Source organism: Zootoca vivipara, chromosome 3 (genome assembly GCF_963506605.1).
Source record: "Zootoca vivipara chromosome 3, rZooViv1.1, whole genome shotgun sequence".
Taxonomy (NCBI): domain Eukaryota; kingdom Metazoa; phylum Chordata; class Lepidosauria; order Squamata; family Lacertidae; genus Zootoca; species Zootoca vivipara.
Window position 1 is genome coordinate 84,381,176 of NC_083278.1, and position 72,089 is coordinate 84,453,264.

At 41.8% G+C, this 72,089-nt stretch overlaps 1 protein-coding gene across 1 annotated transcript; it reads right to left on the reverse strand.

Moving 5' to 3' along the window:
- Positions 1 to 2,783: 2,783 nt before the first annotated feature.
- On the reverse strand, positions 2,784 to 41,213 carry KCNK5 (potassium two pore domain channel subfamily K member 5). Its single transcript, XM_035108135.2, has 6 exons — positions 40,824 to 41,213; positions 40,249 to 40,496; positions 10,690 to 10,801; positions 8,679 to 8,845; positions 7,111 to 7,279; positions 2,784 to 4,598 (listed from the first exon to the last, which is right to left on the reverse strand). Exons 2-6 carry the CDS (start codon positions 40,432 to 40,434, stop codon positions 3,781 to 3,783), a joined length of 1,452 nt encoding a protein of 483 aa, XP_034964026.1. The 5' UTR covers positions 40,435 to 40,496; positions 40,824 to 41,213; the 3' UTR covers positions 2,784 to 3,780.
- Between the last annotated feature and the right edge of the window lie 30,876 nt (positions 41,214 to 72,089).

A 72,089-nucleotide genomic window follows, 5' to 3' on the forward strand; every position in this document is an offset into this window, starting at 1 on the left:
GCCTCTCACCTTTTTTTGAACACCCTCCCTTGTGGGGTGTTCCCTCGACCACCTCTCTTTCCCCCTCTCCTTGGGAGTCATCCAGGCAGCTTACTGCTGCCGTCCCTGGTGTCTGAGCTGCCTGCCCCAAAGAGAGGTGCCTCCCAGAGGCACCATTTGCTTGCAGAGCTTACAGCCAGAGCTGCTGCAATAAACAGCTGTGTAAGTCTTTGGGATGCAGAGATGCAAGAGGGCATCAGAGGAAGAGGGAAAGAAAGAGGGACAGAGGCCAGTGCTGCCTGCAGCACCCCTGACCATCATTCAAGGCACAATGGTTGAAAACCACTGCTATACACTGTTAAGGAAAAAGGAGGAGAGTTGATGGTCTTTTTAGTCCAATTTAGGGAACCTCCCAATAACACTATGAAGCTTAGCAGCTATTGCCAGCATCCTGGGTTGTTCTGAGCCCAGTGACAATGGTAGAGGTGGGGCAAAAGGTAAAGCAGCAGTACCAAGGTTTCATGATCCACAGCTTGGTAAACAAAGGTGGGAAAGAGACTCCTCCCTTTCCCTACTGAAACACATGAATAAGATTGATGCTCTGGTGCTTTTGAAGGTTAGCAGCTATCTTTTTTTTAAAAAAAAAATCCCTTCCATAAACACCTATATAATTTATCATGAACGTAAAGCGGAGATTCCCTGCTGTCAGGAAGAGGAGAAGAAGAAGTTTCCAAACCTAACACTTTCACTTGTTTTTCACATTATGCAAATCCTTCTCAATACGTAGCTGAGAATTCAAGCTAGTCAAAGGCACTTCAAAGGGACTTAGACTGAAAAGACTGAAGCTCCACTAAACATGGAAGACAGTACTTCAGACCGGGAGAATGCTAAGGCAAACCAGTCCTCTGGTAAGTCTAAGGTGACTCCATTGTTTAATGAAAGCTAGGTGAAGAAAGAAACCAACAACTAACGGGTAGAATCATAGAAGAGTGAAGGGTAAATGAATAGCTTTCAGCAGCTAAAAGCCATGATCCAGTAGGTTATGCATATAGCCTTTTGGGCTGGCCACTTTATGACCAAAAAAACCCACTGCAAGGCACATGGTGGATTTGTTCAGAGGTAAGATTCTACCAGATGACCCAGCTGCTTCACACATGTCCACTTTGATTTTAACCAGGCACTAGGCAGAACATTGAAGTCCTTGTATCTATCAAATTTGTCTTCACTTAAACCAAGGATAAGGTTTCCTTGGAAGTGGGTAAAGTTCCTAAAATGCAGAAAATTTCCTAGGAAGGTGTTAATCACATCTAAAGAGCAGTACCTAACCTAGGGTATGTTTTCATCAGGACACACAAGCTCACCTGTAGATGTACAGGTGAGCCTTAAGATGGAGACCTCAGCTTCAAGATCCTATCATTTTGTTTCTGCCTGCCTATGCACTAAACAACACAACAGTCACACCAAGAAGATGTAATGTTTCAAGGGAATTACCATATACAGTATATTGTTTCTTGGCTGTTCCTATACTGATCTTGACACTAAAAGAAATTTCATAGTGTGCACCATTTTGTACCTTTTTTAGTACAGAGAGAACCTTTAAGTCATTCAATTCATGGAAGACATACCAGAATGCAATCTCAAGATTATGAAGTTATTTTCATAAAAATGATTTGCACTTCTGTAACAAAAATGGGACACAGTTCAATACTTAGTGTATTAACTGCTATTAATATGAGGAACACTGTCACTGATAAAAACAGCAGGACAACATTTTTTGAGTTGTGAAACTGATGCCAAATGTTGTTTTACAGTGGTAAAACTAAGTCATGCCTGCAAAGGGTCAGTCTAAATATTAAAAATTAGCCATGAAGCCTCTAAGAGAAACATCACTAGCCTTCTGGCCTTATTTCAGCTATACATTACATAATGCATAAGATAGCACTGGCAAATCCAATGGAACAATTTCCTGTCTAGAAAAGTGTGAGAAAATAGAAGTTTTGGGTTCCTTCTTATTTCTTTTCTCCTCTTGCAACCTTCCTTGCATATACAGTATACATTTCCAAACAGAAATGAACAGACCATCTTTTCCAGCTAATGCCTTTGAGCTGTCCTTCCACAGACATTTTCTAATAAAGGGAATACTACACCTCTTCCCTACTCTTCAGAAGCCAAATAGTAGTCAAAAAGAGAAGTTTGAATATATCTAATCATTCAAGGTCAGCACTGCAAAAATTCCACTTGGCCCTTCTTACCATGTCAGATTCAAAAATCCTCCCCCCAAGATTTTCATCACCCACTAATTCTTCCATTTCAGATCAAAACAGGAGGAAGTACAATTAAAATCTACACTGGAGTGACTTACAACCTGATCCTCAAACATCTCTAGGACTGTGATCTAGAACACTTAGGCTACAACACTTGCTTAGATTGTTCATCATTGTAACTCTCCTCCAAAGACTTACAATGTAATTTAAAAAGGAAAACCAACCACTGAGTTTATTTCTCTGCCATGCAAAGCCAATTATCAGATAAAGCCCTTTGCCATGACATCCAGCTTCTGCTGCTTTTTATAAGTCTTCTCATACTCTCCCCAAATGCTAGTTAACATTTTACTTAGAAAGCAGTTGAAATACAGCAGAAATATATGAAAAACCAACAACATTGTGTGCCCATAACAAATACACATCTAATCTAAAGTATCAAATGGAGTGGAAAAAATGGAATGTTTTAGAATCAGAGAATATAACAAAGCAGCTATTAGGCTGTTCAGATGTACATCAAGGTATTCAGGCTGTGTTTTGCGCATATATATATATATATATATATATATATATATATATATATATATATCAGTCATTCAAAAGGGCAGTGTCACCAAACTTCACTTAGGAGACACGAGCACATGAAATTCAAGTATTTTCTGTAGACTATGGACAATGGAAGGGCACTTCTGAGACAAAACACAAGTTTGCCACTGTGCTTTTCTTCATTTTAAATCTGTCATCTGCAATCTCGCACCAATCTGTTACTAAATTTTAAATATTAGTCATATGTACTTTTCATTATCACCAGGTTTAACTGCAGATATTTTCTTGTATAATAGAAGATATAATGTCTCCATAAAATTGGTTCTGTGTCTAAGTTAGTGCTTTTGTTCATGGACCTTCAGCTCACGACTCAACAGAACTGGCATAACTTGAGCAGTTATTGTTCAAGTTCCCTAGTCAGGACTGCCAATGTATCTCAACTCTGACCTTTAGATACTCAGCCCTTCTGGTTCAAAGCATCCCTTTGAAGGAGAATGGAAAGAGAGCTTCATTGTGCGATTCTGAGCTTGCATGAAACAATCAACATTTTCCACTCTGCGCCTAGACATGATCTGAATTCAGTTTTTCAGAAATCAAGAGTTAGTGCAGTAACCAGCCATGTTATACATACAATCAATCCAAACCAGTCTGATTTCAAAATCAGAACGTCATTCTTAATCAAATACTGAATAGGCCCAATAACTCTAGGCTTTTCTTCCTAACTTCAAGCATGACCAACTCCCCAAAGGGAAAAGGAACCCTCGAGTTATTAGAATTGTCACTTCACAGTGAGTAATCAAACTGAGTAACAAACAACTAGAGATAACATCCAGCTGTTGAACACTTTCAGCATGCTAATGCAAGGAGGTGGTGGCAGTGGAAAATGCCAAACATGGTACACCTTCCTCTTTTCCCTCCTCAAGCATGTCCATCTGTTCAAATCTGTGTTAAAGGATCTTCAGGAAGCCAGTAACAAAAAAGAAAAAGCTGTTATTCACGTTGCAGCTTTTGCAGTATTCACTATGTTGTATTCATTCATTAGCTGCTCATAAGGCACAGATATCTCTAAATCATTATTGGTAAATGTAGATTCATCAGAGGATGAAAATGTCACCAGTTTTTTGGGAGACTCGGGTTCCTCTGCAAGATTGTCATCCATAGACGACTTTGAAGTTTCTTCATCATCTGAAATATCCTCTTCATCCTCATCTTCATTTACAAATGTTATATTGGCATTTTCAAAGATCAGGGGTCGATAGTCCCTGGAGTCCCATGCTTCCCCTTCTTCCTCACTGATCCGATCCAGTTGATTTACAAACCCACTGCCCTCAATTGCGCTATCCCCAATTCGCCTATCAGTTAGATGCCTCATAACATGAAAGTTTTGGAGTCCCAGAGAAACTTCATCATAGTCAAATAACTTGCTCCTTGTGTACATCACTTTGACATCTTGGCTAGAATGTTGCAAGGCTGGCTTCATTGGCTCTCCATTTAGGATTTTGTCATTGCTTGTTTTCAGACCCTTCTTTCCAATCTGCTTGATGAGATCATTGTAAGTCTCTTGCTTCTTGGAAAGGAAGCTGAAAATGTTCACATCTTTTGGGTTAGACATCTGAAGAGCTTTTTTTGTAGGAGGGTGGGTCTCAAAGGACTCCTTCCTTTTTTTCCTTCGTTTCTTGATTGCTTTGTGGACCTCAACAAACATGCTGACCTTCCAGTTAACAAAGAGAGAAAGCCATGCTAAGCCTAGGTAGATCCACAGCTCCACAAAGTATCTGTAGAGTGAATGGTAGGTCATATTTGGATTCACACCTGAAAGGAAAAAAACAGAGAACAAAATTATAGCACCATACATACATACATGCCTTAGCATTAGCTTGACATTTTCATGTTTCACAAGAAACACAGGCAAGTTGTGCTTGCAATCCATTAAAAATGAGATTTTTAAAAAATGTGAACAACTAATTGTATGGTCTAATTGTAGTACCTCTCATAACTTAAAATAGTCATATGGTACTTTGGGATCAGGGTCAGCCTTTGTGCCTGAGATCAATTACCAAACCTCAACAGTCTGTTCTGCAAACTTTGAGTGTCCGTAATTAAAAAGACTTGTCACATAATATTTAAATTCCAATAACTGCACAAATACGCTGACAGATGTTTCCATAGTTTGACTACTACAAATACACAGATAATATACTGGTAGTAGATGAATCGTTCATCTAGAGCTTCACAGCAAGTTTAGAAGTAAGAAGTGCAAAGACCTAGTTAAGAGTGGTAGACTTGTAATCTGGTGAACCGGGTTTGCGTCCCTGCTCCTCCACATGTAGCTGCTGGGTGACCTTGGGCTAGTCACAATTTGAAGTCTCTCAGCCCCACTCACCCCACAGAGTGTTTGTTGTGGGAGAGAAAGGGAAAGGAGAATGTTAGCCACTTTGAGACTCCTTCGGGTAGTGATAAAGTGGGATATCAAATCCAAACTCTTCTAAAAAGTTGGGGGTGTCTGCCCAATCACATTATTGTAAGATGGAGCAAGTGAACAGCAAATCTTATTAGCCATTCATGGTTTCTCCAAGGCAACATTTCATCCATTTTTACCCTTCTTTCCTTGTAGCAATGCTTGCATTGAACAAAGATAAATTGTCATGAAGACCTGTCCTGCCTAAACATGCCTGTTTAAAACAAAAGGTCCCTTTAGCTTTCGTTTCTTCTTCGTTTCTAATTTCCTGCCTCCTTTGAATCTACAACTGGAGCCTTCTTTGTACAGGATCTTGTTTATCAATGAATACCTAGGCAATCTCCTCATCATGTAACACATTGGCTGCCCAGTTTCTAGCCCTAATAGGTGTTAATGGTGCTTTTCTTTCAGACCTACTGGTTGGCTATCTTGTCACTCAGAAAGCTTCTGGGCACAGTCTCTAAATTTTTCTTCTTAACAAAAGTATCTATAAAATGGTTTTGGGGATTTGGCATGCATTTGTGACCACTCATTTGTACCTGCCCCTTATGTCTAACTACTTGCCCTCAAGCTACTGAGTGGGCACATTGGGAAGAAAGAGGGGATGGGTGGACTTTTACGCCCAGCGTGACTGAAGTGGGTCTTTATTTTCCAAATTATACACCTAAAGAAAGTGGGGAGTCCTTGCATCTCACTAGCGTAGTGGAAGGGTGGTGGTAGCGTTTCCAAAGGGTTAGTGCTGTGGTTAGTGTTTTACTCTCCCCAATCAGGGTGAAGTTCTTCCTCACACCAGTATTATTTATTTTATTTGTTCAGTTCACAAAGCAGCTGGTTTGCAAAATGTCAGTCAAATCCCAAAATACAGCCAACAAAATACTTACAAGAGCAATCCATTAAAGCAAACATTACAACAGAACCTACTATGGCACCATAACCATACAGAGCAGCAATCCTTCAAGTAATACTGAGCCTCACACAGTAACATAATGCCAAACACGAGGCTGAACCTATGCTTCTTTACATGGGGTGGGATCCCAGTAATGTAAGAGCTGCCAGTGCCTCAAGGGGGAAAAGATCCCGCATTCAGACAAAGGCGGCCCTCAGTGTGTCACCACACAATGAGATACGCTTGCTTGTGGGATTAAAAAAGACAGACTGCAACTGCTGTTCTCAGTTTAATAATTTGCCCTTCCAATGCTTACATGTAATCTGATGGTTTATGTCAGTTGTGCATGCACCAAGAACCACCCACATGACAGCCCATGTGATTTTTCTTATTTGCAGAACTGGCAATGCCAATGCCAATAAAATGTGGAGATGAGTCACTTATACAGTGGTACCTCGGTTTATGAACACAATTGGTTCCGGAAGTCTGTTCATAAACTGAAGCGTTCATAAACTGAAGTGAACTTTCCCATTGAAAGTAATGGAAAGTGGATTAATCTGTTCCAGACAGTCCGCGGAGTACTTAAACTGAAGCGTTCATAAACTGAAGCGAACTTTCCCATTGAAAGTAATGGAAAGTGGATTAATCCGTTCCAGACGGGTCCGCGGAGTACTTAAACTGAAGTGTTCATAAACTGAAGCATGGGTGTAATTGGTTCCGGAAGTCTGTTCATAAACTGAAGCGTTCATAAACTGAAGTGAACTTTCCCATTGAAAGCAATGGAAAATGAATTAATCCGTTCCAGGTGGGTCCGCGGCGTTCATAAACCGAAAATTCATAAACCGAGGTTCCACTGTATAGGTAAACACTCTTGTAACTCCACCCACTGACTTTGCAGTTGGCGGTTGTGTTAATAAGTGCTGCAAACTTGCAAAGTATTAATGCTATTAGCTGCCAAGGTGACATGAACTGTTACTGACCAGCAACGTAGTCTCCAAATCCTATGGTGGTAATAGTGATGAATGAGAAGTAGAGACCTTCAATATAATCCCAGCCTTCAGTCACCATAAAGACAAAGGGAGGAAGAACCAGGTGGATCAGGACTCCCCAGAGGATGAAGATAGCAGTGCATGTAATTTGTGCTTTTCTCTGCAATAAATGAAGGGGGGGGGGATAAAGATGAATCATTTTGTTCTCTTCTTGTGCATTTTGCATTAATGAAACAAAACCACAACAACCGTCTATCCTGTGGCAAGAATGTAGCAACTGCAGCTAAACTGAAGGAAGTAGATATAGGAAGTAAACAAGTAAAATGCAGGTTCATTTGATTTTCTGGTTATTTCTGGACATGTTTTTTCTTTCTGTTTTCCTGCTGGTAAATAAAACAAGAAGTATCTTGGCATAAAATCATCACACCATGGATTTTCCCATAGCATTTTTGCTTTGTGAAGCATTTGTGTGGATCCTGCCCCACAGTTTAACAGTTAAATCACAGAAACCTCTTAGTAACTACCATTCTCTCTCAAGTTTCTAACTTGTAGATTTTTTGAAATGGAGGTTCTTTTACATAAATACCTCAGCAGAGCAAAATAATAATAATAATACATGGCAAATACATAGTGCAAAACCTGTGTTGCAATAAAGCTATATGACACAATGTGATGAAGTTTAAACCAATAGCAAGTTCTTTCTAGCCAATGAAGATTCACCCAGCACCCAAGAAAGAGGGAAACAAACAAACCAAAAGAAACCCCATCTAGCAGAAAGAGCGGATTGCTCAATCCTACGAGAACATAATGTATTTCTTCAGCTTGATAAGCCTCAGCCCCTCAAAACAGGGAATTTAGAGGGAAACAGAAGAGTACAGAAATACTGTGACAAAGGGGAAGGAAATATCATTTTAACAGATCTGGACAGGGTTCCAACCTTTTACATTCTGAAGCATATGCCACTCATTCAGATTCTTTGCTAAGCAACAGCAGGAAGCCAGTGACAGTTCTGGTTCTGCACTCTTTTTTATTTAGAATTTACGTGAAGAATCTGGGCAATGTATTCTAGCTCCATATCTGAGCAATGTATTCTAGCTGCAATGTATGGACAGTCTTAGGACTATAGGATGGACCAAGAAAGTAGGGAACAGAGGAAAGAGGGGAAGTTCGGGCAGAATGGAAGGCTGGTAATAGCTACCAAGGGGGGAAATTCACAATCATCTAAAATTGTTTCTGATATGTTGATATGTGAATCATGGGTAATTTTCATATACATATCCTTTGCATTTTTTGTGTAGCTCATGCATAGGAATTTGCACTAAAATTTCAAACTGCTTAGCTGCCTTGGTTTTAACTGCCCAGTACCAATTTATACTGCAAGCTGTTCAGGCGTGCATCAATATTGTTATCGGTAAGGAAAGGTGATCAATTGCATCTGAGCTGCTTCTAAATAAAGGAAATGTTTTCTGCATCATCTGTCTCATAGATTGATTTTAAAGGTCTTCAGAGTTCCATGCATCCTGTGCCGGCAATAAGATAATCAGAAATTCATTTCGTACCAGGCTTACTCCTCTCTTTGTCAGGAACTGGCCCAGCCTCTTGGCACGTCCTCCAAAAAACTTTCCCAAAGCACTGATCCATGTTAAGCAGAGAGGAACACCAAAGAGTCCATAAAATATACAGAAAAGTCGTCCAGCTACAGTCTTCGGAGCAACATTTCCATATCCTGAAAAAGAACATTGTATTAAAAAGTTACCAATGCCATTTTCAAGCACCAAACAATAATAATTTATTATCTGTGAAAGTTTTTGAGCTTCTTCACACATGACAGTTTTGGGTCCGACGTCCTGCAAGATTTTTACTTGCCTCTACTGTGTAACATATGATCATTTAGTAAGTAGCATGTCAGTATTATCATAGCCTTCATATACGTATCAGACACACATGGGCACTCACTGCAAACAGTAATAGGATATGAACTGGGAGTGCCTGGCGTGCTATGGTCCATGGGGTCACGAAGAGTCGGACACGACTAAACGACTAAACAACAACAACAACAACAAAATATTCTGAATTACACATTGCATCCACAGAAGCTGGCTTCAGAATTCCGAGTCCTAAGATTCTATGCTTTCCACTTTAAAACGAGTGAAGTTTTCAGCCCTTAATAAAGACATTTGAAAATGAGTGGATAGACAGTGAAATTTCAGAAGCCAGTCAGTAACTATGGAGCTGAATACTGAACAAGACATTGTATTTGCCAGGCTGTCATCTCATGATGATTGATCTGCAATGCTGGTGGAGGAACCACTGACTTAGCTGCTGCTCTGTGAAAACAGCTCTGTTCTGTGCTGTTCTACATTGTTAGGAAGATGGGATCAGAAGATATTCTGTTTAAGGATTCAGACAGGTTATATATGCCATGAAAACTGACCCCAAGCTTTATTAAATACTATATGGCATATACCAAATTGCTCAGTCCCGTGCCACTGAAAGAGAGAGAGACAAAAACAACTCTCTTCTGCTTTCAGTCCTCATGGCTTTACCACCTCTTGTGGTAAGTCAACAAGAATATTCAAGTTTAAGCCAGTTTTTGCTTTCTTGAACTGTTTGTACAAAGTTTTTCTGGGCAGGGGGAGGAGGAAAGAATGTCAAGCTTCCTTCAAATTATTTTTAATAATTGTAACAAGTAGAACATAGTGCTTTATTTGGTTATGCAATAAGGTTTCTACCTCCCCATGCCTACCTACTCTGGTCAGTATGTTTTCTAACACTATGCATGTTCTTTCTCAAGACAAACAGACTGTGGCTCTGATGTTTTCCTACATCTTACAAGATTTTTTTTAACAACATGAAAAATTTTGCAAAACAAAAAGCAGCATAAATAAACCCTTTAACACTGTTTTCTCTCCTTCTCTCTCTAGGTTGGGAATGAGGCACAAATAATAAATAAAGCTTCCATTGATGCAGCCTAGAATAGCATTAGCTTCTTCTTTTTTGCTGCTGCATCACACTGTTGACTCATGTTAAGCTTGTGGTCTACTAAGACCACAAGGTCCTTTTCACATGTACTGCTGGCAATCCACGTGTCCCCCATCTTATATTTCTGCAGCTGGTTATTCCTGCCTAAGGGAAGAACCTGACATTTGTCCCTACTGAAATTCATTTTGTTAGTTCAGTTCTCCAATCGGTTAAGGTCCTCTTGAATGCTTATTCTGTCTTCTGCACCATTAGTTACCCCTCCCAGTTTGCTGTCATCTGCAAATATGATGAGCATCCCTTCAATTCCTTCATCCAAGTCATTTATAAAGATATTGAACACCAATGGGGTCAGAACAGAACCTTCAGGCACCCAAATTGTCTATTTTTTCCAGGATGATGTGGAACCATTAGTGAGCACTCTCTGGGTTTGGTCAGTCAACCAGCTACAAATCCACCTAACAGCTACCTCATTCAACCCACATTTTATCACCTTCTTTGCAACAATGTCATGGGGACTTACGCATTATTTGCTCAACAGAGCTTTAAGAAGGAGAATATTCAGAAAGCAATAGCAAGCCGAATACTCACCAATGGTTGTAATCACAGTAGCAGCAAAGATGACAGCATTAGGCCAGTTCCAGTAGTTGAAGGTGTCATTGCCATCAATAGAAACCCCTTGTCCAGCAGCTTCTGATACCACCTATAGAAAAAAAAAACGACAGTGGTCACTCAAAATGCACCCAGAAAGTTAAACAAGGAAAGTCATTCTTTCATTGCAAAAGTATTTTTGTCATTACGAAAATAAAATGCAGTCATGGAAATGTATTTTACCCCATCCACAAATGTTCAATTTTTTTTAGAGTGAACGTATCAGTGATAATTTTAAGATTGGCAAGAAAATCTAGTACCTCCCAGCTTATAATATTTTTCAAAACCCTATTGTATTTAATAGCTGTAGATTTTGGAAGTAATTGGAATTAAAATAGTAACTATTCAAAGCTGTAGAGCTATCTTTGGTATTAGATTCTGCAGTCATAAAAACACTTGGGATAGTCTATAGTCCAGTTTTCAAATGCAGTAAGTGATTAAACTGAGTTTGAGAATGATTTCTTGGTGTTGCTCTAAAGAACAAGCAATGTTGTTTTGGGTCTTATGAAGGCCAGAGCGTAAGCATGGTGAATGGAGTCTTTTGGCAAAGCTGTCCAAATGAAAACAGTACAAGCACAGTGGAGTGCTTGCACACTTGCTGTGCTCAGGCAAGCCTCCATGAAACTAGGCTTTTCAGTTTATTTTTCTTTGCCTCATTTCCTAAATGAATTTCATGCTATCAGGGCTAACTGAGAAAGGGAATTGAGTGCAAAGAAACTTTCAGACTTGCTGTCCCAATTTGAACACTAAATATTTATTTTGGGCGTTTTGTGGCAAACGAGCCCATTACTGCGACTTAAGCATTTCAGTGTTTTAAACATTTCTCCAAGTACAGCAGTTTTTAACAAGTGTGGCCTCGACTTTCTGTGGGCATTGCTTTGGGACACACTGAACTTCCAACCTTTTTTATTGGTCCATTGTAGGTTGCATATACTAGTATTGATCCCAGCAAGAGATATGCATTAGTTGGAGCCAATGAACCAATAATTTTGTTTTTCTTAAAACAAAACTTTAAAACCAAAACTGCTTAAGAGAATTGAAGAGGAATTTTGCAATCCCTTCAGATTTTCCTTTCAGGGATGAGGGAGAAAGATGTCAGGAGCCTGGGGCTTTAAAGGGATGATTCACGGTAAATATTAAGGTGTGGATTGTATGGCCAACCTCAGCACCTGCATATTCACATAACACCTAGTGTCTCACAGTACAAACTGTCTGTGACATTACTAGGACTCTCACACTTCCCCATAAGTGAAGAAACACCCTTGCTTTTGCTGAATTCCAGAGAAATCACTCTCAACCTACTGATAAAAAGGGCAAAACTGAGTGCACGTATGCTTCAGAAACAACAGTAGCCTTCAGAAATGGTGAATATACTGAACTTCACATGCATGAAATTATGTCAAAACCTGCCCCATGTCATGCATATACCCGACAAATGTAAGTAGCCCAGCAGGTAAGGACCCGATAGCAAAATGAGCACATACGTTGTATTTATAACACAAGAAGATGAAGAAAGATAAGATATAAACAAAGTTAACAAACTGCTGACCCAGCTAAGAGGCTATTTCCACAATCAGTTAAGGCCGCACTCAGAAACATAACTAGTGGAACGCAACCCCAAGGACTATGGTCTAATGAGGCAAGCCATTTGTGGCAAGACTTTGGCGATTTTCACTATGTGGTCTCTAAAATGCAAGAACAAATGTGGTTTGCATGGGCATGATTTAAGTTATTGGGAAAACATGCAGCACTGCTGCACAGCGCAGGCTCCACCCAACTGAGTGGACTGATTGAACTGCCCAGAGCCCTTTTAGGAAGAGGTCTAGCAATTCCATTATCTCTCCCAGTTACTCCTCTCTTAAGGCCAAGTGATATTTCATTACCTCAGACTCCCACAGCAAAATCAAAGAATCTGATTGCCTTATGCTGTTAGGCCATCCTGGATGTCATGATAAACCATGATTTATTGTTACATAATAAACTGTGGTCTCATCCACTACCCCTTTCCTCTGACAGGGTTGCAAAGGGGAGATTGGAAGCTTTCACTTCCATTTTTGTGTAACATCCAAACCCTTAATCGTGGCTAATCTTAACTATGGTTTGTTTTTTAAAAAATACAAGACAGCTTCTTAACCATGGCTTAAATTTGGCTTGTTGCACAGAAAACCAGAGTTAAGATTAAGCACAGTTTGTTGGGCTGGGCAAAACAAGCAGCTGTGCTTAATAATCATAATAAAAAACAGAAGTGAAATATTCATATGACTGTGCCAGAGGGAGGGGGTAGCAAACATAAGGGTCAATGTGGCTCAATTCTGCCGTGTAAAACGATGGTTTATGACAATGTCTGAAACAGCTCAATATGCTAAATCTTATGCAGATAACTTCATTAACCACAATCTCTGTTCAATTCTGCATTTCAATCTATACCCTTGTCTGCAATTCAAAGAGTCAGTGAAGCAACACATGCGTAATCGTTTCTTCTTCCTCTCGCATACAGATGACTACACTGGGAAGTTTCTATCTTACAACAGGCCACTCGAAACAACTAGGCTCACAGAATTTTGGATATGCTGCTGTTAATCTGAGGCACCTTCTCCCCTCCCTCAAAATTACTTAGATTTATGACAGCATTAACAGGTGACGGTTATTACAACTTTCTTCCAAACTGGCTTTCTTCCATTCCTCATATATGAAATAGCAGACACAATCTTCAAGTGCTTGCGTTTCAGGATAAAGAGGTGGGAGGTATAAATCAGCAGATGGAGAGGAAGAGCATATCAACGCAGTTCATATCCTGAGAAGCTACAGGGCCAACTCTTCTCATTGCTGTGTCAACATTTCACAAGTTCGCGCTCACAGCTGTTCTTCTGCCAAAGCTGCACCTCCCTCTTGTCCCCATTGGCATGCTTTTACCTATGAGGAGCTACGGCCTTGCTTGACACAGCTTTCTTTCTTTTCCTCATGTCTTTTGGCTTTAATAAATCTCAACATGGAACTGAAGCAATATGGAGTTCATTTCAAAATACACAAGCCATAAAAATTGAGGACACTTCTGGAAGCTGAAGTGGTGTGACACAGAGCAGGCATTGTCCTGTTTGTTTGTTTTTGTTGAGAGGGCTTAGTTATTATCAGAGTATCTAGAGTTTTATCCTAAAGGCATTCAATTTTTATTTAGAAATGGAAACTCACAAGTCTTGTTTCTGTTTTTTGGTGTGGTTTTTTGCATGCGTCAGCCATGCACGTGTGTAGGATTTTTCTTAAATAATTGGAAACCTGCTTTTATTTCATAAATTCTTCTGATTCTCTTCAGCATAATTCAGTACATGGGGCATATTTTGTGCCAACTCCTATTGTGGTGGTGGTGGTGGTTGTCATCCATTGGTCTCAAGAGACAATAGAGTGTGCCTCCAGGGAAGAAGACAAACCACTGTGTTAGCAGCACTGACATGAACTCCCCGAGAGCAATAGGTTTGGTGTCAGCTTGGCTGCAGGAGTTGCTGGAATAAAGGTGTACGAGGTGCCGTCCAAGCGTCTTACGGTAGGGACTCCACTCTGGACTAAGTGTAGTCTCCTTAGCATTTTCTTCTCCCAAAGATATTTCTCAAGGCAACAGAGGTTTAGGACCAGAGTTTTCCTTCTCATAGATGATGAGCCACATCTGCTCCAGCCTTTAAGTAATTAGGTACTAGAGGGACATGAAGCAAAACTGCTATGCTTACCAGCATATAGCTAGAAGCCATACACACAACTCACGTTTAAAGGCACATGGTAACCTACCCACAAAGCTAAATCACATGGCTCCTGCAATTCGAGTCCCTCAAACTTTAAAATTGCTGTTAACCCCTGTTTCCTTAAAGGCTTAGGGTGGATAAGTTTTAAAGAAATAAATTATAGTTCTAAGAGCACAGAACCAACAGGGATCTCTTCCAAAATTACAATCTCACCTCAGCTATGTTAATTGTTGCTTACAATGCCTTAGGATACATGTACAACCTTGAAGCAGACACGACTTAAACAATTGAGATTAAAAATAAAGAAATCACGAGGCCGGAAAGAAGTGAATATTGTTGCATGGTATAAAAAGAAAGTAACAACTCTGAGCTGAAGACATTCCACAACACACTGAAGTACCTAGTTGGGTCATTCAAACAATTTAACTAGCAAGCGTTGTGTTTCCAAGCGTTGTGCTTGGAAATCAAACAAAGGGTCTGCTGGTTTCTCTTTAAGGTTTCCAGACTCAAAAGAGAGCAGGGCAATTAAAGGCACAGAAGTCCTGTCCTCTATTGAGTCTGGCAACCCTATGTGCTTCAGATTTTCTTAAATTTGCCTGTGAAAGGTTGCTTTAAAAGTTTCAGCATAAAGAACCGAAAGGGGGTGGAGAAAGGCAGAGCTGAAGCACCAACATGTGAATACCGGTAATAGAAGCACTGCCCAGTTTTTCAGCAGCTCCTGAGGCTTCAAAGAGATGCTTCCAGATTCCTCAGCTTCTCTTCAATCATAAAGGCACGTCTGAAAAATTTCGACACTGCGAAGGAATCACCTGATTCCCCGACAAAATGGCAGCTCCCAAGTCCAGCTAAAGCCTTATAAAACAGCTTGGTGTTTTTTTTTTACAACTGCACAATATTATCAGAAGGTATACTAGCACAGTCACAATTCTTATCTGTTCAGATAAAGCAGAAGATTATGGTCATATAAAACTTGTTTTGCTGCAATAGGTTTCATCAGATGATGCTTATACTTATACACCTTGGCACAAGGCTGTTTACAAGTCAACACAAGTAGAAATAGCACAGGCACTGATAAAATTAAGCACTAGCCAATTAGGGACCAGACATTCAGTGTGATGATGGCTAAAAGTAGCTGAGTTAGATAAATGGCAATGATTTCTGGTCAATGCTAACTAACCAGGAATGCATTGCCTCTCTAGTGCCACAAAAGGTTTGTTCTGCAGTTGCAAGAAATCTATCCTTTAATATGGAAGCACCCAACACTTGGAACTCCCTGCCCATTAATATGAGGCAGGAACTTTTACTGCATTTTTTGGCATCTGCTAAAAATGTTTTTGTTTCAGCAAGCCTACCCAGGAATGCAATTTTTGCATGTGATTTCAGTAAGTATAGTTGTTTATATAAAAAAGAAAATAACACCAGTAATTTTTAAAGTGTAAAATGCCACTTGTTTTTAATGTTTGCTTTTTTTATATGTCTCTTTTTATATGTCGTTATCCATGTTATATGTAGTGTATTTGTCCTATGTGACCCTATTGTGCTATTATTTTCCTTATTTGATGAAACACTCAAATTTTAGAAATGAGAATCTGCATTTAATGCCTGCTTCCAAGCCCCTTATGTAATTTCTTTCAGGGTAGGGGAACGTCTGTGGATCTGTTATCTAATCACAGGAACACACAAAATACCAACGATTTAGCCAATCACAACAAAACAGCCCAGGAGCATGGGGTTTGAATTTATAATCGGATGAAACTTCATATCACTGTTCCTCTTTCAGCAGTTTTTTTAATTTTAACAGAAGCCAGCAGCAACAGAGCAAAATAGTAGGAGACAATAAGCCCTCCAGCCGCTCTCCCTGCAGCCCTACCTTTGATTTAATCACTTGCCCTTTGGAGAGAAGGAGGAGAGATCAAGGCAACAAACAAGAAAGAAGACCCAGAAATTGGATAAAACATAATCACATGGGTCTACATAAAAACAGCAACACAGACCAGCACTGACTCAGTACTGAGACAGAAACTTCTTCGCACACAAGAAAGGGGATTCTCCTCTTCTTTCTGTTTGGAACCATTTTGACGATAGAGAAAGGGTGGGAAGAGACCGAAGCAAAGAACTTTGGTGCGGAGCAAAAACAAAGCTGCAAAAAGGGGGCAAAAGACCAGATCACATGCAACGAGGAAGATAAGCTGCACCACTTCTCTTAACCGTCGCTTAAGGTGTCAACTCCTTTCCAAGCATTGAATAGGCCAGATGTGTATGTGCAAATGTGTGTGTAACAAATACATTCCTAGGAATTAGGACTTCCTCAGAGTGTATCCAAATCATGAACACTCAGGCCTTTGGTTACTGCCCATCCCAATTTCCCATCTCAGACATAAATGGTAATGTTATGAATGTTCACTTGGCCTCTGCCTCCCCAGCTGCTTGAAACCTACTGGCACATGACCAGGGTCAGGAGCAAACAGCCAAACAAGCAACTCTTATAAGCAGCCTCAGGCACTTGACACAGCAGTCTCTCAGGGACTCTAGGAAATTGACTTAGGATGGCTGTTATATTACTCTCTGCTTCCCTCTTACTTCCCACCTCATAACATTATTTGAGATTCAGTTTAATACTTGACTTTTCTGGGAATGCTCAGTGACCTTTGGGGGAGAGAGAAAAACAAACAGGTGAATTGCATTGTCTCAAGCTGGCAGGCAACACCCTAGAGGTTTGCAACCTGTGGGGAATTTTACACTTTCATTTAACTGACCTTAATAGAAAAGCAAAATTCGAACGGGTTAGGGGTGAAAGAGTCCAGGATATGAGTCAGCATCAACATTCATGTGCACTTGCATTGAAGGAAGAGTGGCTCATTAATCATATATATATATGCAAAAGCCAGAGATACTCTGAGATGATAAGTAGCTGCATATACCAATTCCCATATCAACAGGGATTCTTTTAACAGGCTCATTACTAGGGGTGGCGAACTTGTGGCCTGCCCAGATGACGCTGGGCTACAGATCCCAGGGCTGGCCCATCCATGAGGTGGACTGAGGCAGCTGGCTTAGGAGGCAGAATCCAAGGGGCGTCACTGCTGGAGAAGTGAGGAGAAGTGGCTTCTGGCGAAATCGTGGGGGGGGGGGTTTACAGGAAATCTCAAAAGATCTTGCTGGAACCCACCACCATGTAATCCTCGGTAAGTGAGGCTGCAGCAGGGGTGGCACTTTCCCATTTTGCCTCAGGCAGCAAAGATGCAATGTTTTGAGAAGCATTTCACGTCTATCTGTTTCAGCCACAAGTGGCTGTTTACTAAACTCAATTTCCCCCAAATCTTGATGATCTCTTCATCATGGCCCATGTCATGGTCGTCTGCAAAGTTTGTATCCTCTTCTTGGCAGAGAAACATATCAATTACGTGTGGAAGTCTACTTCACATTTACTACTGTAGCTAAACTGAACCCCTCACACCCTATAAATCAGTTGTCTGCCATCATCTCTTGAAATGAGATCAATGGGAAGTCTTATATGGTATGAGGACTACTTACTTTGTTTAGAGCAGGCATCCCCAAACTCGGCCCTCCAGGTGTTTTGGGACTACAACTCCCATCATCCCTAGCTGACAGGAAGTGGTATGGGATGATGGGAATTGTAGTCCCAAAACATCTGGAGGGTCGAGTTTGGGGATGCCTGGTTTAGAGATCTAACTGGATCACCAAGTTATAACTCAGTCAACATCCAATCTTATCACCCATCTCCCTGCAAAGGGTTATCATACACTTTACTAGTAATGTTGCCAAAATGACAGGGGCATAAACATCTGAATACATGGGTTGCCTTACTCATGAGAAACATATAAAGAGCAAAATGTTATTTCTAATTGAATCATTGCCCCAGCGTAGCTGATATATTAGGAAGATACAGTGGTACCTCTACTTACGAATTTAATGCGTTCCGAACGCACATTCGTAAGTCAAAAAGAAATTGTAAGTCGAATCCCATAGGAATGCATTGGGAGAAAAAAAATCGTTAGTCTATCTAACCCTATCTAAAAATTCGTAAGTAGAAAAAATCCTATCTAAACCGCATCCAATATGGCGGACGGAGCTCCATTCGTAAGTACAGTAGAAACATTCGTAAGTAGAGTTATTCGTAAGTAGAGGTACCACTGTAGTAACTTACTTCCTTTCAGAAGATTCGTAGCAAGAGCATGAGACTCTTGAGATTAGAACCCCACTCCCTCTTCTGCTTCATTGGCAGAGCGATGTAGTATAAAATTAAATGAGCATAAATTTAGCTAACTCCATCTGAAGACAATTTAAAAGAACTTTGGCTTATTTCTTATAGGGGAACTTGACTGTGAATTAGCCCAAAGGCATAATGGGAGCCAGGTAAATAGAGCAGGAAACTAGGGAAAGTTCACATATTGTCCTGGCAGATCATATCTATATTCATAAAATGCTGACTTCCAAACAGTAGTTACATACAGCATGACCCTTAGAAACGGAGCATACAAACATAATGTAAGAAGGGCCCTGCTGGATCTAGTCCCCCATTCTGTGCTCACAGTGGCCAATCAGATGCCTATGCAAGCAGCTGTGACTTGGTCATCATGGCTAGCAGCTACTCATGGACAGACAAATTTAACCTGGAAAACACTATATATTCCTTACACTGTTTGTGACCCTCTCTAGCACCCAGATATTCATTGCAAACATTGAAACATAGTTGTGAAAATTGTTCACCTCCCCTCACAGGAGTGGATTCAGATTTTACTGCTGCAAGTGGCACCACTCCCCCCCCCCCAAACCCGGACATCTAGTTCTGAAATGCATGAGAAAACAGGGCCATCACATGAAGTGGACCTGCATTAGGAGGTGCATGTTGACTCCCACCCTATACACTATTGTAGTTTCTGAAGACTAAGCTATCTATGAGATATGTAAGAATTGGTGCCAGTTTTGCTGCTCCACCCAAGCAAGAGAGAAGCAGGGGGGGGGGAAGCGGGGAGTGTTCAAAGTACAGACGTTAATACTATTTGCACTATTTGATAGCTGTTTAAATTTGCTAAGGCCTTTATTCAGGTTTTCATCTGTTATTGCCTATTGTGAAGAACTGATTGTTGCTAGCAGATACTGTTTAATCATTTCAGCAGCTGTTTTGACTTGCAGTTATCTTTCAAAGGAATGGAATCAAAGTTCAAAGTGCTGTTGCAATTTTTCCACTGAAACGCGAACTTTTCTCAGCTGTACAGGTGCAGCTGGATAACTTTATGCACCACATAAAGTGCATAAACTTTATGCACTCACCACCTGGTGAGTCAGGCCATAATCAAATTAAAATTTTGGCTATGATCCCCCTCTTATCAGCTGGCCTATGTGCTGCACACGTTTTTTATAGAACCAAAGTGAGTAACATCACTGTAGAGAAAAGTGAAGTTAAAACATTCAACACAAAATTTAAGGTTGCAATCCTAACGATGCTTATTTGCGAATACATTTGGTTGGAATCCATAGGGCCTACATTGGAGTAAATATAGCTAGATTTGGGCTACCTGTTAAACCTATCAACCGATTAATAAGCAAGTGGATAATAAAATCTACATCTCAGCAACACAAATATATGTAACAACTCCTGCTGGATCAGAGTGTATGTAGTCCAACATCTTTGATTCAACTTTGGGCTGTCTGATTCTTCTGGGAAGTCTACAGCTGGCTATGAAGACAAAAGGCCTCCCCTGCTGTTCCTCCCCAATAATGGCTTTTTAATGCAAAAAGCGCCAAGAAACTAAATCATACTTTGAGAGAACAGCTTTGCTCTTTCAGATCATTTTTGTAGCATTTATATAACAGTACTACTGAGTGTTTGCATATTTTGGGGCTTCAAGGCATGATGTCTCATTTATTGCTGTTCCTCTGTTATTTACTGTGCCAGCAACCTAGACTTCCATCTGAACAAACCTCTGTTTCTTACCTAACAAAGCGCCCAGAGCTTGTGGCAAAGTCTGAAATCTAAAGCATGCATTTTACTTCTGATTGCTGCGGGAGAGGGAGGGAGGAGATGCCATCCAAGATTTTGTTGTTTTATCATCTACCAGCTGATTTGCCAGAGATTTAGAATTTCTCCATTTTTTAAAAAGGAAATGGGAGAGGGAGGGGAGTTATGTTTCATAGTAGCTATACTCTGCTTCATCACCAGCCTTTGTAATTATATCTATCTATATCTCTATCTCCTAACGACAGCTCTGTTACAAGCACTATTTATTAATCAAAGGGTGAGCAACAACTTCAGTGCAATAATTTTTTTTTTAAATGTAAAAACTAAAACATATGTATCATCTCACACCACTACTTCAGTGAGACTCACCAGAAGCCCACAAAACCAGAGCAGTTTCCATTGCACTGAATGCTGGAATCACTCAGGCTCCAGTGAAAGGAATAAAGCATGATCTGAGATACGAGGCATAACTAAACTAAAATGAACAAGGCAAATGTTTCTGTTCCACTTGGAATGGTTTTATGGGTTTTAGAATTGTAATTGTTTCTATTATTGTATACCATGGTGAAAGAGTGGGTAAAAAATATCTAATAAACAAACAAATAAACCAGGTTTTAGAATATGCATGTAAAGTGAAGATTGTAACAATTAAGCTTAAAGGAAACCTGGATCTTAAAGGATCTGCAGCAATTGGTTTTCCTTTGAACAAGTCTGAACTTTGCACTGTTAAGCTGGGGGCAGAATCGGAGCAATTAATGTTGGCACTCAACATAAATAGCTGTTTAAAACAAGCTAAAACCATGCTGCTTCAGTGCCAATGTTACAGGCAGCTTTAGAAGCAAAGGATATCTTTACATACATTTACTATATATTAAATACTTCTTTTTGATTCCTCGTTGGGGAATTATATGGTTCCCTAATCTGTTTCCTCATAGGTTACTGATAAAATGCTACCAGAAAACATAAAGAAGATTGCATTGTGGTGGCAAGCTAGCAGTATCTGACAACATGTTGTTGCACACCATTCCAGTCTCTGAGCGGTGTGAGATTCCAGGGGTCCAGTTGCTTGCCCAGGGTTCTGGTTTCCTTTGGAACTGAGGCACAGCGGAGACTGTGGTGTCTTTATTATAATTACACACATACCGTGTTTCTCCTAAAATAAGACACGTCTTATATTTATTTTTCCTCTTAAAAAACACATCACGGCTTATTTTCGGGGGATGTCTTTTTTTTTTATTACCGGTAAGCATGGTACAGCATTATTAAGTATGGTACGGGGCTTTCTTGCGCCGCCCGCTGAGCCTGCTGCTGGGTCCCAGGGCTTCATGCGGCACGGCTGAGGCTGCTGCCGGGTCCTGCAGCTTCGCGCGCCGCCCGCTGCCGGGTCCCTGGGCTTCACACGGTACGGTGCGGTGCGGTGCGGTGCGGCGCGGCGCGGCTGGGGCTTTGCCCTGGCACCTGAAGCATTCGGATCATCGGTCGACCGCGTCGCTGGATGATTCCCTCTCCCTTTTTAGCTCTCTCTCCTTCCTCCACCAGCCCTTACCTTCACCTCTCTTCCATTTGTTTTGTTTTTGCAGCGTTTTTTTTTACAGGCATCCGTGGAGCAAGAGCACGGTGCCGCGAGCGCTCACGGCTTCTCGAGCACTGGCGGGGTGGCCGCGCAGGCAGGGGACTCCCAGCAGCTCGGAGCTGCTGCTGAAGAGAGCGCACATGCCACACAAAAACGGTGCCGTTTTTGTGCGGCGTGTGCGCTCTCTTCAGCAGCAGCTCCGAGCTGCTGGGAGTCCCCTGCCTGCGCGGCCACCCCGCCAGTGCTCGAGAAGCCGTGAGCGCTCAGGAGCGGCGGTGTGTGCGGTGTGTGCGGCTTCAGCAACGAAGCTGCCTTTTCTCTGACCTCCTAGGGGGCTTTCTGCGGAGCTTCTTCTCGGTTGGAGACGCCTGGGGGCTAACTCCAGCAACGGCTGCGTTGGAGCGCTCGCGCTCCCCCTTTCAGTTGAGGCTCCTTTCTTGCAGCTCCTCGTGGCGTCGGACGGCATCGGGGCCAGAAGGATCAGCCGCCGCTTACTTGTTTTTTGCGCACGTGCCCGATTCTTCCGCAGGGGAGTTCCCGGGTCTCCTGCTACGGCATCAAAGCAGGGTTGAGGCGGCTATTTCCTCCTGCCCAGGAGGGTCCCGCGAACGTCAGGGTCGGGTAGGTACCGGTACCCCAACACGTCTTATTTTGGGGGGATGTCTTATTTTTTTTGGCTTTAAAAGATCGTGCCATGGCTTATTTTAGAGGCACGTCTTATTTTAGGAGAAACACTGTATACAACCTGAGCCTATGATGATAAAAGGGTTCAAAGCATTCACTCCAAGAGGGTCCTGTTTCTCCCAAGCTCTTCCAAGCTCAGCCTTGGAGCTAAAAAGAAATCATGTCTCTCTGACCCTCTGTTCAGCTTGCTGCATTTAAGAGCCTGGCATTTCTCTCTCTCTATCCCAACCAACTGCAATCGAAATACAGCTCTGCTTTTTTTCTGCTAACTACTGTTGCGGTTCGAGGACCCGCCCCCCGCGAGAAATAAAGACACACATGGTATTTGAGTTAATGGGTAGAATAAGGCCACAACTTTATTGGTTAGAGCAAGTGAGAGGTATTGGCTTAGGCATTGGACTCTCTAGCAAGCGTGACTCCACCCCGCTCAGCGGGGGGTCATATCAGGTTAACACCCCAAGGAAGGAGCCTGTTGATGCAAATACAACTGAAAGCTCCCCCTGGTGCCACCGGGGGTCGTGCCATGGCCCTAGCCACCAGCAGGGCGTCGGACGGGATCCACGACCGCCGGATCCCTTAAGGGGATGCCCCTATAAGAGGAGGGTTGGATGATGGCCACAACCAGTCCTCGAACACACCAGACAACTCCATATTTCAATGCTTACCGCCACCCGAGCCAAAGGGCTCGCCGCCAATACCCTCACCACTGTAACCAAGCCCTAATGCTTCGTGTGATATCAGCTAGCCAGATGTCATTTTCTTGATTTGAAAGATGCACGCCATCATCACGGAAGAGAGCCGCCTCACTGAACCGAATTTCAGGGTGCTCCACAACATGGCCCTCCATGTAACGCAGTTTGCGTGCCAACACGCGATTCAACAGTTTCCTGGATTTCTCCAAGGCCCGCGGGTTATGGCTGTCGCGCCACACACCCATCTGCAGCACAGTGTATCTGCTTTGTTTAGTTGCCCATTACCTTTCTTTTGTTATCCATTATGGCTCTTCTCCCAGGTGATTTCCTGAGCACGGGGGGGGGGGACTGGTTTGGCCTGTATTTTGACCATAGCTGTCAAGTTCTCCCTTTTTTTAAAGGGAAATTCCCTTATGCTGAATAGGCTTCCTCTCAAGAAAAGGGCAAACTTGACAGCTATGATTTTGACACTGCTAAATTCAACACTTGGCAACCCATATTAACACTCTAAGGCAGGCATGTCAAACCTGCGGCCCTCCAGATGTTTTGGCCTACAACTCCCATGATCCCTAGCTAGCAGGACCAGTGGTTGGGGAAGATGGGAATTGTAGTCCAAAACATCTGGAGGGCTGCAGGTTTGACATGCCTGCTCTAAGGTGTCTAAGCATTGAATAAACTCCAAGAACCACTAGACCCAGGAATTTAGCGAAGGATCTGGCATTCACAAACTCATTGCTATATGAACCTATGTTCATGAAGACATTGCAATAGGGGAAGGTTATGCATGCTGCCCTCACATACATTAACAAAAAAGGTAAAAGAAAACTTAAATCATGGCATGTAAATTGGCAACTATAAATTGGGTCCTCTGTTTGTCAGTTGTCCTGCAGCTTACAGTGCAAATGAACACCATACTGCCAACAAAAGGTTACCAGGCATCACAGACTGCTGGATCACACCCAGAGCAAATCACTGTCATCCTTGAACTTTTGACCTACTTCCATGATGTCAGAGCAAATAAGCAGAAGCTAGGATGAAAGCACAATTATTCCATCCTTACATGTTGGTTTAACACTGAACTTACTTTCTATTTCTTTTCCCCAACTGCAGAAACCATTTCTAGTTAATAAGTTACAAGCATCCTTGACTAGAAGGGCTATCACCGATTACCAGTCCTCTTAACAGATACTAATCCTGCAAGTTAATATAACTACACAATGGACATGTTTTACTTCTGAGACAACTGGAGTGGGGGTGGGGAATGGCCTTCCAGATTTGGATGATTTCCCCCCATTTAAAACAGCCAAGAATTATCTCCTTGTCATGAAGTTTGGAGAGTACTTCAGAACAGAAAACAGAAATCAGTGTCAACAGTGGTTAAAGACAAACAAGCAGCATTTGAGAAAGAGCCTGCTGTCAGAAAGCCGAACAATTTGGTGCGGGCAGATTTCTTCAGTACAGAATTCCATTCAAAGTGTTAAAGCACATTATAAAATTGAACAAAATCAAAATATTTAAATGAACTACCATTAAAATGTGGCTATCCCAGTGTCGTATTTGTCAGAGTACAACTTAAAACCCTCATTCATGTGGCATGGACCATGGTTTAGAATTATGTGCAAACCAAGCCCAGTGCCTTAACTATAGCTTATTAACTATGGTTCATTAGCAGAGATAAGCCATGGATATTTGTTGGCTTACTGAACTTAACTATGATTTAACATTACGTGCAAACATGGGGACTTCCTTAACTATGCTTTAAGTGTGATTGGACAATAGAAATTGCCCACCAAGCAAAGACACTACGCAAGAGCAGCTGTAAAGCAAAATTTCTCTCAGTGCTAAGCCATTGTCACTGCCAACTGTGCCTGGTAACAATATCAGTTTCCCTACCAATGTGGCTTTTGTTTCACAACTGCAACATGCATAGCAGAGGAAAACTTAAAAGGGACCTTTTTGAATTAATTTCTTAGTCCATGTTTGCACTGTTGAAAGATTGCACTGTTGAAAGATTGCAACTAAATGCAGCTATATTACATGCCTCCTTTAACCTATGGGGAAGTGTTTTAAGTCATGTTTATGTGCCAGATACCTGCTGTTCTAGGTTTCAAAAACAATTCACACAGGTAGCAGTAGACACAATAATTATGTCACACTTTAACTCCCTGAACTGACCTACGTGAACTAGGTTGCCAGTGCGTGCATTAAGCAAGGATGTGCTTTGTGGTCTTTAACTTTCTCTAAATTTTCTATAAAGTGCAGTTGGGGAAATACAGTCGATAACCATTGCAGCAGCAAAGTAGAGCAAGTAAAAGTGTTAAGAAACTGTGTACTGCTAAGAACTCCAGGTATTTCCTTGATAGGGGAAGGTGGGGAATTACCGGTAGCTGTTGACAAGAGCAAGTGAAGCACTCAAGAGAAAATTTTCACACCTCCTCTCTAGCAGCTGGCCAATGGGAAGGGGTTCTGTGATCCAGTAAGCAGGAGCAGGGTACCTCAATGGCTTTCAGGAGAGCAAGGAGAGGGTGGGAAAGTGGGGGGAGGAAGCAAGTCAATGAATAACAGAACAGACCTAGGGTTGTTTGTTTGTCTGTTTGGATGGATGGTTTTTGGCTTAAGCTTGGCTTGTTTCACAAATTCTGAGTTAATAAAACCATAGTTTGACTTAGTGTGATATATGTGGCCTATGTATGAGGATGAGAAGTACAAATGATGCCTGTGCTCCTAGATACAAAATTTTATTTATAGTTAATCTCAAAAACCTCAAACACAAGAAAAACATAGACACTGCTCCAAGACAAGCTTGGAATTCAGTTGCCTAAAAGAGAACTAACAGCCTTAAAAACCAAGTATAACAAAAAGTATGACAAAAAAATGGACACCAGTATTGATAACTTCTGTTGAAATAGTGTGATCTTAAATCAAAGTGAGATACAAAAGAATGGTGCATCTTGTTTTCCCTGCAGAGCTTTGCAAACATCTACTAGCTCAATCATCAGCAGATAGATATTTGTTCTCCAGAAAGATTAGCTTGGTTTTTCGAGACAGATGGCAAATGAAGTTTTGCAGAATTTTGTGATGCTTAAAGGCGGTGCATGGAAAATTACAGAAGAGTAATTGACCAAACAGAGCATGTCTGCCTGAGGACAGGACTCCTCCCAAGATCCACAAGTACACACTTTCATTACTTCAGTGTTCTTCCCCTTGGCATGGAGAACAAGGATTCATTTTTTTTAGAGAAAATGGGAAAATATCCTGGGAAATCAGAACCACTGTTGTGTTATTTTAAAAGAAGAATCTTTCCCCTCGTGTCAGCCCTTTTCTACTATACGTACTTCAAAACACTACAATCACCCCAAACTTAAGAATGCAAAGTACAAAAATGATTTGGTTTTAAAACAGTTAGCAAGATGGCTCACTTTATAGAGCTAAGCCCCCCAGGCCTGAAATTGCCACACTCTTAGTATTTTATCAACAAATAAAATTCAAGTGGTGTAAGAATTTAACAGAAATGAGAAAACACTCTAAACAGCCACATCAAGGGTGTATTGATTGAAAGGCAATGTATACTACTATAAAATGTAAATATAAATAAAAAGGTACACAGTCAATACTCATGCATACGAACATATTTCAGAGTTAGTTAACCTGATGTGCCAAACAAACCCACACACAGGCTGCTGCGGGAGGTTTCTGTTCCTGAAAGCTCTGGAATCTTACTGAATTCTTAAGAACAGTAATTTCGATCGTACCGTAGTTCCTCCTTAAAAAATTACCTAAAATTACCATCCTATGCACACTTACTTGGGTGAGCCTTATTGACCCCAGCAGAATTTACTTCCCAGTTTGGACTACATGTATCTAAAGCAAAGCTGGCTAGCCTGTGACCCTCTAGATCAGGCATCCCCAAACTTCGGCCCTCCAGATGTTTTGGACTACAATTCCCATCTTCCCCGACCACTGGTCCTGTTAGCTAGGGATCATGGGAGTTGTAGGCCAAAACATCTGGAGGGCCGCAGTTTGGGGATGCCTGCTCTAGATGTTGCTGGACAACAACTCCCATCATCCCTGATCATTGGTGATGTTGGCTGAGGCTGGTGGGAGATGAAATGTAACAACATATGGGAAACCATAGGATGCCCACCCACTAAACTAAACCTCACACAGAAACTAGACACACTCCCACTCAAAGAGAAGAGGTATCTGACTCACATGCTCCACTGTAGACTCCACTTGTAGGTACAATACACTGAGTTTACAAAATCTTTATGTTCAACTTGAAACAGCAAGTTCATCATTTCATAGTGAGTTTCCATCTAGTTGTCCTACATGTAAACCAAACAAAATCCAAGAGAACATCCATCCCATATAATTAAAAATGGAGAAGCAGCTATACAAACTATCCAAGGGTGAGTATTGCCAAACCAGTAACTGGTTACTGTGTCATGAAACAGCAATTTAGATAACTATTTTAGAGGAGTCATTAAATAATTGTAGTTAAAGAGACATGTTCAGTCAACACAGGTGGTTTAAGAAACAGCATGGATAACTGGGGGAAAAATCTCTTCCCCACCCCAAAGTACTGTAATCTGCTTTTGATTCTGCACAACAAGCATGTTGTCTTACAGTGCAAAGAATCTGGAGTTGTAACACTTGCATGGGTGATACAGTTTTAGTTCACATGTGACTAAACATGCAAATTATCTCATTTTCAGTCTGTGTCTCTTTTTGGCTTGTTTCCTATTATCTTCTTCCACTGGTTCCTCATTTTTTAATCCTTAACTGCAAGGCTTTTCAGTTCTCAAGAGTGGGATATTAAACTTTATAAACAAACAATAAAACTCAGTAGCATCATCCCAGTTCTTTGCCAACACTGCTCCAAAGAATTTTGTGGTTGCGGGTGGTAGTAAGAGGCATGCCCACTTCTGCACAGCGGGTCTTCAAACTTGCTGGATCACATATGTGTGTGTTTCATATGTGGATCTGTGTACCCAAGTAGAAAAAGTGAGATTCTGTTTAAAGGCTGTTGAAGGAGATAGAGAGAGATGCCTCCTTGCATATCTTCACCTTAATGGCACTTCACCTTAATGGCACCCTGAAAATCCAGCATATTCCATATGTAAGTTCCATATTCAGGAACTTACATTTTTCAAAAGCTTAACTACGGCACAAAATAGAGCCTTTATGATCAAACTTTGGTTATCCAAGTCCACATAAAAGACAGGGCCTTATCTGGCCCCACTCTGATGTGGTCAGGAGGACTGCCAGCAATAGAAGATTAGTGGTAGCACATGGGAGGGCAATGAATTGCCCCCTAAAGCTTTGGTGTGCTCCATATAGCCCAAATCAGACCTAATGCATAGTATTCTCATTGAGCGAAACTTTGGCTAATCAAAGCACAAGATGTTCTCATCTTCATTCCCCTGGGAGTTTAGATAAAATGAAGCTGAATGAGAAGAAATAAAAAGCTGCTTGGACATTTAACAGCGCTTTACAAATGAGTCATGTGCTGCTCTCAGTTTTATGTGGTTAATAGCCCTAAATTGAATTATGTTAATTTAATATAATTTAAATACAGATTGATGTTGAGGCCTTAACACATTAACTTGCATTAAAAGTGCAAAGGGTTTGTCTAAACTGCATTTGGATACCAAGGTGTAACTTATGGGAAAACTGAACAAGTTTGTTTCATTATAATTAGTAGGACATTCAGACTTACAGTACAAGCTAATGGTATCTACTCAAATGGAAGTCGTGTGGAAGTCGTGTGGAACAAGGCTTAGGGCTTATAAACACCCATCTGCAGAAAACCAGAATTGACATTTGCTCTGGTTTAGCTGTACAGAGTATACAGGGCAAAATAAATAAATAAATACGGTAAATAAATAAATGCATGCTTGGAGTGTTAAAGCATGTACTTCTGCTTGGAAAGAGTGAGGCAAAAGGCAAGTGTGGATGAGCCCTTAGTCTCAGGTAAGTGGGGCTAGAACTTAACTAATTTTGTCAGTTAGTAGGTTTTACTGTACTCTGTTCTGTCTAGAAAGAGGATACACTATTTCAAGGATGTAGTTTGAGTTCTAACTGCCATTTCCCTAATTTCTTTGAATTTCAATATTTGGGGGTGGGGGTGGGGCTTTGCAAAGAATGCTATTTAAGGTCTGGCTCTGTGTAAAATAAACCTGCTTCCTGTGCTGCCATGGGTTCTAGTAACAAAATAACTACGGAAGGCAAGAAAAAGGAAAGGGGGGTTTCCGTCTGTGGTTCTTCAGAAAAGGTAACATGTAACCAGCTACAAGTCTTGATATGATTGCTACGGAAACTTTTTGAAATGCTGTTATCATTCTTACAAAGACACAAACAGGCTAGTCAAATGCCATGTTATATGATATACTGGTATAAATCTTGAAGTAAATAACTTAGGTTCAGGTTATCAGGGAGCTAACCTGAAATGCCATAGTGATCCAATTCTATTGACGTATATCCTAAATTTTGACTTCCATGTACAAAGCAGAGTTAAACACTCATGGAAAGGAGCTTTCTCACCTCCCTCTTCCCTCTACAGCACCATGGGGGGTTGGGGAACCTGAAGATTGTAGGGAGGAGCACCTAAACCATTTAGTTATTAATACTAGTTTTGCAGTTAGCAAAGGAAGGAAGTATGGGATGGGAAGCTTCTTCTATTAGAAAAAGAAATGCAAGTAGGTTGTAACTTTTCGATTTAAACATATTTGACTGTGTCAAGACAGACCCTGCCCTCAGTTTACAGCCTGCAGTAAAAAGTAGGGTACACCAATGGTTAGCGCTCGGCAGAATATGTTTTAGTTCTCTTTTTAGTTTTGCATCATGGTTAGTCTGTCACATTTAACTGGGATATTCTGTGGCATTGAAGAAAGTCATTGGCCATGCTGGCTGAAGCTGATGGGATGGGAATAGCAGTTCAGAAGCACCTGTTGCGCCCAAAGGTTCTCCACACTTCTCTACATGCACACACCAGTTTCAACATAAAAGCTGTCTTATCAGGGTGAGTACGCTGATGGAAGTACTTTGGTTCTCAAACGCCTTGGTACTCAAACGCCTTGGTTCCCAAACGCTGAAAGCACGGAAGTAATTGTTCTGGTTTTCGAGTGCTTTTCGGAAGCTGAATGTCCGATGAGGCTGTCGGCTATTGTTTCCGGGGTGCCTGCACCAATCAGAAGCTGCGCCTTGCTTTTCGAACTTTTCAGAAGTCAAATGGAACAGATTAAGTTTGGTGCTTTTGCTATTTATTTTGCGTTTTTGTTTTTGAGGCTTTTTTTGGAACCCAGTTCAGCTACTGTTTGTTTGATTGATTGGGTGACTGCAGAAATGGATAGAAGCCTCCCCCCCCCCAAACAATGACTATCATCAGTGCAGCTAAGAAAAAATAATAATTAAAATTTATATAATCTACAATACTGTCTTATTTATTTTATAGTACACTGACTATTGCTTTCAGTCTATGGATCAGTGGTCTCATTAGATAGTAAAATTCATGTTAAATTGCTGTTTTAAGGGTTGTTTTTAAAAGTCTGGAACGGATTAATCCATTTTGCATTACTTTCTATGGGAAAGCGCACCTTGGTTTTGGAACGGACTTCCGGAATGGATCAAGTTTGAGAACCAAGGTACCACTGTACAGAAAGCCCTATAAAGTGTTTCAGTGGACTATTTGAACCAAGCCTTACAGTGACAAGTGAGCTTTGCAATTTCCTGACATGAATATAAACAGAAAGACTGCATATGCACAAGGACTGTGCCATTGTGATACTGTACCTTAATGCAATCACATCCTCCACTAACCCCATGGTGGAGTGCAGTATTGAACAGTCTTGCTTTTAGCACCAGGTTGTGCCTGCAGAATATACTTCTGCACTCAGAACTTCAGGCTTCACACAAATTGTTGCTGCTTTGTGGCTGAGCTTCATATGACAGGCCTAGCTGCATGTGCTGATAAGCTACTCAAAGAACTAACACAATATGCTCTTACTAAGATCCATATTAGATGCAGGCAGCTAAGGCAGGCAAACGTGCCCTTGAAAAATATGATCAGGAGGGCGCATTTTGCCGGAAGCAGCAAATTTCTACTAATTGCTCTCTTTTTCTCCCTGTCCTCAGTTTCTGTAGCTTTTACATCTGCTTAGTACAAAAACAAATAAATATCACCCCTCCCCACCTCAACAGTGCAGGAAACGGCTGTCTTCTCTAACTTCTTTCTTTTAGCCAAGTTTGTATTTTCAGGAACCACTGAAAATGCAACACCCTTCTTTTGAAACAAGTGCAGCTGCAAGTGCTGTTGCATCATAAAGCCTGAAAGTGGATCAACTCAATGATGTGTGGGCCAGAAAAAGGAGAGCAGCTGTTGGGACTTCTGTCCAAGCAAGCAGCTGTCCATACTGGAGGAGGTCTGGATATGCATTCTTAAGATGTCTGTAAAATGGAAGCTTGGCTACTCCCTAAACATTTCATGTTACTACTACTATTACATGATTGACCTTAGCTGTACATCTCAATTGGAGAAAATATGTAGCGCTACTGCATATATTCAGAGGCGGACTTAGGGGAGCATGACCAGTTTGCCCACACTAGGGGCAGAGCTGAGAGGGCGCCGCAACAGTGACTTATATAATGTATGTTGAGAGGCAGGGGGGTGCCAAATTTTGGTGTTGCACAGGATGCCACTGAAATTTGAAAGCCCAAGTCTGCCACTGATACATTTCTGTGTGTGTGTGTGTGTGTGTGTGTGTGTGTGTGGCGGGGGGGGGGGACTTTAAGTAAAACTGGAACTATGTGTCAAAGTCTCTCTGGGAGTTTTGACAAAATAGCTAGGTCCAGGAGTTCGTGAGCTTGCTAGTTCTGGATGAGGTTAAGTTCCCTCTGAAGGAAAGGCTGCATAGCTTTCAGGTCCTCTTGCATCCATCTTTGTCATTGGAGGACCAAGCAACCTCTGTGGCAAGGAGCACCTATCATCAACTTAGGCTGGTATACCAAGTATGTCCTTTCCTGAACAGGGCTAGCTTGGCCACCATGATCCATGCATTGGTATCCTCACAACTGCACAACTGTAATGTGCTCTCGGGGGGGGGGGGGCTTCCATTCCGACTGGTCTGGAAACTGCTGCTGCTGCTGCAGGATACTACAGTGGTTGTTAAATGCAGTCCTGTCCTTGGTTATGCACATATTACATCTGTATTGAGGAAGCTGCTCTGGCTGCCTATTCAGTACTGGACTTCGTTCAGTGTGTTGTTACTAATACCTAGCTAATACCAAGGCATTATTCCTGAACAATTTGGGACCAGATTAAACCAGATTTCAGGTAAATGAATAAAGTAAATAATGGATTGCATAGTGCAAATCGCAGAAATAGTGGTTCTCTTTCTAGGAGTTGTCCTAGACCTGAAGATATCTCAGTATCTTTCCAAGTTTCAGGAGGAGTTCATGTTGCTTCAATTCCACCAAGAGTGTACAAGATACGTACATCACACATTTACTTGGATATAGATGTTGTGCTTCTTCTTCTTCCTCTTCTTTCTTATGTCTTTTTTAAAGTACCCAGAAGCAAATCAAGGGTGGGGTAAGAGACGGCTCTGGCGAAGATAGCATCCTGTTCTTTGTAAGAAGCCACAAACTTGTTGTTCGCATTTAGGTTTAACTAGGCTTCCTGCAGCTGCTTCTCCCCACCCCCACCCCTTATCCAACTGGGACAATCAATGGTATGTATCTTGAAAGGTCATGATAGCCATTGTCCTTAATTCACTGTCTGAAATATAACTGGCTCAGCTCTTGGCCAATCTGCTTTAGTGTATGTCAGACAGAAGTTGGAGTGAGGGTATCAAAATAGTAGGAATGTAAAATGTAATATGGCTAGCCCTACAGACCTCTACATATGTAGGCTTTCCACTGAATATATCTACGCATCATGCATGAAAGGGGCTTATACTAGTAGTGGGATTGAGAGACAGAGCTTATCCAGACAATGAAGTCATGCTGCTCCTCGATCCCTTTTGAGATAGTCCTGCAACTCTTAATTCAAAGACAAGTTTTCATTACCTATATAATCAATAAATACAAAAGATGCCAGGAGTCATCTTGCTGACTTCCACTCTTTTTTAAAAAAAAAAAAGCTGGATGAATTGTGCTCCCATATATGATAGGGGAAGCAGTCACACTCCAAGGAATAGCAAATTAGTTTCACAGCAAATTCTGTATTCATCTTAATTTACTTCAGCCCTTACACGCCCCCTTGTAGGCAGGATCTTGATGTTCCAATCCTAAATGGCATATGCATTTAGGAAATAAGGGTGTCCATGGCATTTGCTGAGCTACATTGAATACTGCAAACTGCCCTGTGATACTTGGATGAATGACAGTATATACATTTTAATAATTATACAGTAATAATTTTGACAGCACTCCAAATTGCAATGGCCCACTTGCTGAGGAAAAAAAATCTCATTTGCTCAGCAACAATATAAATGCTTATTGAGTGGTTGAGGGTGGATGGGGAGAAAAGAAAGCCATTCTACAGCTTCTTGCTATAAATGAAGGTGGAAACATTCCTCAAAGCAAGTATGGCAGGAACTGAGACTCTTTGGCCCTCCAAATGTTGTTGGATTACAACTTCCATCATTCTTGACCATCGGCCATGCAAACTGGGACTCATAGGAGTTGTAGTTCTACAATATCTTGAAGGCCGCAGGTTAAACACTGTTACTGGGAGTGTGGTGTGCCTGCTCCTCTCTTCTTCCTCCATCAGCAACAATGCAGATGTTAACATCTGTTTAATTCCCACAGCAACATAACATGTAATCAAGTTCTTGTTGAAAAATAAATTGGTACGTGACAAATGCTATAGAGAGAGAGGCGGGGGGGGGGGAGAAGAAGACAAGAGGTGCACAATTTCTAATTTGCGCAAGACACAGAACCAAGGAAATGATGCAACAAGCTACCCATGTTTCTGTGACTCAGTGGTTGTTCATAACATGAATAGGGTAATGTGCTTTAGTGGCACTTCAATGGTCTGTGTCTGGAAATGTGGAACCCAAAGTTTTCCAGCAATGACAGACATCTACACATGAAAGCATTGGGGTGCATCCTCAACTTCCTGTAACTGTATTTACTCCAGGGAAGAAAGCACTTTGCTTTCATTTTTTATCCCATTTAGTTATTAATACTAGTTTGGCAGTTAGCAAAGGAAGGAAGAAAACCTGCTCTCAGCCAATTCCACTTTCCAAAGTTCTTAATAATTATCAAGGAAATAAAAATTCACAAGTGTCTCAGCTGTTTCACTCACCAAAGTGTGTAAACAGTTACTGGCTACTTATTTTTTTATGTTTGGAAGTATAACTCCTTTTGGACACATGCTATGATTCTTGGCTAAACAATTTTACACAATAGGGTAACAGGGACCTCTCCAATGCATCTTTGAACAACAAAGAATTAAAAAAAGGCAAGCAAACAAAATTAAATGCAGGATCTGCATCTGAGTTCCAAGCTGATCAACTCCATCAAGATTTAATACACCCAATTAAGCCATTTTGCATTCATAACGATTTTTTACAATCATAATTTTTATGGCTGCCTCTCACTTCAGCTTCACAAGTCAAAGTCATGTCAATACATGAGGAATCAGAGGCTGAGAGCTTTCAACTGTTTCAGAGGCAATATCTACAAAGGCTGCAGAGTATATTGCCAAAGTACATGGACCTTCTCTGAAATATTGAGGATCCATTATGGCCTAAGTTTTTTTGTCTACCTCCTCAGGCATATGAACTACTATAATCAGTTGGAAGATGTGTGAGTATAGGAACAAGGGGAGTTGCAAGAAAAAGGACAAGAAATGCAAAGGGGTAGATTTTGTGATTGCAGTACTGATGTGAAATGTAACAAATTATTTTGTTAAATTTCTGCTGCATTTATTTAGTGTTGAGCATATATTGCTTGATTGTAATAAAACCTCTATAAGGAGGGTAGCATTAATGTATTCCTGCAATTCACCAGTTAGTATAGACTTGTCCTTCCCTGTAACAACATATGAGCTTACTTCAGAGTAACCCTCAGTGAATCCAATGGGAACAGAAGGTTCTCTTTCTACATGACAATGCAATGAATTTATGTGTGCTACCATATACATGATTTGCATCACCCATTCTTTTAACTTTCCACCAATCCTCTGCATCCAGCCAGTCCCCGATACAGGGGTAAAATATCAGATGTAATAGAAGCTATGGTTTCCCACTATGCGAATGTGTATCCAGTTTGCACCTTTACCCCCTCCTCTCCCTTCATTGGTGTGCCTCTGAGTTGGAGAAAAACTTTTGCTTGCAGTTTTTTAACAAACCACAGTTCCTCGTTATGCCTGAATTCATGGAACTGTGGATTGTTTGTTTAGTGAAAATAAGCCAGAATTAAATCATGATTGCAGATCCTGGTTTGTTCTAACAAATGTAAAACTTTAGTCAGGACATAACAGAGAACTGTGGTTAGTATAAAACTGATCTCCTCATGGGTGCAAAAGTGGAAGCAAGCACAATGTTCACTGTGGTTTATTCGTAAGTGGAGACCTTTAAGACTGAATTAGGCCTATGTGTGTTCTAAATCATAATCCCAAAGCTGGTTCAAGCTTCTGCCTAAGGCAAAGGACCAGATGGCACTCCCTATGCCATGTACAGAAGCTGGCTGGACTGGCATTTGAATATTGCTTCAATGTTGGTGATGGAGTTACACCTGAGAGCAGCAGACTAGCTTAGTGTGCAGGGCAGGCGCCAGGTAGTACAGAGCTCTGCCCTCCAAAACCATGCTGCCAGTCTCAGAGTTGGCTGCTTCACTGTGCCCAATGATAGAGCCAGCGCTGCAAATTCACAGGTCAGCATAATCCACACTTCTCACTACTTCCACCCTAGCCCATGGAGTAGCACTTTGTGTGGCATAACAGCATGATGGATACTGCAATGTCAGTAGAAGAGGTAGAGTCAGGTCACAAGAGAAGTGACAAATATCCCCTTAAACTGGGTATTTTATCTCAGTTGCATCCTCAGCAATGAAGAACACACATGCATAGCCAGCCAGACCCTATTCATTTTTACTTAGATGTCAGTCCCAACAGGGCTTACTCCCAGCTAAATGCATGTAAAATTGCAGCCTATGAACATTTAGCAACTTTGCACAATTTCAAATTAAGACATGAAGAGCCCTAACTAAAAACAGGATACAAGAAATAGAAACCTGACATGAGACTTCACTGTAATAGAGGGAGTGGAGAGAAACAGATAACAGTACATACAGGACAGAATACGGTTGTGAAAAACAAAAGGCAAGTGGAAATTAATGAAGGGATTCAAGCATGGGCGGGGCACAACATGAGCAAACGGGAAAGGAGATAGATGTACCAGCAGCATTTCTGAATTCTTCTGAAGAAGAACTTTGAAATAGAAAGAGGAAGTTCTAGTCCCTTGAACAGGAAGCCTCCGAAACTTTTGCTTATAGGAACATGTAGCAATGATTGTGCAAGATCAAGAAGCATATTCTGTGTGCAACATTCTATACATGGAAGGCTAATGATCATAGCTTTACAGTATTATAAAATTTGGTGACAATGACCCCTCAGGCAAAATGCTGAGAGATTATTTAGCTCAACGACTACACAAAACCCATTTGTAATGTTTTGCAAGGCACACGATTAACAGGTAACCAAACCTGACATCTGAAACAATGAAAAGGGAGGTAAATGCCAACAGGTTTTCTTGAATTTCCATCCCATGCTGAAGAGGTACTTTTCAGTTTTCTTTTTTTTTAATAAACTTGATTGACTTTCCTCTTAAGCCAAGCAACTAATTCCTCTAAAAACTTTGAAGAAAGCACCAGCTGCATGCATCAGTCTTCCGTGTGCACACAAATAACTTCCACTGAGCTGTGCAGTAGTTGAGTTTTTTCTGTCAAGCATCCCCCCATGTGGTGGGTGTGGGGCAAGAATATACAAGTCCACAAAGAACAAGCAAACACCAAGTTTATGATCCACTGCCTTAGATGACAGTACATCATTCACCAACAGAGATATAAAGTTACAGAAACCTGAAAATCAATAGTGACAGCACAAAAGAATTTAAACCAAAAGGTTACTTCGCTCAGCCTCACACTAAAAGAGGGGTTTTCTGCGATAACCATCAGCTATGACTAGCTTGGTTCACATTACGGAATGTTATCCCAGTGAATCCAGTGGTCAGAATATTTTCGTTTTGACTTCAATAAAAGCAATGCTATATGATAACAATGAGTAAATTAATTGTAAGCCCGTCCTTCCTTTTTTCAAATTGGAAAATTGGATCCATTCCATGTATCCCCAAAACAAGTGAAAACAGATAGACAGACCATGGAATACTCCAGTCATACAGCCCGGGCTGTATAAATTGATTGACCCTTATTGCATAACCCTCTACAGTTATATTAACTTCAAAGTGATGAAGCACAGGAGGAATAAGATATATACCAATGATCCTTTCAGTGGAAGCCCTGCACACAGGCTTTTCACCTCCCCACAATTGGCTTGGGTGTGTGTGTCAGAAGAACCTCCAGAACAGTGCAGGGGGGTGGAATCATTCCATCTGGTAAACCTTCTGCTTGTGCAGATGGAACGTTTGTAATAGTGCACGTTTAATTCCACCCACAAACACTAAGAACATAAAGAAGAGCCCTGGTGAGTTTCCTACCAATCAGCATCATCAGATAACCCTGGGTTCTCATATTAGGAGAGAGGGTAGAAATACTTCTCTGTCTTCACACCATTATATATCTCTATCATGTGCCCCCTTCTGTACCATTTCATCAGATGTTACAACCTTTCCACATAGGACGAATGTCTCCAGGCCCTTGAGCATTTCCGTTGCCCTTTTCAACTTCAGCAGCAGATGAAAGAACAAGCTTTTCAAAACAAATACACACACACACACCCCAACCACAGAATGCTTGAACCTTCCTGTTTTTCATGACATTTTGGCCTCCCTCTTTTATAATTTTCCAGCTATACCTGTATATGTAATACAAGCATATATGCTAGTTATTACGGTATAACATAATCAATGCACACAGTGCTTACAGGGTACAGAAAGGGTCAGGTCCTTGCCCAGAGGAGTTTACAGTTTCAGGAGCTTACAAAACTGACAATGTTTCATGCATAGGACAAACAAAAGCTGGTCTACAAAAGCTTATGCTGCAATAAAGATTAACCTTCAAAGGTGCTGCAAGACTCTGTTCCAGAATCAGTAACATGTCCACTGCTATTTACTACTAGAAGTTCAGTGAGGATTCAACCTAAATGATATTTTATGCAGCTGCAACAAGAATCCTGCAGTTCTTTATTTTACTTTCTGGCCTCACACTCTGTGCAAGCCAGAGCTTAACAAAAGTGCCAGGCAAACTTTCCACATAATGGAGCTTATGAAGCACATAAGAAGAGACAGGCAAACAAAGAAAAGGATCAAGGGCAGCAACTATTCAGCATCATCCTTTGTTTCCGGATCTCATGTGGCTCAATCAATGGGGCTCCTGCAAGTTGAGCTCTTTGAGGACTGGAATCTTTCTATTCACATTCAGATCTACCAGAGTATCCAGACTGAGCTGATAATGAGAAAACATTCTAGAGAAGCTAGAAGTTGCAGGAAGGAATATTTCCCAGCGAATTAATTTAAACAGATGTTCACCTTTGAACTTTCAAGAGGAAAACATTCACGCACAAGCACACGGCTCAGTTATCCAGCCGCAAAGCATGAAACAGGTGTTTTGCTTATTACTATACAAGCCTTGCCATTCAAATATTGAAAGAAAACTTAAACCTGCACATTGTTTCAAGGACACATCACAAAGTTTCCCCTTCTCTCCCTGTTTGCACTCCCTTTCTTTTTGTAATCTCTTCCACGCTTTTCACCTGCTCACAGGCTTAAATGTTGTACTGATAACATCTGCACAACATTTGAAAAAGAGGAACCGAGAAACTAAGCACCTGCTGCTGACATAAAACAGCACAGAATTGTGCTGGGCCTGCCCCTTAGAAAAGTCACATTAACAGCCACCAGCAACGTACGACTGAGGAGGAGTTTCAGAGCGGAAAGAGTGTGACAAACCAATTGAGTCTGAGGACTCTGGGGAAAGTCCAGTTCTTAAACGCTGCTTAAAAGATAAGCGCCTTTGTATGTTGAGAGGGTACAATGAGAGGGCTCCGAAAGGGTGGGGGGAATGAAATAAAGACTGCTGTTACAAGTGAGCTTCGCGTTGAATGCCACATTTAATGTGTGTGTGTGTGTGTGTGTGTGTGTGTGTGTGTGTGTGTGTGTCCCTCAAAGAACGATTTGTTCTGCAAACACATACTCCCAACCTCGGATCGCTCCTGGTGTTCATCTACTTTGAATTTTGTTCATGCATTGTTAAGCTTGTGCAATTTAGGGAGGGAGGAGGTGCAGGGTTTGAAACGCACCGACAGAGCTAAACAATAACCGATGCTTTCATTCAAAGGGTTGGCTCCTTCCCCCAGGAGGAACACAATGATGTCCCCCGTGTAAGTGGGGGGACGGACGGCTCTGTGTGTGGGGGGTGGGTGGGAGGTATTTCCCCTTTTTATTTCGTGTGCTGGAGGTGTGCGTTCATGTCCTCAGGTGCCATTTGCTTAGGCTTTTATAATACAGTACTCTTTGAAGTCCTCAACTTTGGAAGCCTCAAACGCGACCGTCGGTTCACAGAAGGTGGACAAGCCGCCACACTCCAGCCCAGCCCAGCAACTTCTCCATGGGATTCCTTTCTGAAGAGCAGCTTTTCCCCCGCTCCCAAACTCACCTGCAGGATCTTGTCCAGCCCTTCCTGGCCCAGGCAGGGAAAATCCTTGAGGAGTTGCGTTTTCTTGTCCTTGTAGCTCTTCGTCGCTTGCTTCCAGTAAGGCTGCTCTAAGACTTCGAAAATCGCTGCTCCGATGGACAGGTAGAAGATTATCGCGGACGTGAGCAGGGGACCCCTGTCGACCATGGCGGCGCCCAGTGGGGGACGCTCAGCGACAGCGAAAAGGAGAGGCAGCCGCGGGGATGTGCCTGGCGAGGGAAGCGGAGAGCAGACCTGAGCTCCCTCTGGAGAGAATGCGAGGGACTCTCACGCGCTCGCTTGCCTTAGCCTGCCTCTGCTCTCCACCCCTTCCTCCTCCCCGAAGCCCCTCTCTTTATTTGCCTCTCACTTTTTTCCTGCTCTCCTCCCACCGTCTCCTCCTCCTCGTCGCTTCCCCCCACCGAACCATGCGTTCTTCCGACGGTCCTCCTTTCTCTGCCTGCGTCTCTTTCGCCTCTCAGCTCCGGCGCTGTTTGAATTTGGTGCCCTTCTGCTCCCCCACTCCTCTCAACCAGCGGCGCATGCGGAGCAGTTACCGGTTGGCCGGCGGCGGCGGCGGCTCCGTTCTCCCGCCTCAGAGACGGAGGCAGCGGGGAAGCTTCATTCAGTCCGCCTGTGTCCCATGTGGCGCGCGGACTCGGTGCCCCGGCGCGTTCGGGGGCAGTGGCGGTGGTGGCGGCGGCAGCGGAGGCCACGCCGCGTGCGGCAGCAGCCGTCTCTTTCTCAGCTTCTCCCAGCCCGCTCTCGGCGGCCCGCTCTCTCAGCACGGAGTGGCCCCAGCCCGCCCTGAGAAAAGCTATTTAGGAGCGGAGCGCCCGCCCTGCGCGGTGCCAGCTCGTGGAATGGCCAGAGCTAGCTGCTGCCACCGCCTGGGCGGGGTGAGCTGCGCTCCTCCGCAATTAAGAGAGGTGCTTGCTCTTACGTTGACCTGGTTGGGAGCCTACAATGAGTGTGTGTGTGTGTCTGTCTGTCTGTCTGTCTGTCTTTCACTCTCATATTCCCGCCCTCCTAGGGCTGAGGGAATGCTCAGCACTGGTAAAAAAAAAAGTGGATTTAAAAGTTCAAAAGAGTAGCCACGTTCCTTATCTCAGATAAAATGATTACTCTGCAGCTGAAGCTCATCTGTACGCTTTATGCAGTGCTGGAAAAGGAATAATGAAGAAGAAGAAGAAGAAGAAGAAGAAGAAGAAGAAGAAGAAGAAGAAGAAGAAGAAGAAGAAGAAGAAGAAGAAGAAGAAGAAGAAGAAGAAGAAGAAGAAGAAGAAGAAGAAGAAGAAGAATTGTATAACATCCTTTATCCACAGATCTCAGGGCATAAAAATACAAGATAAAAACACAAAAAGTAGTGGGCAGGCCTGGTTCCTTTGGCAGCAGTGCGTTTTGGTGGGGGCCTCCGTGCTGCACCCCAGTCCTTTTTGCCCCACCACTAAATGACAGAGGGCTATTTCCCCCCTTTCTTTCCCCCTTTCCTCTCAGGAAGTTCAGGGTAGTGTACATGGTTCCCACCTCCTCACTTTATCCTCACCACAACCCTGTGAGGTAGGTGAGGCTGGGAGGCCGCGGCCAGATTAAGGTCACCCAGTGAGCTCATGCTGGTCACCCAGATCAGAGTCCATCGCTAACCACTGCACCATGCTAGCTGCTAAAGAACAATGGAGAGCAGGTGGGTGGGGTTGCCTTCCTCTAAGCGTAAGTGGGTTGACTTTGCCCTAGTGCAGCTTTCCAAAGAGAGAGTCCAATCACCTATGGCTGCTCGCTCACCCTCTTTCTCTAGGTGGTGGGTGACAGGCATGTTGCATCAGTGCAACCGACACCCAAAGGTTCTGCTTCCCCAGCATCTCTTACAAATTCAATGATGGCTGGTGCTCATTGAGACTGGTGGCATGGGTGTAGTCAGGATTTATGCTAAGGGGGGCAGGCATCATGTTAGGGGGGCAGAACCTCAGTTAGTTAAGTATATTTATTGATTTACCCATTTTGGGGGGGGGGCAGCTGCCCCCTGCCCCCTCCCTTGGCTACGCTCCTGACTGGTGGGATAGAAGGCAGGGGTGCCAGCAGGAGGTTGAGCTAGAACCAATGACAGGCAGAAACAACTGGTCCCCAGTTTTGTCCCCAACCTCCTCCTTGGTGACTTCTAAAATGGCAACACTGGGATGAAGGAGGAGGAAGCTGTCAGTCAGTGCCACCCCCCTAGACTGGATGTCAGTAAGAAGGCAGGTGGGGAGCTGGCTAAGCGCAGACTGAGATTGGTGGGGCAATGCCCCATTTGCCCCAGTGGGCAAGCTGCTACTGCTTACAATCTCATAACACAGTTGTGGCAGAAAACTCTCAGATCCACACACAGCATCCCAAGTGTCCATAGAAAGACTGACAGCCCAAGCATACTTTGGCAGATGAGTCAGTGCTGAAGCAACAGAAGGCTACAATCCTATTCACACTTAACATGTTAGTAAGTCCCATAAATTTAGTTATTTGTACCCTTTTGGGGAGCTTTGAGGTTGGCTCATTTTCGCTTCAGGACTCTGTGATGGCATGTTTTTCAAGGCTACCCAGTGAGCTTCGTAGATGGCACAGATTTGAACCCAGATGGTCTTGTTCCAAATTCAGCACTTCTGCGTAAACACAAATTAGAACAGCATGTAAGTATATCTTTAGCATGTCTGGATGGTAACCTGAATGTGTTAAGAGATACATAATGACTAGAAAATGAGCCTTCAAATCCCTGTACATATGTATACTCAACACAGTTTTGTTTCTTGGTCTAAAATCTCTCACACAAATGATTTTTGGCCCCCTCCCACAGGTCATAATAAAAATAACGAGCATATCTAGAGTAATGTTTTCTCATGAAACATTTGGTTGTAAGCATATTTTCTCAAAGAACAAAACATGCTTGCTTTTTCTACCTCAGTTTTTCAGAGGGGTTATCATATTAGTTTGTAGCAGCAAAGCTAACTGAGTCTTGTGGCACTTTTAAGGGCTAACCAGTTTTATTATGGCAAAAGCTTCCATGGACTAGAGATCACTTCATCAGATGTATCTTGAAATGCACCTCTTTAACCTCAGTGACTACAGTTAAGGTTTGGTGGGTACTGGTAGTTCCCCCCCCTCCCCAGGCATGGGCTCAGTCCTGTCGATGATTTCCCCACACTTCCTTTGTAAATGTTTTGCTAGGTGTGCCCTGGGTGGAAAGTAAAAGGTTAGCACTCTCATCCCAATATGTGAGGTCTCACACTTTTAAGGATAAAAGAAAGCTACAGTATAAAGAGTTGCAGGCTTCTCATCACCACAGTCAGCTAGCTTCAATTTTTCCTTTGGAAGCTGTTCTGCTGGTCCTGATTGTGGAGATACAGCTGTTAAAGTAACAAGAACAATATTTCCCCAATGCCATCCTTAAAGCAAGACCTAGGCTCCCATCCTATACCAATTTACCTGGGAGTATGCCCCATTAAGGGACCCAGGTGGCGCTGTGGTTAGACCACTGAGCCTAGGGCTTGCTGATCAGAAGGTCGGCGGTTCGAATCCCTGTGACGGGGTGAGCTCCCGTTGCTTGGCCCCAGCTCCTGCCATCCTAGCAGTTCGAAAGCACGTCAAAATGCAAGTAGATAAATAGGAACCGCTACAGCGGGAAGGTAAACAGCATTTCCGTTTGCTGCTCTGGTTTGCCAGAAGCGGCTTTGTCATGCTAGCCACATGACCTGGAAGTTATACGCCGGCTCCCTCGGCCAATAATGCGAGATGAGCGCGCAACCCCAGAGTCGATCACGACTGGACCTAATGGTCAGGGGTCTCTTTACCTTTACCTTTATGCCCCATTAAACACAGACTTGCTTCTGAAATAGGCATTTATAGTATGTGGCTAAGCTGTTTTGCAAAGTTTTTAGTTTTTGCATTTGCCATTCGAGGAGGTGATTGTTTAATTCGCACCACACTTATTGTGTTGTAGTATTTGCTGGAAACAACTTCTTGGGAGCACAGTATCTGATCCCAGACAAAATCACCACAGGAAGGATGCATCCTGGTTGCTAGGGGGGAAGATGGAATTACAGAGATTCCATGGACTACTAGAATATAAGGCAGAAGCAGGGCAAGTGCACTAAAGAGGAGGGGGAAAACTCTTTAGGACCCTGGGGATTCCTATTCCCCAGTGTCCAAACAAATCAATTATCTATCAGCGGTTTGACTTCACTCACTGGAAAAAGACTGATAGGCATGACCAGCCAGGATGACTCAGTTCACAGGCATTACTTAGAAGGGTATCTGCACATTTTGATTCATAACTTTCTTTCCTCTGCTTGTGGGCAACAGTGAAGAATTTCGTGGCTGCAGGGACCCAATGGAACTGGGACTACTGCTATAGAAAATACTGATCTGGATGGACTAATGGTCCGACTTGGTATAAAACAGTTTTCTTCTTTTTCTAATGGGACTTACTCCCATGTGCATGGAATTGAAGCCTCAGTCAGAAACTGACAAGTAGCATGGGAAAATATGTTCATTTTCTTTGAACTATTCTTTTGTCTGTATGTTTGTCTGCATTCATTGCAAGGGACCCCCACATAAATCCTGGCATTGCATGTAGCGCATTGTGCGTACTTAATAGCGTGCAAGTGAGAAACTCTTGTCAGTGGTTTTCTGTGACACATTTAAAAACCAGCCTTTATCCACAGTTTACATAAAAAACTAAAGTACAAAGCAGGCAGTGCAGAAGGATCTTGCAAAATGACATCACCAGGAAATAAATCGACTGATGAATTCAGTGCTGATAACTGTAAAGTAATGCAACAACTACTGGAAAACAATTCTAGCTAGAGTGTTAGGCTTCCATTAGTGGTTAGCCAGTCAGGAAAGAAGTGGATTCAAGTGAGATTGTTCACTCACTACAGCAGCAAGAGGGACCTAACATGCCTGGAATATGCTTTCATGCACAGATCCTTATCTGGATGAGAAGTTTGCTGGTTTATTTTAGTGCAACCAATGTGCCAGTTTATGGAGTAACAGATAAAAAGGCAGGTCTTTTCCCCAAGGAGTTTCTGGTTTCACACAGGTGAGCAAGAAGGTGGCAAAGGTAAACAGGAGAACAATATGTATTCAGATCAGTTATTCACCCACGGGACGTGGGTGGCGCTGTGAGTTAAACAAGAGAGCCTAGGGCTTGCTGATCAGAAGGTCGGCGGTTCGAATCCCCGCGACGGGGTGAGCTCCCGTTGCTCAGTCCCTGCTCCTGCCAACCTAGCAGTTCGAAAGCACGAAGTGCAAGAAGATAAATAGGTACCGCTCAGGCGGAAAGGTAAACAGTGTTTCCGTGCGCTGCTCTGGTTCGCCAGAAGCGGCTTAGTCATGCTGGCCACATGACCTGGAAGCTGTATGCCAGCTCCCTCAGCCAATAAAGTGATACGAGCGCCGCAACCCCAGAGTCATCCGTGACTGGACCTAATGGTCAGGGGTCCCTTTACCTTTAAGCTTAGATTCAGTAGGGCATGGCCATGAAAATTGTGCTGAAGACTTAGAAAAGGAAGCAGCTTCACATAGAGGTGTTAGGAAGGTGTTCCAGGCATAAGCGGGGAAGGGAAAGAAGAAAGAATTGAGTCAGGTGAACAGAAGACCTTCAGTCGGGGTGGAGCTGGAGACATTCCTGGAAACAAACACATTTTGCCACAGACAACTGTCCTATATCTTCCCCTGCCACCAAGATGTAGCAAAACAAAACATGTGATGTACATTTTGATGATCAGAATTCCTCTCCACTTGCATGCAGCAACTAATGTAGTGGACAATTGCCTAGTAAAAAAAGAAAGAAAAGAATGTCAGTAAGAATGTTGTCCTAACAAAGCAAATATTTTTGATTGCCTTTATTGAAGACCAAAACCATCAGCTGTTATTTTCCTTTCCTTCTTGAACAACTGTCAAGCTCTGTTTTCCCTTTGTCAGTATGTTTTGTTAATTGATATTAAAATCCATGAAAATATTTATTTTGAAATTATATTTATTTTTAAATTAAATTTTAAAAATTATGTTTTAGCAGTGTACACTACCTTGATATTTTATGACATAGTGGCATAGAAAAAATTCTGTAAAAAAAAAAGATAAGTGGTGGATATGATCAAAAACTACAGTTAATTTTATTTATCCTTGGTGGAATTATGATAAGGTAAGACATATTGGAAGGAAGCTGTTTTTGTGATTAGTGCAGTGATTGGGTATGACTTTTCATTTAATCAATTGCTAGGGTATTGGGAAAAACTTTATGTGTCAGGAGCATTATGATTGTGTCAGGTAGAATTTTTAACTGCAGTTAAAATCTTAATAGCTCCTAAAAACCCACCAACAGAATGGGTTTCAAAGACTTATGACTTTGCCTTAATAATAATAATAATAATAATAATAATAATAATAATAATAATAATAATTTATTATCTGTACCCTGCCCATCTGGCTGAGTCTCCCCATTGCCTAAATATGACCACCTGTGTGATCGTAAATGTTGATGTGAGCCAAACTAAATCGACAGAATATTGAACAGAGAGACCACAACATTTCTTGTATTTTTGTGGAGCTTGGGGCTTAATTTTGTGTAGATCAGGCATGTCCAACAGGTAGATTGTGATCTACCGGTAGATCACTGAACACCTGTGGTAGATCACTGGTAGATCACTGGCTCCCCCCAAAGAATCTCTACAACTTTGTCTCCCCTAAAAAAAGCTCAACATTTTTGCCCTGTACCCCCCCCCCCAAATGGGGTAGATCACTGCCAGTTTTTAACTCTGTGAGTAGATCGCAGTCTCTTGGGTGTTGGCCACCCCTGGTGTAGATTATCTTAGTTTATTTGAACTTCCAGTATTTCACAATTATTAATGCATTTCATCACAAGATATTAAACTTTCATTACGCACTGAGGAAAAGGTATTAGGGTGCGCCCACTTACTTCATGGTGAGTATTCTGAAATTAGCTGAGTTGTGGATTGCATAAAACTTCCATATCCTTAACACTTGACCTTGGCTCTCCCATGACCTTTATGATTCAGCCCCAACTGGAGTTGGTTGTTCCCACCCATCCGGAAGTTTCGAGGATGGAAGAAATAAACTGTTATAGGTGTGTTCTTCCTGAAGATGGGCATTAACTGAGACTGTTGGCATTTGAACAAAAATCTGCACTACAAAACATGAATACCCTTCTTTCTGTGCTAAAACATTACTATCCATAGCACAACATTTGAATTTTAGGGCTGTTGTTGTTGTTGTTTTAAAAAACTTATAACCCAGGATAGCAGCAGCTCTTGAAAAACAACAACTATAATTTTAGTGGGCAAAAAAAATATTTTTAGTTTTTAAAAATATGCCTTGTAATTTGTTCTGCAGAAGGCAAGATAGAATGAAGTGAAATGTCACAGGCTGGCTGGCTGGGTAGGAAGCACCAGCTGGGGAACCCCCAAGGGAACCCCTCGGGGAAGAAGGGTCAGAGCCAGGGGATTGGTGGTGGGACAATGATGCGTAGTCAGAGGGAGAAGAGGAAGCAGACTGGGAGGAGGAAATGTTGGAAGCTGAAGAGGAAGCTGAAGAGGTAACAGGGTTTAGTGAGCAAGAAGAGGCTGTGGCAGAGAGCAGTCCAGGCTCAGAAGTAGAAGAGAAGTCTGGAGAGGAGAGGGGCCAAGGGGCAGACTGCTGAAGAATCCAGGGGGTCTCCCCCTCCTGCTGTGACCAGCTCACCTCCTTGCTGGTCTCCCAGAACACACAGAGGTATGAAGAGGGTAGAGCAATGAGATACAAGGTGACAGAGCCTTGGACTACAGGGGAAGGAACTGCGGGAGGAGCCTTATAGAGTGGCAACTGCCTTCAGTCCTCACAACTGCCTCATTGGGGCAAGACCTACTGGGAAGAGTATCTGTGATCACTAGGCCTGCACTGTTTTGGTTTCTTTGAATAAAGAGTTAACTTCACTAACAGCATGTTTTTATTGCTGACCTACTCCTGACTCTGGTTCCTGACATGAAATTTCGAAAGAAAATGTGATTGTTGACATAATCATGAAATTACTCTTGCTCTTGTCAACAAAGCCTTTTACTTTGGAAATTTCACTTCACTCATCTGGTCTTGGGCAGAACGAATTACAAGGCATATTTTCCCTAGCTGCTACAGTTTATGCTATAAGGAAGAATTTGTCTTAGCCATGGGTGCTCTCAGAGCTGTGCTTTTCTTTAAGTGGTTTTCCATAAAGGGCACCTCTGTTTCTGTCTTCTGATTTTAAAATGCCTTGCTTTACCTCATAAACGATTCCCTCTTCTCTCTCTTTAATCCTCCTTTTCCACTCCCTGCCTTCTTCTCACCCGCTCTGTTTAAACAGTGCCTTTATTGTTCACTCCCAACACCTGTCACATGGGCCCCACAGTTTTTCCTGTTAGTTGAGTTAATGAAAAAGTCGGGTTCATTTAAATCATAGCTAAAAGTAAACCTTTATATATCTATAAATACAATGAGGTAGAAACAGATAATATGGTTGTGAGCAATTCCACAATTATCAATCATTCTTACTACAGTATTTGCATAGGTCATCAATTTCAGGCTTTCAAGTCCAGAAGGGAAATGACTTTCAGCTGAGGTCTGTGTCTAAGACATATTTGCTGTACAGATGTTTCCTAGATCAAGCACAATTAACAAATAGATGTCAGAAAAAAATGGTTCTAGATCAAGCAAAGGAAGGTGTGCAGCAGAAGCAATGGCTTGAGACTTAACTAATCATGATGTAAACTTAAATGGGTGTTTTGGTGTTTGAAATACTTTGGACCCCTATCTCATTCAGCCTGACAAAGGCCACTGATGCTGATGGCAAGAAAATTGGCCCAGGATTTCCAGGAAGTGTTCATGGTAGAGGACAAATTTAAATCAAGTTCTTTTGGTGAATGGCCAGCCCATGTTTTATATCACTTCAACTGGTGGTGCCTCAGGGCTGTCAATGACTTGGCTGCAGCCAAATTTAAGAAGGATCATGCCAGCAGTACCATTTTTTTTTAAAAAAAAGTAAAGTTCAAAATGAAAAAAATGGTCCAAATGAGAAAAATGAACAATGAAAGTTTGTATTGAAGGCGCTAGTCCTTCAGGAATCATCCCACCACCATTTCCAGTAATGATTATTTAGAAGCTGTGTGCTCTGTTGCTTTTTCATCTTTGGCTTGTGAGCATACATCTAGCTGTATTTTATCTAGCTATTGTCATAAATCACTTGTGTAAAGGGGAGTGTGTTGCCCAATGAAATGGTGTTTAGGCAGACTTTCCTTTGGCTCCTGGAAAGTCTTTTGGTCTTAAGATCACATTATGCCACATTCATTCTTCATGGCAGATTGCCTACACTGGTTTTAGGAAAGCAGGCGAGATTTTGGTTTTGCTGCAATTCCTGGTTGAAACATGCCTCAAAATAACAGAAGTTCTGTCTACGGAAGGCATCCTCTTGCCATGGAAGAACTTTAGAAAACTGCCAGCACAATACAGAATACTCTACGATGTCCTGAGATTTATCTGCCTCTATTTCCCAGCACGCAGATTGCTTCAGCAGTATCTGCAGTAAACACTGTTTTAGCTCATGTAGAGACTTGTCTTTGTTGGGGAGAGAGAGACACAGTTCCAGGGAAAGTTGTTGAACAGTTCCCTACTCCTTGAGCCTTATTAAACATACAATAGAGGCAGCCCACAATAAAACATCTTGAGTGTGTTTGCCAAATCACACCTTATTAACCAAAAATTAACTAGCATTATCTCCCTGTCCCCAGCTCATTTGCTGTGAGAATTTTAGGCGCAGCCAGTAAGTTTCAGATGCTTAGGCTTTAGATAGGCATGGAAATATCCTAACTGTACATCTAGGGACATTCGGTTTGCTAATCCCAAGTGTCTCCCAGGGATTTTCACATCATTTTACATGTCTTCTTATAATTCTCAATAACAAGGAAAGGGTTAATTCTCTAGTTCAGGAGTGGCCAGCCTATTGCTCTTCAGATGTTGCTGAACTACAACTACAACTATCATTTCTGATTAATGGCCAGGCTGGCTGGGGCTGATGGGAATACATTGTTATAAGAATTTTGAGGTCATATATATATATATATATATATATATATATATATATATATATATATATATATATGTGTGTGTGTGTGTTCATAAAACATGTACATGAATGTACAGAAACATGTCTGAAGCAGCACAGGAAGACAGGCCTGACTGACACCATTTTGAGTCTCTCTCTCTGACCAGGTGTTCCTCTGCAAGGAAGAAGGGGGGTGGGGGGAACCTTCTCATTGTCTCAGGAATTAAAGTGATAATCCCTGGCATCCTGATACCTGAGTGCCAGACAAAAGGGTGTGATTAACTTGGCTGGGAAACAGGGAAATGTAAATATCTCTCTTTTTTGTTGATTAGGTTTTGGGGGCAGGGGGCAGGGTCCAGACTGCTCAGATTACTGCCACCAGACCTCCCCTTTCATGATGTACCTATGATGAATCTAGGGAGGGGGGTCTTGGGCTACACCCCTTCTGTGACATATGGATGATGCTTCTGGGGGGTGGGCTGAAACCAATTTCAAATTTCTTTTTAAGGGCAAGACACCTTTGTTTGGGGTTCCTTCCTTGTTCTCCTGCGTGAGGGGAAGGACCCTGTTGCAACAGCGAAAATAAAGGCTTTGCTTCTCAAACTTCTCTGGTTGGCCTCTGTTATATTCTCCAACCGATGGAGAACCCAATAAGGGAATAAAGGCAGATTTTTGCCTATATCAACATCAACATTTGGAGGGTGACTAGTCACATTTTAGCCGCTCCTGCTCTTGTTAGAAGGTTGCTGTCTACATCCAATGAATAATTCACTTCTAATTTCCTCTGTTTCTTTTGCCAAAGAGAAACAATAGAAATAAATCATACATGAAAATTTATTTAGTAGGATTTTTTCTATACACAGTTAGTGAATACTTAGAAGATGGTATTGGTGCGAGACCATCTGAGAACTCTTAAGATTTTAGCCATGCAGACTTTAGTAAATTTGATAGGCAGCTAATATTGGTTGGGGCTGCAAAGGGTTTAATCATGAAGCTATTGGTTCTGTTATTTTACTGTAACTGGATTAAATTTGTAAATTACCGTACATTTCCTTCAATATGTCAAAAAAGGCACATTGATTTTGGACTGTAAAAAACTCATAACCCCTACAACGTTTGAGGCAGTTGACAGAATTTTGCATTTCGCTTAATCAAATAATCCTACAAAAGTTTTGAGTCTCAGGAAGTGTATGATTATTAATGCAAGTAATGTATAATCATTTATGCAATGCAAATGAAGACACTAGATTCAAATTCTGGAAATAGGCGCTGCTAATTAGAGTAGCGTTTGGTAGATCCATACCACTTCCTATTTGAGTTCAGTAAGATAATGTGTGGTTGCTTATCTTTTCCTTGTAGTTGAATTTTGCAAATATTAAACTTTATTACAGAGTTTAGCAGGGAAAAGGAATTGCATAAAGACTATATTGGCATCACTTTTAAAAATCATTAAATTCTTATAACAAGCAGCCGATTTCAGCTGCTATATCTTTCTCAAACACAGAAGTGAAGCATCTGCTGAGACTGACAACACTTTACTTCTCTTCCTTTTTATCTAAGAATGAGTTTGCCTGAAGCAGTGAACACTGAGTATTAGGCTCTGTTGAGTATTATTGCATCACTGGGTATTAAATCTCAGTACTGTCTTAGATTGCATTACTTATAAAAGTGGATTATGCACAGCAAGGAGAAGGTGTTTAAAGAAGCATTTTGCCCTCTCTCATAACACTAGAACTCATGAACATCCCATGAAGCTGAATGTTGGGAGATTCAGGACAGATAATCACAAAGTGGATAGTTAAATGATGAAACTTGCTCCTACAGGAGACGGTGATGGCCACCAACTTGAATGTCTTGTTTGTGGAATCCTAATGCAGGTCAGCAGGCATATATCTCCTGGGCAGATTACAATAACAGTACTTCTTATTGTTGGAGATTAAGTGGCTTTCATTCATATAGGCTCTGCAATGTCTTTTGAAAATGCTGCAATAGATTTTGCCGCTAGAACAATTTCACAAAAGGTATTAGCAATGTACATCAGAACACTCTGCTTTCTAGGTTACAATCATTGGAAAAGTGTGTAGGTATTCTATAGGGATTTCTGGTTATTGTTTGTGTGTCTGCACTACAACCTGTTATGGTGAGATGACCAATACTATAGTTTGTCAGTCTTTATATAGATTGCTTTCTGCCCAAAGCTTACCGAGAACTCAATATATTACAAAGTACGCTATTATCACAGTTCAAGGCTTTCAAGTAGTGGCATTTCCTGGTTTTGCCAAGAACATTGTCCTAAAATAGAACAGAGAACCAATGGAAAACAACAAGCATCTTCAGCATAAACCAATGAACCCAGTGACTGGCAGTGTTTTAGAAATCTCTACTTTTTATTATATCCATGGAAGAGAAAATTTAATCATATCTTGTTCAAAGCTGCAACTATACTTTTGTATGAATAAAACTATGTAAACCTTAACTTAGCGGAGCCATTCATACTGTTTTATTATATGTGCTAATAAACTTTTGTGGAATTCAGCTCTTTGAGTGAAATTCAGTGGTCTGTAATAGGAATTTGCCTAAGAAGTTGGATGCAGGTCCCACCTTAGAATCCTCATTGCAAGTGAAATTTGAATTTGATCTTGCGAAACGCCTGCTGTTTACATACGGATAGTGCTTATATTTCTTTACACTAGATCAGGGGTGAGGAACCCTTTCCAGCCCAAGGGCTAGATTTGAGGGCCACATGTAAGGGGAGCAAAAAATGTCAACGTACTGGAGGCTTGTTTGATCAACTCTCACACATTCCTCTCTAAACAAAATAAAAAAAATCCTTCCAGTAGCACCTTAGAGACCAACTAAGTTTGTCATTGGTATGAGCTTTCGTGTGCATGCACACTTCTTCAGATACCAGATACATTCCTCTCTGTCCTCCATCCAGACAAGCAAGAGGCATTATAGAGTACAGTACATTATACTTAGGCAAAAACATTTGGGTGGAGCAAGGTTGCAGTCTGGTAAGGGGTTTGGAGGGCCAGACAGAGAGACGTGGAGGACCAAATTTGACCCCTAGACCTGCCTGAGGTTCCTTACCCCTGGGCTAGACCCACCCAACATCAGTGGTGTTTAATAATAATAATTTATTTTATTTATACCCCGCCCTCCTGGCCAAAACTGGGCTCAGAGCGGCTAACATCAAATATATAACATATTACCATGAAATCAAGCAATCAATTAAAATACATCCTAAAATCAAATCAGAATCAGTGACTACACAATGGAAAGGGGCAGGGCCATTGCTCTTGAAGAGTTTGGATTTGGATTTGATATCCCTAAGGAGTCTCAAAGCGGCTAACATTCTCCTTTCCCTTCCTCTCCCACAACAAACACTCTGTGAGGTGAGTGAGGCTAGGAGACTTCAGAGAAGTGTGACTAGCTCAAGGTCACCCAGCAGCTGCATGTGGAGGATTGTGGACGTGAACCTGGTTCACCAGATTACGAGTCTACCGCTCTTAACCACTACATCACACTGGCTCTTGAAGGACTGATGTGCTACTAAGATGTAGTCAGACACTGGTGCTTTGGGAGGACTGCCATACATCCGGATTTTCCCGGACAATACCAGGATTTCAAAGGCGGAATTAACGTCCTGGAATTAACAACCACTTTGTCCTGGATCTTAGGCAAGGGGTTTTTGTGTGTGTGTGTGTTTTTGTAGGGAAAAAAAAAAGCTCAACAGGCAGGCCATTATAGTTTAAGTGGCATTGAGTATCTGAACAGGCCATTATAGTTTAAATGGCATTGAGTATCTGAACATTTAAAAATGACATCTAAATACCAACCCTCCACCACAATATTAGTTATAACTTCATATTCAATGCACAAAAACATTGTCTAGAAAGGTCCTTTGACAGTTTCGGCATAGCTTGTTGCAGGTTCTTGGGAAGTTGTTATATTCCTCCCTGTCAATGAATAATGCATAGGGTAGACTTTGTTCCTTGTTTTTCTTTATTAAAGCATTGATTTCATAACAGTATGACATTCCATGCAGCTCAGTTCTTGGGTACTGTTTAGCTTACAAAATAGGAAGAGTAACTCAATGTTCTGCCCATCCTTATTACATCAGCCGTAGGCCTTTAGTAATTCCCATCTCCCTAAAACACATGTCTTGGTACATTCAAAAGGTATTTATTTTTTCACCTACTAAAAAAGGAGAATGCCGTGGGTGTAACTCTCTGGAATACAGCATAAGGGCAAGGCTCGTGGTGTTGTGTTTCTACAGTAAGCAATGTGAGCCGTTCTATGCACCTGTCTGCTGATATGGAAAGTTTTGGGATTAGCCGTGTAAATTGCCTTTGTGTGTTTTTCTGGAGTCCAAGTTTTTAAAATCCTTTGCAAGATCTTACATGTGCTGTTGTAAAAAAAGAAGCAGCTATACAATATGTGCAGAAAACACCTGAATTTAACATTTATTCTGATCTGCTAGACCTCCCTAAAACTACAGCCCATGCATACTTACCTGTGTATAACTCCTATGGATCATAGTGGGACTTCCTTCTGAGTAGCCTGCAGTAAGTGTATTTTAGGAGACTCCTCATCTTCATGGGCATCCTCCTTTCTTAAGATGCCTAACATTTGAAAGTTAAGAAGAGTAGCTTGATGCACCAAGGGACTCTTTGCATTGGCTCCACACTCTGTGGAACTGCCTGTCAAGGATGGTCCACCTCATTCCAAATCTCCAGTCTTTTCCAGCACATTTTAACATCTTCCTGGTTTTGAAAAAGCTTTTCAAATTTCTATCCTATGCACATTTACGTGGGAATAAGCCCCACTCTGCACCATGGACTTCTGAGTAAACATAGGATCTGATAATTTCAGCTTTCTCCCTTCCTCATTTTCCCACTTTTAAATGTAAAGGTAAAGGACCCCTGACAGTTACGTCCAGTCACTGATGACTCTGAGGTTGTGGCGCTCATCTCGCTTTACTGGCCGAGGGAGCCAACGTTTGTCTGCAGACAGTTTTTCTGGGTCATTTGGCCAGCGTGACTAAGCCGCTTCTGGCGAAACCAGAGCAGCGCACGGAAACGCCATTTACCTTCCCGCCGGAGCGGTACTTATTTATCTACAGTACTTGCACTTTGACGTACTTTCAAACTGCTAGGTTGGCAGGAGCTGGGACCAAACAATGAGAGTTCACCCTGACACGGGGATTTCTGCAGCAATTTGCAGATTTTCTTTTTAAAAAATCCTCATGAAAATTCTTCAGCGTTTTTATGCAAATTTCTCCCAACATAATGCATTTTTTGATGTTATTTTTGTGGGAGATTTTACAGTCAGACCTTACAATGCATGTCTATGTCAGTTAGTAAATGAGGCCACAGAGCTGTAAATCCTTAGAGAAGGCTTAGCTAGGTCACACACCCTCAACTTTGGGGAGGATGAAGTAAGGCTAGTTCTCTCTCTCTCTCTCTCTCTCTCTCTCTCTCTCTCTCTCTCTCTCTCTCTCTCTCTCCCTCCTCATAAAAATATAAAAAAAACAAAGGATTTCAAACGATGACTGTATTTCAGTTTTCATATGGTTTTGGAAAGGGCTAATTTGATAAATTTGGCTTTATCAAACTGGATCAAATTTCTCCCCCATTCCTAATTATGACTATTTTATTTAGAAAGAAATTTCGGCCCTTCTGACCTGCTGTGCTCAAGCTATGCTATTATGCAGCTAGTTGTGATTGTGTGGTTTTCTTGTTATTGCTGATTTTTGCTTCGTTCCTTGATTTGATATTTTTAATAAGCATTTGAGGCTTTTTATTCTTCTTGTCATCTGCCTTGGAGTGCTTTGGTAGAAAAGATGGGGTTCAAATAAATAAATAAATAATAAGGGACACCATTCATGGTACTTGAGAATAGGTTCCCAATGAGAGAAAAAAAAGAATGTACAAAAAGACCCAACACAGTTAGATTTTTAAGAGAGGAAGTTACCTCTGCAGTTACATCAAAGGCATTACTGATATTGCATTAATAATAATAATAAAAAAATCTCATGAGGATACTGAAATCACGGATTAAGGAAACATTATACTAAGCATTCGATAAAGAAAGGTGTTCCTTTATTGGCTGATTCTACCTACTGTAGCCTGGGTCAACTGTTTGCTGGACAGTGTGTCATCTTGACATAGCCAGGCATTGATTTTGATGTTCGGTGGCTAATCATCAGCTAGACTGCAGCTAGCACTTTAGTTAATATTTTTCTTTTGCATGCAGCTCTGTGGAACAAACCGAAGCAAGCCAATGAAGGAGCATGGGAGGGGACAGGGAGTTGGTCATTTACAGGAGGGTACAATAGGCAAAAAGTGGTGTCCTTGTAAAATTGATATATAACAGACAGCCCAAATTTTTGTAAGAGTTCCAAGGTTCCCTGAGGGATTCCTTTAGATAAGAATTTGAAGGGCACTGGTCATTTCTGAAGGTACGTTCCCCTCTCAAGGTCCAGCGTACACAAGGAAACAAAACTCTTCAGACATAAAGTACCAAACAAAACCAGCTGTTCCCCCCCCCATGCGTTCAGCAGGACAGCCTGTTCACAATTTCACATGAAGGATAGAGAGAACTCAGGTTGCCCATGAAAGTCTTATTGTGCAGTTTTGGAAATGTCACTTGGACTCTCAGAGAGAGAGAGAGAGAGAGAGAGAGAGAGAGAGAGAGAGAGAGAGAGAGAGAGAGAGAGAGAATACTTGTACCTCAGCTGAGTATTGGTGCAAATACACTGATACTTCAGCACTGAAACCAAAATAATAGATGAACTAGAGCTAAATCATGACGAAACAGGGCTATGAAAACACCACTGACCACGTAAACAGTTTTGCAGGTTGTATTAATGGACATCAGCTGCAGAATGAGGAAGTGCATTCTCAGAAATTGTATAGTCAGCTATATTGCCAACAAGGAATGGACTGTCCCTACAGAGTCTGACTGACCTTTGAAAGCGGTAGATGATTTAGGAAAATGTCAGGAAGCAATTGAATGCTGGCAAGGTGAGACCTGATGGATCTTCAAGAAGAACACTAAGTGCAATCCTTTACATGTCTACTGAGAAGTAAGCCACATTGAGGTCAATGGGGTTTTCTTCCAGGTAGGTGAGTATAGGATTGCAGCCGAAAGTAAAGAAGTGATTTGATGAATAGCTGCCATCTTAAACTTGCAGTTAGTTGAATCGGGCCTATATTTCTATAGAATATTATTTAATCTTAACTATTTTACAGTTTCTATTCTACTTCTTGTTAATTCTCTAGTGTGTTCCTCTAATGTGTTTTTAATAATAATAATAATAATAATAATAATAATAATAATAATAATAATCTTTGACTAACTTTTGATTACTTTAATGGCCATTTGGCCTCTACTTTTTATGTAGCAATAGAGATGTTTGCTGTCCACTCTACTTACCCTTTCTCCCTTGAACTTGTCTGCCCTTAATTGCCATTTCTTGTCCTTCAGAAACCCCAAAGTACACAAGTATAACCTATGGGTTTTGAGGGAAACATACAGCTCTTTTTCACTGAAACCCAATATTTTCCTGCAAAGTATTGAATCTTCCCCATTTCCAACCAACCTCACTAACCACTCATTTTACAAACATAGGGAGCATAGCATTATAAAAAGATGTAATGATGTAATGGGGCATTACAAGCTGTAAATGATCAGGGCACATTCCAGAAACTGGTAATTTTTTTGTTCTCAAGAGGCTACCCATGCTGGAGCCAGACCCAGAGCCACACACACACCTACACACCCACACACACACCCAAATCCAGACATTTGCTTTAAAATGTAAAATTCCTCCCTGATGGGCATGTAGGACCTCCAAAAGAGGACATGTCTGGGCATTCCCAGATGTAAAAACTAACCTGTATCAATTGATATCAGAACGATGCACCCTTGGACTCTTACAGCTTCCTGCATTTCAAGGGAATAATATCTAATACCACCAAATATAATTACCATGTATGAGCATGTGAATATGGGTTGAGCAAACATATAGCAGGTGCATTGGGTGAAGAGGAACTTCTGCAAAATGATGAGTAAGGTGTGTTAGTGGAAGAAAACAAGAGTGGCTGGAGGAAAAACCCTACAAAAGCAATTTGGATTAGGGGAAGCATTAGTGGTAGAGCCAAGTTGTGGGTGCCCAGACTTGCTCAAAGGGAGATGGCTTCTATTCCTCCTCCTTAACTGTAATTGCCAAATTACTGTATGACAAATAATAAGGAATAATAACAGTAGTGGAACAGATCCTTACATAATCAAGGAAATGAAAGACTTTGGCTTCCTCTTTGCAGTTCATGAGAGAAACTGATTTGGTGCACCACATACTTTGAAGTATTTAGTTGAGTGGCAGTGGATTTATGCTCATTGTCCCTTGTGTGGCATGCAAAGTGCCACTGCAGCAGTGGAATATGGAGTAATGTTCAGGTTGTCTGTTTTAAAAAGCCAAAGTGGTTTTATAAAAAGGTCACACAGTATAATACGAATAACACAAAATTCAGTATAAGCAATACATTAAAATTACTGAAATAGCAGCACTTAAACATTTAAGAGTAGCATTCAGTAAAAATCTATAAAAACAACAGATCTCTGAATGCTTGTTGGGGAAGGAGAGAGGGACCTAAAAACAGAAAAGAGTGCAGAAGAACAGAAAAAGCTTGCAGAATAGGACCAAAACCCTATTTAACATCCTGCTTCTCAAAGTGGCCAATCTGGTGCCGGAGGAGGAGGAGGAAGAGGAGGAGGAGTTTGGATTTGATATCCCGCTTTATCACTACCCTAAGGATTCTCAAAGCGGCTAATATTCTCCTTTCCCTTCCTCTCCTACAACAAACACTCTGTGTGGTGAGTGAGGCTGAGAGACTTCAAAGAAGTGTGACTAGCCCAAGGTCACCCAGCAGCTGCATGTAGAGGAGTGGAGACGTGAACCCGGTTCACCAGATTACGAGTCTACCGCTCTTAACCACTACACCACAGTAGCCATCTTCTGTGGGTTCGATGCAATTGCCAAAGCCATTTTCCCCAGTTGCCTGCTCTGTTTCTGCCCCCTTTTATTGTTTTATTGTTAAATTGCCAGGCCCGTAAAGCTGAATTCGGACAAATTAAATGCGTGCAAGTTGTGAGTTACCCTATAGGATAGTCGAGGGGAATGACAGTGTGGGATCAACACCCAAAGCTCTGCCAATTGGAGCACCTGCCCCTGCTTTTGTTGTAGCTGTGGTTAGGATCGACCATGTGGATCGCCTGAAGTGCATTAAGTCAGCAATTTGCACATGGGCTGCATAATCAAAGCATCAAAGCCTTTGGAAAGAACTCTCCTTCAAGTTTTTTCTCATCAGCAACTGTGAGTCATGGCACTAGCATGGATTTTGCCTTTTTCAAAACTGTTACACAGTTGGCATTTTCACCGAGTTATCCACTATAACCCCAATATTTCTATAACACCCTTCATCCAAGGATTGCAGGGTGGTTTGCAATATAAAAACACATAAATACATAACTTAAAAACAAACAAAACAATAACACCCCACCCTCTCTCCTGGTCATTCCCTGCTAGCTCAGCCCCTATCAGTATGTATGTAAAGTTAGGGAGTTTGGGCTAAAAGTCATCATTTTACATTTACATGCATTTGTTCACCCACACACAGCAAATCATCTTGCCCCCTGGAAAATCAGGGTTCTAAAATGCACAAGAAGCCTACCCACCACCCTTAATCATTTGGCGTCATCCACAAACTTTCCCTCCTTATTCCATCTTCTAGCTCAGTCTTGGTACCGTCCAGATCTTTTGGACTACAAAAGAACATAAGAAGGGGCTGCTGAATCAGGCCACTGGTCCACCTAGTTCAACCTCCTGTTATCACAGTGGCTAACCAGCTGCCTGTAGGAAACCAGCAAGTAGGAGTTGAGCACAAAAGCACTCTCCCCTCCTGTGGTTTCCAGCAGTTGGTCTTCAGAAGCATTGCTGCCTCCAGCTGTGGAGATGGAGCATACAACTCCCATCAGCCCATTCTTTTGGAAGTTGTGGTCCAAAAAATCTGGAGGACACAAAGTTGGTGAAGGCTACTTTAGGTCACTTATGCTAGCTTTCGACAGGAAGACAACCCCATTGTTTCCCCCCAACATCTCCCAAATAGCCCTGCCTCCATATACAAGGGTCAGTATATCTCTGATTACCAGACGCTGAGGGCAGTATTCATCTTGCTCCACTTGTGAAATTCCCTGGGGCATTTTGCTGGCCAACACTGAAGACACTGTGGGAAGGCTAGATTGTTTGTCTGATCCACATTGGGCTGTTCTTATGTTCTTAGATGACACTGCCATATCTGCCCAACAATGGGTACCATTTTAGATACAATAGCATAACAATGGGTACCATTTTAGATACAATAGCATAAACCTCTGCTTGTTCCACCATAGCTGAAGTACAATTCTACAAGCTGAAAAAGATTTGTATCGAAATGCAGTGCTTCTGCCCCCCCCCAAAGGTGGGGGAACTCACCATGAAGATGGTTTGTTTGCATGCTTGTTGCAGTGCCACAAACCCCTCCCCGGTCAGTGGCTAAATGTAAGATGTGATTAATAAACTCAAGCCAAGCAGATTAGATCTGGATTATAAATGGCCACAACTGGATTAGATGACCTGGATTAGAAATGGCCACAACTTTATTGATTACAGATATAGGTGGATTTTTGGCTCAGGCATTGGGTTCCAGCCCCCGTCCCTGCCCAAAAAACAATTATTTAATTTTTAAAAGGTAAGGGAACTCAGTTCCCCCAAGTTCCTGTTCCCTCTCCCCACTGTCTAAATGCATAGTAGTCCGCCCTCCTAGTGGACAATCTGGTTTAAAAATGTTAATGTGCAAGGGAGATTGCGCAGTAGAGTTTCAGTGTCTGTTGTTGGAAGCACGATGAAGCATGACTCATCTAAAACAAAGGTTGATCATTATCTTCTGTGTACTTTGGAACAAAAGACATGCCCAGAAAATGAGGGGCTCCCAGGCAACCCTACCCAGCATTGGCATGTGACAGCTTCATTGTAGAAACGTGTTTCATGTAAAAAAGAAAGAAAGGATGCAGCATCTTGTTGATACTGCTGGAGGAATTTAAATTGCATGGGTATTATTAACTGCCCAGTAATTGCCAACCATTAAGAGCCTGATCTTAAACACATTTCCTGGAAGCAAGTCCAAGTTTCAAGGAAATTCTTTGAGATGCCACGTATTTTTCATATTTTTTTTTTAAAAAAAGCAGCAACATTTCTCTTTTCTCATGGAACATCCAAGATGCTTTCTATGCATTATGCCAGGTGTATCTGAGCTGATTTGTCCCACAGTGCTGATGTAATGGTAAGGAAAGCTTGGCATCATGTGTGATGGGGAAATGACACAGAAATTTGTCACCCAATTGTCGTCCCTGGCTGGGGAAAGATTTCATCCATTCATTCAGTTGACAAGATTTATACACTGCTGAATCAAAACACTATAAGTGATTTACATAAAATGAAATGATTTTTTAAAAATTAAAAAGCACTAAGAACAGATCTTTTTCAAACATTGGATGTAATAAAGCTTTCAAAATATAGATAAAATAAACATTTTTAAAAAATGTTCATAGTAAAATTATATGTCTGGGTAGGCTTGTCAAGACAGGCGTCAGAAATAAAACAATGAATAGCCCCTGCCTAAAAGAAATAGGAAAGTCCGATGCTGTAAAGAAAAATATTGCATAGGAACCTGGAATGTAAGAACCATGAGTGGAGGTAAGCTGGATGTGGTCAAAAATGAGATGACAAGAATAAATATCGACATCCTGGGCATCAGTGAACTAAAATGGAAGGGAATGGGCGAATTCAGTTCGGGTGACTATCATATCTACTACTGTGGGCAAGAATCCCGTAGTAGAAATGGAGTGGCCCTCATAGTCAACAAAAGAGTGGCAAAAGCTGTAATGGGATGCAATCTCAAAAATGACAGAATGATCTCGATACGAATCCAAGGCAGACCTTTTAACATCACAGTAATCCAAGTTTATGCACCAACTACCGGTGCTGAAGAAAGTGAAATTGACCAATTCTATGAAGACCTACAACAACTTCTAGAAATGACACCAAAGAAGGATGTTCTTCTCATTACAGGGGATTGGAATGCTAAAGTAGGGAATCAAGAGATAAAAGGAACAACTGGCAAGTTTGGCCTTGGAGTTCAAAATGAAGCAGGGCAAAGGCTAATAGAGTTCTGTCAAGAGAACAAGCTGGTCATCACAAACACTCTCTTCCAACAACACAAGAGACGACTCTACACATGGATATCACCAAATGGGCAGCATCGAAATCAGATTGATTATATTCTCTGCAGCCAAAGATGGAGAAGCTCTATACAGTCAGCAAAAACAAGACCTGGAGCTGACTGTAACTCAGATCATCAGCTTCTTATAGCAAAATTCCAGCTTAAACTGAAGAAAGTAGGAAAAACCACTGGGCCAGTAAGATACAATCTGGATCAAATCCCTTATGAATACACAGTGGAAGTGAGGAACAGGTTTAAGGATTTAGATTTGGTGGACAGAGTGCCTGAAGAACTATGGATGGAGGCTCGTAACATTATACAGGAGGCAGCAACGAAAACCATCCCAAGGAAAAGGAAATGCAAGAAAGCAAAATGGCTATCCAACGAGGCCTTACAAATAGCGGAGGAGAGGAGGCAAGCAAAATGCAAGGGAGATAGGGAAAGATACAGGAAACTGAATGCAGATTTCCAAAAAACAGCAAGAAGAGACAAGAGGGTCTTCTTAAATGAGCAATGCAAAGAAATAGAGGAAAACAATAGAATGGGGAAAACCAGAGATCTGTTCAAGAAAATTGGAGATATGAAAGGAACATTTCATACAAAGATTACCATAATCAAGGACAAAAGTGGTAAGGACCTAACAGAAGCAGAAGACATCAAGAAGAGGTGGCAAGAATACACAGAGGAATTATACCAGAAAGATATGGAGGTCTCGTACACCCCAGGTAGTGTGGTTGCTGACCTTGAGCCAGACATCTTGGAGAGTGAAGTCAAATGGGCCTTAGAAAGCACTGCTAATAACAAGGCCAGTGGAAGTGATGATATTCCAGCTGAACTATTTAAAATTTTAAAAGATGATGCTGTTAAGGTGCTACACCCAATATGCCAGCAAGTTTGGAAAACTCAGCAATGGCCAGAGGATTGAAGAAGATCAGTCTACATCCCAATTCCAAAGAAGGGCAGTGCCAAAGAATGCTGCAACTACCGCACAATTGCGCTCATTTCACACGCTAGCAAGGTTATGCTTAAAATTCTACAAGGCAGGCTTAGGCAGTATGTGGATCGAGAACTCCCAGAAGTGCAAGCTGGATTTCGAAAGGGCAGAGGAACCAGAGACCAAATAGCAAATATGCGCTGGATTATGGAGAAAGCTAGAGAGTTCCAGAAAAACGTCTACTTCTGCTTCATTGACTATGCAAAAGCCTTTGATTGTGTCGACCACAGCAAACTATGGCAAGTTCTTAAAGAAATGGGAGTGCCTGATCACCTCATCTGTCTCCTGAGAAATCTCTATGTGGGACAAGAAGCTACAGTTAGAACTGGATATGGAACAACTGATTGGTTCAAAATTGGGAAAGGAGTACGACAAGGTTGTATATTGTCTCCCTGCTTATTTAACTTATATGCAGAATTCATCATGCGAAAGGCTGGACTAGATGAATCCCAAGCCGGAATTAAGATTGCCGGAAGAAATATCAACAACCTCAGATATGCAGATGACACAACCTTGATGGCAGAAAGTGAGGAGGAATTAAAGAACCTTTTAATGAGGGTGAAAGAGGAGAGCGCAAAATATGGTCTGAAGCTCAACATCAAAAAAACCAAGATCATGGCCACTGGTCCCATCACCTCCTGGCAAATAGAAGGGGAAGAAATGGAGGCAGTGAGAGATTTTACTTTCTTGGGCTCCTTGATCACTGCAGATGGTGACAGCAGTCACGAAATTAAAAGACGTCTGCTTCTTGGGAGAAAAGCAATGACAAACCTAGACAGCATCTTAAAAAGCAGAGACATCACCTTGCCGACAAAGGTCCGTATAGTTAAAGCTATGGTTTTCCCAGTAGTGATGTATGGAAGTGAGAGCTGGACCATAAAGAAGGCTGATCGCCGAAGAATTGATGCTTTTGAATTGTGGTGCTGGAGGAGACTCTTGAGAGTCCCATGGACTGCAAGAAGATCAAACCTATCCATTCTTAAGGAAATCAGCCCTGAGTGCTCCCTGGAAGGACAGATCGTGAAGCTGAGGCTCCAATACTTTGGCCACCTCATGAGAAGAGAAGAATCCTTGGAAAAGACCTTGATGCTGGGAAAGATGGAGGGCACAAGGAGAAGGGGACGACAGAGGACAAGATGGTTGGACAGTGTTCTCGAAGCTACGAACATGAGTTTGACCAAACTGCGGGAGGCAGTGCAAGACAGGAGTGCCTGGCGTGCTATGGTCCATGGGGTCACGAAGAGTCGGACACGACTAAACGACTAAACAACAACAAAAAGAAATAGGTAGGGATTTACAGAAAATAGGTGCCACTACACTCAAATATCAAATTCTTACAAATACGGAACCAACATTACATGACACTGAGATCCCATTCTATTATTAAACACTAGTTTTATTTTGTGCATAAGCAAGCAACAATTTTTCCAGGTTTGATTCCCCCCACCACCACTTCAGAGGGAACAAAAATGATTGATATTCATTTAGAAAACATGGGGAGCTCTTGATTTCAATGCTACCACCTTTCATGTAGAACTTTAGTAGTGCTTAACATGGAAAAACAGCTTGCGACTCTGGAATTTCTATCCTCCAGTGTCTCAGAAAGTCAATACTGCTGCAGATCTCTTCAACAGTCATACTCTGTGTTAGTTTCCTGTGTTCACTACTTTTCACTTCCTCCACAATCTGGATTGACTGGTTAAAGAATGCCTTCTCAATGCCTTTCACCTGAATATAGTATTGACGGAGTGAGTCAGCCATTTATCAATAAGGGAAATTTAGGGTGCCCAGTTGGTTTCACTGTACAGTATTGCGTATCTAAACAGTACATAAGAGAACTGGATTCTACCAGGGGCATGAGAATTTTGAAACCAGGTATACAATAGTATTGGAGGATGGATGCAATTCTGGATTTCTGTTTTTCCAGAACAAGAGCAGTTGTGTTGTTGACTGGAGCCCCAAGGTAATTGATGGACCCTCCTTGGCATACATAGGCTCCAGCTCCTAGGGGCTGAGCCTCTTCAATGTTCAGGGGGCATACTGGTTGAAACTGGCATCATCATTTGCCTACAGAATGCAGTGGTACCTCTACTTACGAATTTAATGCGTTCTGAACGCACATTTGTAAGTCGGAAAAATTTGTAAGTCGAATCCCATAGGAATGCATTGGGAGAAAAAAAAATTTAAGTCGAAGCAACCCTATCTAAAAATTCGTAAGTAGAAAAAATCTAAACCTCATCCAAGATGGCGGACGGAGCTCCATTCGTAAGTAGAAACATTCATAAGTAGAGTTATTCGTAAGTAGAGGTACCACTGTGTATTGTTACAGATTTGTATTGCAACCCAGCCAAATGGTCAGGGTGGTATAACAACAACAGCAGCAGCAGCAACAACAGCAGCAGCAACAACAACAGCAGCACATGTCCTGAGGGATAGCTCTGTTGGTAGAGCATGAGACTCTTAATCTCAGGGTCATGGGTTTGAGCCCAACATTGGGCAAAATATTCCTGCACTACAGGCAGTTGGACTAGATGTTCCTAGATGATCCTCATGATTCCTTCCAACTCTATGATTTTAGGTGGCTAAATCTTCTGAGTGCTAAGAACTCCAAGGGTGTTGTGTTTTCTTGCCATGTCTCCCTTGGAATCAGGTTAACTTCAGACTTGCTGGCATATATGCTTTATTTACACGCATATACAAGTTGAGCATGGGCAAAGAGACAATTCAACTTGCACAGATGCCCCCAACTTTGTGACCCCATCAGGTTTCTAAGGAAATATGAAGATGGAACAGTGCAACTCAGCACTCTGTCCTTCTCTCAACCTATACCTAGAAAGGATGAGTCATCGTTTCGCCTTTCTTGCAGGTTCACAAAAGTTTCCTCTCACCTGAAAACTATCAGTTAACTGAGGACGAGATTCTGCAAAGAACTTGCCAGACCAGTCCTTGCTAATCCTGGAATTTTCACAGTCATCATCACTGGGTCAGAAGATACCCTGTGAGGTCATTCAGAACCATTCCCAAACCCATTAGAGTATGTACAGTAATGTACAGTATGTACATTTATGTGGGGGTTTCGTTCCAAGGATTGTGCCTAAAGCCTTCTTAATGAATTGACAGCTTTGCAACAATAACCACTCCCCACAAAAAGGCAGGAAATCACAGGTTTATTTATTTATTATTACATTTATATCTCACCTTTCCTGCCAGGAGCTCAAGTTCTCTCCCCTCCCCATTTTACCATCACAACAACCTTATGAGGTAGGTTAGGCTGACAGATGGTGATGGGGTCACCCACCAATTAGTCTTTAACATTCAGCTTCTAAGGTCAAACGAGACATATGATATATGGGAGTTCCTGCATGCTCATATCTTTCAACGCAGAGCAAATAGCTTTGAGAAGGATTTTCAATGGAAATATGGCTTGGGGAAAAATATCCCTTCCCATGACTCACAGTTCTGATCTGGATTAAATCCTTCCTGCAGCTTTATCCCCTACCCAAGGAAGAAAGCATTGACATTCCATTTGTGGCATTCTCAAGTCATAGCTAGTTTGTAGCTTGACAGGTTTATAGGTTTTGACAGGATTTCACAAAGAGGAAAAATGCAGAGTCATAAGTTTATGGTACAATTCTGTGCGGCAAAGACTAAAATGCTATGTAGGGGCATACTTTGAAATTGGATAAGCCACTAACCTCTAACCTGGAATCTCTTGGAAAATAAGAGCCTTTGATCGTGTTTATCTAGTAACAGCATCTCCTGCTTTAGGGAAGGAACACAAAAGAAATGGCATTTAAGAAAAAGGTCAAACAAATTTGCAAAGAGGCTATAATTGCTAAATCTTTGCAAGTGATGCAATATTTCATGCTTTGAACAAGAGTTCACACAGTTGTTGTTTGTTTGTTTGTTTGTTTTTCAATCTTAAATTTAACAGCTTCACTTCTTTTTTTATCTGCCAAGGATCACATGTCTTAGGAAGGGCGCTCTAATTCACGAAAGCTTTTACTGCAGCAAATGTGTTAGGAAGAAATGTGTTATGCTCGGAGTAGACCCGCTGAAACCAGTGGTTAAATCCAATGGATCTACCCAATGGATAATGTAATTGGATATCTCACCATCTAAGGTGCCATGGGACTGTTTTTGCAGCAGCAGACCAATGTTGTTATCCTCTGGATTGGAAGTAATTATTCAGTTACTGTATTGTACTGATGATTTTAAAGAAAAGTTTCACCAGATGCATATCATTTCACAATACAACTCCATGGCATGAAGGGGAGGATTGCAGGTTAGGTACTTCCTCTCATAGTCTCATTTGGAAATGCCCATGTCGTCTAGAGAAATAAAGGTTTGAGAATGTGTTTATTTTGCTAGAGTAACATAAATGCAGATCTGGCTTCAAACATGAAGGCAAGAGGCAAAATGGCAATACAGTACTCAACTGATATGTGAGAAGGCAAACAAAACAAAGGTATCTATAGTTACCTTAGTTCTGCAAGTTAGCAAAACTTTTTGCAGCTGCCTTGATACGTTGCAATACTATTGTGTCCTTAAGCCTATCTGTCCTCAGATACCAGTTCAGGGTGGAACAGAGGTCCACTTGCTTTTCTTGAGATTATGTGAAGAGGATAAAAAATGGCCTAAAGTGGCTTCAAGTAGAAGCTGGTTGATGATTCTTCCAGGTAATCTCACCAGGGAGTAATTTTTCACAATTTAGCCTAAGAAGGTGATGGCAAAGCAGCTCTCATGGGACAGCCCCCCCCCCCAGCATGGAACTGGTACATAATAAACTACAGCAGCTGATCTTTAAGCTGAAGTCCATGACTCATGCAATGCCTGGAGTCTATCCAGGTGTGATTAACATGGATGGCAAACAGAACTCCAATTAGCCTTAAGTAGTTGTAATGGCTCAGAAGAGAATGTCCATGCAAATCACTTACTTTGTTGATTGCTAGGACTATCTACTGATTTCTTTATCTATTTCTTTTTTAAAAAAAACACAACCCTTGACAAAATAAACAATTCCCAGACAGTTCTGGCTTTAGATTCTAGGAGGGTAAGAGCGGGTTCAGGCAGGTTATGGCAATTTGTCTGTTGACATTCTTCTTGCGGCATTCAAAATGCCCATTAAAACAGGTTCTGTCTATCTTGCTTCAGTGGCTGCTTGCCAAGAGCGTGATCTAAGAGTCTGATGTAGAGGTTTGCATGCGCATTGCAGGACTTTAAATAGCAGAAATTCCATCCTCCTAAAGAGATCTTAAGGAGAAAAATGGCTTATCAGAACAACAGCACAACAGAAAAGTGAGCTTGAGGGAGAGAAAGCCGCTAACACGCGCAAGAGAATTTTTTGCAAATGGCACAGGTGAGATCATCTCCTTGGGTGACAAACATTTACCAGAAAAGTATCACCGTTGGTTTTAATGGGACATGCATCTCAAATAGGCATGCTTCAGGGAAACATCTTGAGATAAACCGTGCAAAAAAAAAAGCTAGCATAAGAGCTGTGTGGGGAATTTAAATCAGGGTGATTTTTCTGTCAAGGACCATATTTCTCCCATTGCGATCTGTCAGAGGCCACACAGTAATGATGGTGGAACTTGAGTTAAAAGTGGGCAGCAGTTGGAGCCAAAAGCAGATGGGATCTGAGCCAAAAGGAAGTGAGTGGAGTTACCTCCTCCTCTCTCTCTCTTTTTGACACTGCTTTGTCATTGCTACCCCCTTTCCTCCTTGCCAAAATTTCCCTCCTAAAATTAGGCCAAGGGTGGCATGAACTTGGGGCCGAGAGTGTAAGCTGCCCACCTGTAATTTAGATGGCAGGTCATGTAGAATGAGCCTGCTTCTTCTCTGTTCTAATGTTTGCAGGGCAGTCTCGAGCAGGTCGCGCGCCCTGGCGCTGAGGGGCGGAGATTGCTCCGGCGCCCCCACTCTCGCAGGGCGCAGCATGGCTTCCGCGCGGCTTTGCCGCACGGCGCCCGGCCTACCGGCCCGGCGCCCCACACCACCAGGACTCTACCTAGAGCCAGCCCTGAATGTTTGCTTGTTCTGAAAAGCAGCATATGTCTTTGAAACCATTTCCTCACAAAGTGGTTTAGTGTTTGGGTTGAATTATTTACATGTGCTTTATCTTGTATTTTATTCTGTGAACCGCCCTGGGATCCCTTGATGAAAGGTGGTATACAATTTTTAATAATAATAATAATAATGATGATGATGATGATGATGATGATGCATCAAATAACAACCAATAAAATCCAAAGATAAAGCTAAAAGACAATCTTGAAAACTGCTTGCTCCCCTGCCGTTTTGCCATAGCAGTAAGATATCCTATTTAAAGTTTACCATTGTTTATTAGTAGTAGACTAACAGGCGTTCTGCATGCCATAGGCATTCATAACATTCATCCTTAAAAGGCAGCAGGACTTGTGATCACCTTTGACCCAAGGACCAGTCCCTTCCTCATTAACTAATATCACTTCCACCAACTCTGTGCAATTTCTAGTTGAAGAAGAAGAAGAAGAAGAAGAAGAAGAAGAAGAAGAAGAAGAAGAAGAAGAAGAAGAAGAGAGGAGGAGGAGGAGGAGGAGGAGGAGGAGGAGGAGGAGGAGGAGGAAAAATGAAGAGCCACTATGGAAAAAGTACAATGTGGTTGCCATCATCTTCACTCCGTTCCCTGTGTGAAATGCGCTACCCATGGCGTCCACAGCCTGCTTCCCCCGTGACTGTTATGTGCGTAAGAGTGAGATCAGTGTAGGCCAATGAGTTGCTAATTATACGTTTCATCCAAATACGGGAACCAATCTTCCATCTGAGGGGTGATTGTTTTTGCTTGCCTGTTCTTAATTTGGCATATCTTACTTCAAGCATGGATTTGTCCTTATTTTGCTAAATAAATAAGAATGTACTTGGAAGTAAGCCCATCTTTATGGCAAATTGACCTGTGATCCAAGAGACAGATCTTTTCCCAGCAACAATGAATCTATTTAGAGGTAATATGAAATACTGACCCGCTTTGAAACAGATTTGCTTTCCTATACAGGCAGAAATACAGAGAATATACAGAAAACACCAGGTCAGAGTATTTGCCTATCTAGTCCAAAGTAATATTCCCTGATAGGCAGTGGCTCGTCAAGGTCTTACCCACCACCTGCTATGTACCTGACACAGGGACCTTCTGCATGCAGAGCACAGTCGTAGCACTGAGCTATTAGAACAGGGCAGTGCTACTTTTCATACCAAGTGGGCTGCAAGAGTACTTCGACATGAAACTCGCAGGCCGCACACTGCCTTGTGGCGAAGCAAGGCGTCAGGCTTTGTGAAGGAAGTGTGAGGCTCTGGCAAGGTCCCAGAGATTCTCCCATCTCCTTCCCAAAGCTGGGAAGTGCAAACTAGGCTTTGAGAAGGAGTACAGAAGACTCCAGGACCCTGTCTAAACTCTCCCACCTCCTTCCCGAAGCCTAGCACCCTCAGTGCGAGGGCTGAGGGGGCATCAATAATGGAATACTGAATGGTTTAGTTTATGTAAAATATGCAGGGATTTATGCTATGCAAAATGAACCATGGAAAGAGAAGAAAGGAAGTCATTGATATTTTAAGGATGTTTAAATGAGTATTCTAAATTGAAAAACAGAAAATTTAATAAAAAATATATAACGAACAAACGAAAGAAAGAAAGAATGAAATTAAATTAAATTAAATTTCCTAAACGACAATTGTTAAACACTATTTAAACTCTGCAATGGCCAAAATGAAGTTTGTAAATACTGAGACAGTCTGGAAATTTGTAGCAATGGAAGTGTAAAATTCTTTCCCCATGCAGCTGGGCTAAAACAAATAAGGCAAACTGTATCTACTTTGCTCCTGCTTGTTGTGGACCTGGCTTAGATGCCACTCAATTACTTGTGATCCTTCTTGTTCTCTCCCACATACAATTTCCTTGTAACTGTAGTGCTGCTGTGAAAGACGATGTCTAAATTTCATTGTAACAGATGAAAAACCAGCACTTAGAAAAGTAATTGTATGGATAAAACGGACCTAAAATAGAAGCAAAATTACTCTATGTATTCATAAATGATATACTTATTTCCATTCTTCCAACAAGGTTTTAGAGCTGCATAAATTAAGTCTACCATCTTTCTGGAACACAATGACAATATTGTTGAACACCACCCCAATCTCCAAGCAGTGTGAGATCCCGGGGGTTCCAGGAGCTTACCCAAGGTTTGGTTTCCTCAGAATGAGGAACAGCAGAGACTGTGGTGTCTTTAGGTTATATGGTTTATTTACACATATATACAACCTGAGTCTACAGTGGAGGGGCTCACAGCATTAACACAGCAAGAAGGTCTTGCTTCAACCATAGCTGAAGCCTTGAGTCCCTGCAGAAATCAGGCATGGCTCTGTCTCTCAGCTACCC

Excerpts from the sequence above, each read along its gene's own strand:
- KCNK5 (XM_035108135.2), bottom strand. The coding sequence starts at position 40,434 with ATGGTCGACAGGGGTCCCCTGCTCACGTCCGCGATAATCTTCTACCTG. Across the intron at positions 8,846-10,689 it reads TACTGTGATTACAACCATTG|GATATGGAAATGTTGCTCCG; the intron begins GTGAGTATTCGG and ends GTTCTTTTTCAG. Across the intron at positions 7,280-8,678 it reads CAAAGAGAGGAGTAAGCCTG|AGAAAAGCACAAATTACATG; the intron begins GTACGAAATGAA and ends CATTTATTGCAG.